The 72,089-nt window shown below is 46.9% G+C and overlaps 2 protein-coding genes across 2 annotated transcripts in view; one reads left to right on the forward strand and one right to left on the reverse strand.

Moving 5' to 3' along the window:
• Nucleotides 1–318: 318 nt before the first annotated feature.
• On the reverse strand, nt 319–31,030 carry MCM4 (minichromosome maintenance complex component 4). The gene is made up of 17 exons (XM_088469546.1): nt 30,913–31,030; nt 27,447–27,520; nt 26,971–27,135; nt 25,799–25,962; nt 25,611–25,712; nt 23,753–23,848; nt 22,493–22,588; nt 22,213–22,351; nt 21,664–21,884; nt 19,682–19,802; nt 19,110–19,369; nt 12,065–12,430; nt 9,343–9,470; nt 9,035–9,242; nt 1,386–1,614; nt 1,019–1,152; nt 319–711 (listed from the first exon to the last, which is right to left on the reverse strand). Exons 2-17 carry the CDS (start codon nt 27,514–27,516, stop codon nt 619–621), a joined length of 2,592 nt encoding a protein of 863 aa, XP_088325672.1. The 5' UTR covers nt 27,517–27,520; nt 30,913–31,030; the 3' UTR covers nt 319–618.
• Nucleotides 31,031–53,604: 22,574 nt separating this feature from the next.
• Nucleotides 53,605–72,089, forward strand: part of PRKDC (protein kinase, DNA-activated, catalytic subunit) — a 418,309-nt gene continuing 399,824 nt past the window's right edge. The window contains exons 1-3 of the mRNA XM_088469547.1: nt 53,605–53,821; nt 54,903–54,979; nt 58,498–58,590. Of these exons, the coding sequence (XP_088325673.1) occupies nt 53,605–53,821; nt 54,903–54,979; nt 58,498–58,590 (387 nt within the window). The remainder of the gene's footprint in view (nt 53,822–54,902; nt 54,980–58,497; nt 58,591–72,089) is intronic.

A 72,089-nucleotide genomic window follows, 5' to 3' on the forward strand; every position in this document is an offset into this window, starting at 1 on the left:
CAGGGTGCTGCGCCCTGATAAAACCGCCTAGCGGGAACACTAGTGTATATACAGGCATAATGGATACCTTTATCAATAAACAGCATCCAAATGATCACCTAGTAGAGGAATGCCTGTGGCAGCAAGGGGGGAAAAGACCAGTAATCTCTACATTTAATATTTTAAGCACCGGGTCCCATTTACAGAAGTACCACATACAGAAAATCTTTCGCTAGGTAGCAGTGTACCCATAACCACCGCCCTCCCTCATAGTGGGCTGACAGCATCCGAATACCCTATTGCCCACTCCTAGACACAATTGCTTACAACTAAATTAAACATGTTGCAAAATATGTTTATTGTATGTAACAAATAGACATTTGTCAATTGTGTGGCATTTGTCAAAATTACATTTATTCCAGAATTATACATGTCAGGGCTTTGTTTAGTAGCCTAAAACAGTTACTTATAAAGAACTATGGCAAAGCACTTAAAAGGACTATTTACTTTATGAAATAAATTCAGAAGACACATAAAAGGAATCTGAGCCTATTTACACATTAACTCCTTGGAGCTTCCACCATGTATGGACTCTTCTGCGTGGTAAGGCGGTAGCAGCAAACACTGTTACTGAAGGTCTTACAGTAACCGAACAGTCTTCCCAGTCACCGTTAAGTAGTCTTCATCTGCCAGAGCATGCAAGGCTTCATCAAACATGTCTTTTGTAATTGCCTTAAAAAAATAAACAAACATGATTACTGATCCAAGTTCACATCAAGGAAATTTTTCTTTTTTGGTAAAAAAAATAAATGCATATTTAGAGAGAGTGACAACTAAAGACTGACCTGAAAAAAAAATGGTTGATTTTAAGTACAGTAAGGGACTTGTGAAATTACATGTTGGAAGTTATTTTAAGTATGCAAACGTATTTTTACATAACATTGAGAACTATGCCATACTGATATGAATTTCATTCTGATGCTCAATGCTAGATATTTACATAAAGAATAGAAATATTTCAGCTGAATCTGCAACTTACTGCATCAGACTGTCCACGGAGATCCTCAAACAGCTGCTGGTATTTCAATGCCGGTGTTTTACCCTTCAACTGGATAAGTTTCTTCAAAGCTTGAGCCAATTCCTCCTTGCGTTTACGAGCTGTGGCACTCATTCCTTTAAAACGAAATAGAAACAGTTTTAATAGCACCATTTTTAAATTCTGTAACTTAAACACACACACACACATATACATATATATATATATATATATATATATATATATATACATACACACACTTTAACATGTAGTCATGCATAGTCAGACAATTCTTTTGTCCAAAACAGAAATTAATATCCTAGGCGCAGGCAATGACACATCAGTGGATTTCCATCTGGACTTGCTTTACCTGTTGTCAGAATAGAGATATCTACAATTCCAGTCCTGGGATCTGTGGCAGATTGTTTCAATGCCTCTCGGTGAAGACGTTTGGCTTCTTCAACGTCAATGTTTTCAACTTTATTAGAGAAACGCACTTTGGCATAAGCTTCAGACAGCCGAATCAGAGATTCCAATTGCCTTGGGTAGGCGGACACCATCCCACGACCACTGCCAATTTTCCTCATGTCAACATAAGCCTATGGATGTAAAAACAGAAATGGAACTAAATTTGTTAGGTAATGTATTAAAGAAAAAAAAATACTGTCAAACTAGAGGGACAATTTTCTATAGTGACATACTAAACATAACCAACAGGCATCCTTTTATTGTTCACTGACTGCATATAACATGTTTACATTTTTTTTTCCTTTGCTGAAATAGAAATAGTCTGAACAGCTCCTCGTTTAGTCTCTTTCTTTAGGCTGCTTTCAGTTATTAAATAATTGTGCTGCAAATTGATTTCTCCTTTTAGGGAGCACCAATTTCATCAGGGGTTCAGCCCATTGTAGAGGAAGGGGAATGGGTAATTGTTAAACCATTGTTTTTTTATTTTGGAAATGTAGAACTCAGTTTTACAGTACACAACTGCTCATCTACATCATCTAAAGAAGCCATTATCCTGATATATGATATAGTGGTGTCAGCATTTAAACTGGCTTCTGCTTTTGAACGTGCCGGAGGCCAAATAAAATGGCAATAGTTTGCAAATACATAGGATCAATATCTATGGTATCGAGACTTCCTCAGGGCAGCAATGTCAGAAAAAGTTAAATCCAATGCAGCTATCGCCATAGTGACCGGCATGAATAGATCACACCACAGGTCCTCTTATAATCCTCCCATAACTATGTATCCATTTCTCTATTGCAAGATTGTTCTCACTAGTTGCACACGAACGCAAACGTGTGTACGCAATACCAAACCTAGGAAAAGGGCAGTACCGCCCATTACCGGCGCTATCACCGCACGAAGATTGTGCAGACAGCTATAACAATGACTTTTATGGAAAAAAAAAAACAAGAGATATGGTAAGAACTTACCTTTGTTATCTCTGTTTCTACGAAGTCCATAGGGTCCACAGGGTTGACCTTGGGGTATAGCTGGATCTGGATCCATGGGCACCACGCAGTTAAAGCTTTGCTGCTCCCAGGATGCACTTGGGTCCGTCCTCCTCTATACCCCGCCCCGGCCACAGGCACCTCAGTTGGTAAGCAGCTAAGGCCGGAGGAGGAGACTAAACAGAGAGAAGGAAGACTGGAACACACAAGAAACCATACTCACAGAAATGGGAGACGGAAAACCGGTGACCAGCCACACAGCCCATTTGAAGCCAGGTGCGTCAGGGCGGGCGCCCTGTGGACCCTATGGACTTCGTAGAAACAGAGATAACAAAGGTAAGTTCTTACCAAATCTCTTGTTTTCTACTTCAGGGTCCATAGGGGGTCCACAGGGTTGACCTTGGGGATGTCCCAAAGCAGTTCAACTAAGGGCGGGGACGCTCCTGTGCTGAAAGGAGTACCCGGCGCCCGAAGGATGCATCCTGAGAGGCGAAGGTGTCAAACGCATAGAACCTCAAAAACGTTTGAATTGAAGACCAAGTGGCCGCCTTACACAGCTGAACAGCGGAGGCACCACGTCTAGCAGCCCAAGAGGGACCCACAGAACGAGTGGAATGAGCTTTAACAGAGGCTGGCACAGGTAAACCCTCCTGTGCATAAGCCTCACAAATAACGGAACAAAGCCAACGGGCTAACGTTTGCTTGTTGGCAGGCCAACCCCTCTTGTGAAAACCGAAGAGGACAAACAAAGAATCCGACTTCCTAACCGAAGCAGTCCGATCCACATAGATTCTAAGTGCCCGGACTACATCTAAGGAAGCCTCACCAGCTGAAAGATCAGGCGACTGAAAAGCTGGCACAACAAGTTCCTGATTAATGTGGAACTTCGAGACCACTTTGGGCAAAAACTCAGGACGAGTGCGGAGCACCGCTCTGTCCTGATGAAAAATCAGAAAAGGAGGGCGACAGGAAAGCGCCCCCAATTCTGACAACCTCCTGGCAGAAGCAATTGCTAGGAGAAAAACGGTCTTGAACGTCAGCCACTTGAGGTCCACCGCCTCAAGAGGCTCAAAAAGATGACCCTGCAAGACCCGTAGCACCACCGCCAAGTCCCAAGGAGCCACAGGAGGCACGAAGGGAGGCTGTATCCTGAGAACACCCTGGAAAAAGGTGTGAACATCCGGTAGTGTAGCAATCCGTCGCTGAAACCACACGGACAATGCAGACACATGAACCTTCAGAGAGGCCAGGCGTAAGCCGAGGTCCAAACCTGATTGAAGGAACTCCAAGATTCTGGAAACCCGGAACACCTGAGGATCATAGTTTCTGGATTCACACCACTGAAAGTAAGTGCGCCACACCCTGTGGTAAATCCGTGCGGAGGCAGGCTTGCGTGCCCTAAGCATGGTACCAATGACTGAACTGGAGAAACCCCTAGACCTCAAGACGGCTGTCTCAAGAGCCACGCCGTCAAAGACAGCCGACCCAGATCCGGGTAAAGGCAGGGCCCTTGAGACAACAGGTCCCGATGCTGAGGAAGAAGGTACGGAGCGTCGATGGAGAGACACCTCAGATCGGAGTACCAAGGACGTCTGGACCACGCCGGAGCAACCAACACGAGCGTGCCGCCGTCCTGCTTGAATTTCCGCAGAACCCGAGGAAGTAAGGATATCGGAGGAAACAGATACGCCAGGTGAAACGTCCATTTCACCGACAGCGCGTCTACCAGACTGGCGCCTGCGTCTCTAGTCCTTGACCCGTAAACGGGCAACTTGTGATTGTGACGGGAGGCCATCAAGTCCAGCTCCGGCAGCCCCCACCTGTCCACGAGTAGCTGAAACACCTCTTGGTGAAGCGACCATTCCCCGGGATGCACGTCGTGACGGCTGAGGAAGTCCGCCTCCCAATTGAGGACTCCGGGAATGAAGACTGCCGAGATCGCTGGAATGTGACACTCCGCCCAAGCAAGGATGCGAGACACCTCCGACATTGCTGCCCGACTTCGAGTTCCTCCTTGGTGGTTGATATACGCCACCGTGGTGGCGTTGTCGGACTGCACCTGAACCGGCCGTCCGTAAAGAGCGGGACCGGACGACTGCAGGGCCCGATAAACCGCCCGCAGTTCCAGAATGTTGATGGGAAGAAGAGCTTCTTCCGCAGACCAACGACCCTGAAGTGACAACGAGCCGGTCACTGCCCCCCAACCCCGAAGACTGGCATCCGTCGTGAGCAGGACCCAGTCCGGGATCCAAAAGGGACGCCCCTCGATCAGATGAGTTGTCTGAAGCCACCAAGCCAAAGACTGCCGAACCTGCGGGGACAACACCAGCAACAGAGCGGATCCGGTGAGGTAACCCGTTCCATTCCGATAGAATCAGCCCCTGCAGAGGCCGGGAATGGAACTGGGCAAATTCCACCATGTCGAATGTTGACACCATGGAGCCCAAAACCCTCATAGCCGAATGGACCGACAGGCGGCAACTGCTCAGGCAACTGTGTATCCTCAGCTGCAGGGAGGAGACCTTCTCCGGGGTCAGGAAGATCCTTTGCTGCCGAGAATCCAGCAGGGCTCCCAAATGAACCATCCGCTGAGATGGAATCAGGGAGGACTTTTTCCAATTTATCAGCCACCCGTGCGCTTGCAGGCAAGCGACCGTCAAGTGGAGATGATGAAGCAGTACCTCCGGGGAACTCGCCAGCAACAGGAGGTCGTCCAGATACGGTAGTAGCCGTACATTCTGGTTCCGAAGATGTGCGGCCATGACCGCCATAATCTTCGTGAACACCCTCGGTACCGTGGAGAGACCAAAGGGTAGCGCCCGGAACTGGTAATGGTGTTGAAGGATAGCGAACCTCAGATACCGCTGGTGCGAAGGTGCTATCGGAACATGGAGGTAGGCGTCCTGGATATCCAGGGACACCATGTAATCCCCCGGTTCCATCGCCAGAATGATGGAACGTAACGTTTCCATCCTGAACTTGGGAACTCTGAGGAATTTGTTCAGAGACTTCAAGTTGAGGATAGGGCGATGAGAACCATTGGGTTTCCGCACCAGAAACAGAGAAGAATAGAACCCCGTCCCTCGTTGTAATTGAGGAACGGGAACAATGACCCCTGCTGTCAGCAAGGACTCTATAGCTTCCTGAATCTGTAAAGACTTCGTCGTATCCTGAGAAGGACTCGTGCAGAAAAACTGGTGGGGCGGTCTGTGCCGAAAACACAGGGCGTACCCCTGGGAGACCACTTCTCGAACCCAGGCATCCGTGGTGGTATTGTGCCAGCACTGGGCAAATAGAAGAAGTCAGCCTCCCACTCTGGGGTCCCCCAGAGGGAGGCCCGTCCCATCAGGCAGAAGGTTTATCTTCCTGCTTGGAAGAAGGGCGCCTGGCACTCCAGGGCTGCTTCTTGGGCTTAGAAGCGGCCTTGGTCGTCGACTGTCTCGGGAAGAACTGACCTTTTGCCTTGCCCTGAACCCGAAAGGACCGAAAAGCAGAGCTCCGTACCTTGGTAGGAGCAGAAGCCGAAGGGAGGAAGGCTGATTTAGACTTAGCCAGAGTGTCCACAATTTTGTCCAAGTCTGGACCAAAAAGCAACTCCCCATTAAAAGGCAAGGCCTCCAGTCCCTTTTTGGAGTCAGCGTCAGCTCTCCAAGACCTCAGCCACAAAGACCGACGCGCCGACACAGCTGCAGCCGACACCCGAGAGGTTAGCAGGCTTGCGTCTAACGATGCCTCCCCAATGTAGGAAGCCGCATCCCTCATTTGACCTATCAACGCTCTCTGGATCTCCGGAGCATCTTCCGGAAAGGTATCCTCCAAAGCATTGGCCCAGCTCTCGATGGCCTTAGCCACCCAAGAGATGGCCATGGACGGACGGGCCACCGCCCCCGAGAGAGAGTAAATAGACTTCAAACAAGTCTCCACCTTCCTGTCCGTGGGATCCTTCAGGGAGGAGATCGACGGCAAAGGCAGCGTAGCGCTTTTAATTAAGCGGGTAACGTGGGAATCCACCGCTGGAGGAGTTTCCCACTTCCTGCAATGAGCCTCCGGAAACGGATAGTTCGAAGCCAAACGCTTCTGCGGTTGGAACCTCTTGCTGGGCAACTGCCAGGCCCCTGCCATATGATCCGTCAATTGATCGGACAGGGGAAAAACCGTCGAAGCTACCTTGGCCTTTTTAAAATTAGGGTATTTTGACCTGGGGGCGGGCACATCCTCCTCAATGTGAAGGATGGCCCGCACCGCCCTAACCAATGCCGGCACATTAATGGAAGATTTAGCCTCCATCTCCTGGGCCCCGGCATCCGAGTCAGAGTCTTCATGGATCTCCCAGTCATCCGAAGACACGTCCGTGTCCGTGAACTGAGCCGCCGGTGAAGCCGGAACGGAACGCTTGGACGCCCGTGGGGGCAAATCACTGTGCAACATATGCTGAAAAGCCGAGGACGAAGCCGCCAGACTCTGAACAGAGCTGGAGAGGACGTCCACCCAAGGCGGGGGTACTGCCTGAGGATACCCCTGAAAAGGTACCATCGACTGCTGCGGCACGGTGGGGGTTTGCACGTATACCGGCAAACCCGCATAAGGACCCACAGTCTGAGACCCGGGAGGAGACTGCACCAGACGAGTCACACCCGGGGAACGGGGCAAGGTAGGCTGGGGCAACGCCCTAGAAGGGGCCGCAGTCGGGACCGCAAGTCGGTCCGCGATTGACGCCAGCACTTGCGTAAACATTGCCCACGGAGGATCCTGCGCCACCGGGGGTTTAGAGGGTCCAGGTACCAACTGGCACCGCCCGCACAGACCGTCCTCAGACAATTCTGCCCCGTCAACCCCTGCCGAACAGCGTCGGCAGGAAAACAACACAGGAGCCTCGGAGCGCTCATTCCCCTCATCAGACATGACACAAACTTTTTTGCAAAAAAAGTGTCTCACCGAAACGAGGAAAGGCGTATAACACCCACGCACTCCCAAGTATGCAACCCAAACAGCCCACAAACTGGTACTGAGGAGCACACCGCAGTATGTGACGGACCTCACAAATACGTAGATTTATATAAGGGAGGTACACAGAAAGAACACCCCTCCCCCACGCACCTGCGGGCCGTAAGAGAAGGAAAGGTATAGGTAAAAAGCTGACAGTAAGTAGAAAATAAGCACAGACAGCAGCACTAGCAAAAGTCACATACCATGCAGAGAAGTTATACTCACTGCACCTTCCGCTACAATCAACCTCCCAGATTCAGTGTCTGGGAGGGCTATAGCGCTGCGAACACTGTCCTCTGCAGGGGGAGAGGTACGCAGGGGGACTGGTCCACTGGAAGCATGCCTGGGAGCTCTGCGATGCTGCCTGAGGAAGATGGCCGCCGGAGAGCTCTGAGGAGGAGTGGCCAGGAGATTACAGCCCAGCGATGCCAGCACACATGAGAGAAGGCGCGCTGGGCTGAGGGGAGGAGCGCTGAAGCAGGGAAGGCTGCCTCCCCTGCTAGTACTAAACCCCCGGGGAAGCCGGTTCCCCGCCGGTACTTACACCCCGGGGGCCAGCGGACACGCGGGGTATGCCTGAAGAGGGGGAGCCCGCCGCCGCTACTAGCACCTCCGGTCTGTCCCCAGAGACCGGCGGCATGAAGACTGCATTATCCCCGCGTGCAGCGCTGACAGCGCTGCACGCGGCTTACCTGGCCCCTTCAGTCCGGCAGCAGTCCTTGGGTGGTCCCGGAGCCACGCTAGCACTGACTCCGGGGTCACGCTGCGATCCCCGGATCAGTACCGGCGTCGCAGCGCCAGCGGGGCTGTTGGAGCGGCAGCATAGACGTCCAGATGGACAGTCTGATGCCGCCGCTCTGAAGACAGTAAAAATAAAATAAAATCTTTTTTTTTTTTTTTTTTTTTTTAAATAAAGAACAAAGCTTAGGGGCTGCTTATGCAGCCCCACTGCGCAGGGTGACCCGACTCCGGCCGGGCACCAACTAAAACTGAGGTGCCTGTGGCCGGGGCGGGGTATAGAGGAGGACGGACCCAAGTGCATCCTGGGAGCAGCAAAGCTTTAACTGCGTGGTGCCCATGGATCCAGATCCAGCTATACCCCAAGGTCAACCCTGTGGACCCCCTATGGACCCTGAAGTAGAAAGTGATCATTTCCGGACCCTAAACTGCAGATATTTTACTGAAAACACATTTTGTATCCCTGTAAACCAGCTAGCTGTCCCGAATGTGCGTTTAGGTATTTTTCTGAGCTTGAACCATTTACATACTAGTTTTGGCAATTATATAATTATAGTCTGACCATTGTTCCTCATTTAAAGCCCAATCATTTGTATTCCAAGATGCTACCAAAAGAAAACATTACCAGTCCAAATCACAAAAAAACAAACCTAAGTTTTCATCTAGAAAAAAAAACAAAACTTGATTGTTTTTTCTCAAACTGATGTGTCAGAAAAGGATAAAAGTGTCTCATTTCATAAAGGGTCAAGAACCCTCTTTATTAAGTAGCTAATGGAAATACACCCACAGAGGACTTCAGTGCTGTATGCACTATGCCAAAGTGCCAGCTACGTACCTCAATGAGAGCTTGGCTGGCTTCCTCACTAAGCCGTGGATGGACATAGGTCCGAGCATAGGCAATGTAATCTTTTAATACTGCCATGTCCAGCTGCTCTTCATTCATCTGCTCCTCGCTCTGATAGTACAAGGCCACAAGATGGTGAGCCAGACGCCTGTCGTAGGTCTCATCTTGAGGATCCAACATCAAGAATATCAGGTCAAATCTTTAAAGAAATAAAAATTAAAATGAACCTCAACTTTTATGTCAGCAATGCCCTTTTAGGATAATCTCAAAGCATAGACAATAATGCAAAAGCAATATACCTTGACAAAAGTGTGTGCGGAAGTTGGATGTTCTCAATAGTCGTTTTCTTAGGATTCCACTGAGACTCCACAGGGTTTGCAGCAGCCAAGACAGATGTGCGAGCATTAAGCTGACAGATAATTCCAGCCTGCACAAGAAACGGAATGGGTTCAAATAACAAAAAGGCATAAAAAATAAATAGAGTAAGAAGCAGATGGCAAGCGGCCGAAGAAAGGGAAAGGTACAGGGAGGTCCTCCAGTAACAAATCAAGTTTCATACCAACCAGTGATGAATGTGAATGTTTAAATCTGTTGTATAAAGATCTGTGGCTTCATATAGGGCTGCCCTCATTGTACAGTTCGGTCCATATATATCTGGACACTGACAATGTTTGCTATTTAAGCCGTTTAGCAAAACATTCAAAATACAGTTCTATAATGAATACGGTTTTAAAGTGCAGACTGAGCTTTAATATCAGGATTGGAGGAAGGGTTTAAAAATTACAGATGTTTAATATGTAGCCTCCTTTTTCAAAGGGACCAAGGGGGGGTATTCATGAAAGTTTGGAGAGATAAAATTGTGAAAGAAAAAGTACCAAACCAGTCTGCACAGTGATAGGTTGGTACTTTACATCTCAATTTTATTTTGCTCCAAGCTTTTGTGAATACACCTCAACAGTGATTGGATAATTTACTTAAATGCTGTTCCATGGACAGGTGTTGGCAATTCCTTCAATATTTATCAATTAAGCAGGCAAAGGGTCTAGAGTTGATTCCAAGAGTAGTATTTGCATTTAGAAGTGGTTGCTGTGAACCCACAACATGCAGCCAAAGGAACTATCAATGTAAGTGACACAGGCCATCATTTGGCTGCAAAAGCAAATAAAATCCACCAGAGCGATATTGGGAACCATAGGAGTGGCTAAATCAAGTTTGGTAAATTCTGAGGGGAAAAAAAAAAAACAAACAAAAAACCAAAAAAAAACCAACACACAAAAAACCCTGGTGTGCTCGGCAACACACGTCCACGGAAGACAACAGTGGTGGACGATCGCAGGATCCTTCCCATGGTAAAAGAAAAACCCTTCACAACAACCAGCCAAGTGAAGAACACTCATCCAGGAGGTAGGCATATTATAAATGTCTACCATAAAGTGAAGACTTCACAAGAGTAAATTACAGGGGGTTCACACCTCAAGGTGCAAACCATTAATAAGCCTCAAGAATATAAAAGGCCAGATTAGAACTTGCAACAAAAATAAAAATCTAAAAATAATGGTAAGAAAAATAAAATAAGGACGTAGAAGCCTTGCAACAGCTCCTGATATGAAGCTTTTCACATCTCTAAAACACAGTGGAGGCAGTGTGTTGGCATAGGCATGCATGGCTTCCAATGGCACTGGGTTACTAGTGTTTACTGACGTGACCAAAGCAGACGGATGAATTGTGAAATACAATATAGGGATATACTGTCTTTTCAAATTCAGTAAAAATTGACTAGACGGCACTTCCTAGTATGAATAGGCAATGACCCGAAACATACCATGAAAGAAACAGTAGTATTTAAGGCAAAGAAGTTTAGTCAGTCACCTGATCTCAAGCATGCATTTCACTTGCTTAAGACAAATCTAAAGGCAGAGAGACCCAGAAACAAACAACTGAAGACGGCTGCAGTAAAGGCCTGGCACAGCATAACAAAGGAGGAAACCCAGCATTTGGTGACGTCCATGGGTTCCAGCAAAGCATATCGACAAAGTATTACAAATATTGTATGAAATCTATTAGGATTGCAGCCATTTTAAACCGGTCCCCTAATTTTAGGGGCTGAAATGTAATTGTACGAATTAACATAATAAAATGTTCATTTTTCTCCAGCCCCTTGAAGTAAAGCTGACAGTCTGCGCTACAAAATCACATCTTCACTGTTTCATTTCAAATCTATTGTGGTGCTGTACAGAGCCAAAACGATGACAATTGTGTCAGTGTCCAAATATATATGGACATAACTATATATACTGTATGCTATATATCAAACTCAATCTATAAGAACTGTTACACTACTGATTTATTTTAGTTGTGGTTGTCTGTCCTGGTTTAAATGTTCAAAAATAAAAACATCCACTCAGAAAAAAAAAAAAAAAAAGTTCTGTAAAGCGCTGCATAATATGTGGCGCTACATAGAAAAGACTTATGATGGTGAATTGGAGAACATTTTGGCAGACATACTCTATATCGGTTAAGTGGTATGACTGATCACAAAATGTATAGTAATACAGCACTATTAAGCATCTCAAGTTAACACTTTTTTTTTTAATTTGTATTACCAATTTGATCAAATAAAAAATATATGCCACAGCCGAGCTTAGTCTGTATAGATACGAGATAAGTATGTATGCATTGCAGCATAGTGAGGAGACTACTGTATAATAGGACTATACACATTTGTGTGTGGGTCCCTGGGCTAGCATAATAGACAGATGTTTTTGTTAGTCTAAACCAGTGGTTCTCAAACTCGGTACTCAGGACCCCACAGAGGTCACATTTTCCAGGTCACCCAGCAGGTGCATAGGTGTATTCATTACTCACTGACACATTTTACAAGATCCACAGGTGGAGCCAATTATTTAACTTGTGATTCTGTGCAGTGATTTGGAAAACATGCAGCGTTGAGTACAGAGTTTGAGAACCTGTGGTCTAAACATTGACCAAAACAGATGCTGGGATTCAACTTTCCACACGTACCTTGGCAATCGAGAGGGTCTGCTGTTCCATGACTTCATGTAGGACAGACCTTGTGCTCTCGTTCATTTTGTCAAATTCATCTATGCAGCAAATGCCATTGTCACTTAGCACCAGGGCACCTGTCTGCAGTACAAGCTGTCTGGTTTCTGGGTCCTTCATCACATAGGCTGTTAAACCTACAGCACTGGATCCCTTCCCAGAAGTGTACTGCCCTCTGGGTACCAGGTTGTACACATACTGTAAAAGCTGAGATTTACTTGTGCCAGGGTCACCACACAGAAGGATATTTACTTCAGCACGGAAATTGCCTCTTCCAGTATGACTGAAATCCTTGCGTGTGCCACCAAACAACTGCAGAAGGATACCCTATAAAAGAATAATATGAGATATGGTAAGAACTTACCCTTGTTATCTCTATTTCTACGAAGTCCATAGGGTTCCACAGGATACCTTGGGGTATAGGTGTGACGTCAGTCGCAGGGCACCAAAGAGTTAAGCTTTCAGCCTCCCAGGATGCACTAGGTCCCCCTCCTATACCCCGCCCCCGGGCCAAGGCACCTCAGTTAGTTACCAAGCCATAGGCCGGAGGAGGAGAAGGAAGAGAGAGAACAAAGATCTGGACACATACAAGAATCACATTCTCACCAGAGGGAGACGGAAAACCGGTGACCAGAGCAAAGCCCATCTGCAGCACAGGTGCGACAGGGCGGGAGTCCTGTGGAACCCTATGGACTTCGTAGAAATAGAGATAACAAGGGTAAGTTCTTACCATATCTCATATTTTCTACTTCAGGGTCCATAGGGTATCCACAGGATACCTTGGGGATGTCCCAAAGCAGTATCCTTTAAGGGTGGGGACGCTCCTGTGCAGAAAGGAGAATCCGCTGCCCGAAGGAAGCATCCTGAGAGGCGAAGGTGTCAAACCTGTAATACCTCACGAAGGTATGGACAGAAGACCACGTAGCAGCCTTGCAGATCTGAACTGCCGAGGCACCACGTCGAGCTGCCCACGAAGGACCCACAGACCTAGTGGAATGAGCCTTCAGAGAAGGAGGGACCGGTAGGCCTTCATGAAGATAAGCTTCAGAAATAGCCATACGGATCCAGGCTGCCAAAGTTTGCTTTGAAGCAGGCCAACCCTTTTTACGGAAGCCATAGAGGACAAACAAAGCGTCCGACTTCCTAAACGAAGAAGTGCGGTCAACATAAGTCCTTAAGGCCCGCACAACATCCAAAGAGGCCTCACCCACGGAAAGACCCGGTGAGTTAAAGGCCGGAACAACTATTTCCTCGTTAACATGAAACTGGGAAACAACTTTGGGAAGAAACTCGGGCCGAGTGCGGAGCACTGCCCTGTTCCCATGAAAAACCAAGAAAGGGGGTCTACAAGAAAGAGCCCCTAACTCAGAAACACGTCTGGCCGAAGCAACGGCCAGAAGGAAAACAGTCTTAGCTGTTAGCCATTTAATATCCACTGAGCCCAGTGGTTCAAACGGCGGTCCTTGGAGAGCCCTCAGGACCACAGCCAAATCCCAAGGCGCCATAGGTGGAACAAAGGGCGGCTGAATACGGAGAACACCTTGCATAAAGGTGCGCACATCCGGGATTGTAGCAATCCTACGGTGAAACCAGACAGATAGGGCCGAAACCTGTACCTTCAAAGAAGCAAGGCGAAGCCCATGATCTAGTCCCGCTTGCAGGAAGGCGAGAATCCGAGACAGACGAAACTCCCGCGGTGCATAACCTATCGGTCGACACCACTGGAAGAACGTATGCCACACGCGATGGTATATCCTCGCGGAAGACGGTTTCCGAGCTCGTAACATGGTACGCACCACAGAGCTGGAAAACCCCCGGGACCTCAGCATGGCCGTCTCAACAGCCACGCCGCCAAAGACAGCCGAGTCAGGTCCGGGTGAAGACAAGGACCCTGAGACAGAATGTCCGGTCGTAGCGGCAACCGCAGAGGACTGTCCACGGACAGACCCTGAAGGTCTGAGAACCAGTGCCGTCTGGGCCACGCGGGAGCTATCAACAGGAGCGTCCCTCCTTCCTGTTTGAATTTCCGGATTACCCGTGGAAGAAGGGAGACCGGAGGGAACAGGTATGCGAACCTGAACGTCCACCGGACGGACAGAGCATCCACCAGAGACGCCCCTTCGTCTCTTGTGCGAGACCCGTACACCGGCAACTTGTTGTTGTGCCGGTACGCCATGAGGTCGATTTCTGGAAGACCCCACCTGTCCACCAGTAGTTGAAAAACGTCCGGGTGCAGGGACCATTCCCCTGGATGAACGTCCTGGCGACTTAGAAAGTCCGCCTGCCAATTTAGCACTCCCGGGATGAAGACCGCTGATATGGCCGGAAGATTGCGCTCCGCCCAAACCAGGATCCGAGAGACCTCTACGAGAGCCGCCCGACTGCGAGTTCCTCCTTGCCTGTTTATGTAGGCCACGGTGGTAGCATTGTCCGACTGGACCTGCACCGGGTGACCCTGGAGAAACCGCTGTGCCTGCAGGAGAGCATTGAAGACCGCACGGAGTTCCAAGATATTTATTGGAAGCTCCGCTTCTGTCGGCGTCCACCTGCCCTGGAACAAGTGTGGACCCGAAACTGCTCCCCAGCCCCGAAGACTGGCGTCCGTTGTCAACAGGACCCAATTTGGAACCCAGAACGGACGTCCCTTGTTGAGGTGGGTCGTCTTTAACCACCACGCAAGGGACAGGTGAACCTCCGGGGTGAGCACAATCGTCTGGAACTTCAGAGACTGAGGCAGCCCGTTCCACTTGGACAGGATCAGGTGCTGCAGAGGTCTGGAGTGAAACAGGGCGTATTCCACCATGTCGAACACCGACACCATGGAGCCCAGTAACCTCATCGCCGAGTGTAAGGACACCCGGCGGCTGTGCAGACAACTGCGCACCCTTGACTGTAAAGCAGAGATCTTGTCCTCCGTCACGAAGATCCTTTGCTGTCCCGAGTCCAATAAGGCTCCAAGATGCAGAATCCTCCGAGACGGGATTAGAGTGGACTTCTGCCAGTTGATTAGCCAGCCGTGCCGTTGCAGCAGTGCAATGGTCAGGTCCAAGTGGTGTAACAGGAGCTCTGGAGATCCTGTCACCAATAACAGGTCGTCCAAGTACGGCAACATGCGGACTCCTTGCAGCCGCAGAGAAGCCGCCATGACCGTCATCACCTTGGTGAAAACACGTGGTGCTGTCGCCAGGCCAAAAGGTAACGCCCGAAACTGGAAATGGTCGCTGCGGATTGCAAACCGAAGGAACTCTTGATGGCGCAAAAGAATAGGGACATGCAGGTAAGCATCCTGTATGTCCAATGACACCATGTAGTCCCCAGGTTCCAGCGCCAGAATGATGGACCGTAGGGTCTCCATCCGAAACTTCGGGACCCGCAAAGACTTGTTGAGTGCTTTGAGGTTGAGAATCGGACGATATGACCCATTGGGTTTCTGTACCAAAAAAAAAAAATTTGAATAGAAACCCTGGCCCTTCTGGGAGAATGGAACAGGCACTATAACTCCAGCCTGGAGCATAGTGTGCAATACCTTCCGCAGCTCCGTAGCCTTGTTCCGGTCTGATGGTAGACCCGTGGTGAAGAATCGAGCCGGGGGTCTGTGCCGGAAGGAGAGGGCGTACCCGTGGGAGACCACCTCCAGAACCCAAGTGTCTGTCTTAGTGAACGACCAACACCGGGAGAACTGCAGCAGGCGGCCTCCCACCCTGGGATCCCCCAAGGGGAGACCCGGACCGTCAGGCCGCAGGCTTGTCATCTGGCTTGGGGGCCGGACGTCTGGTACTCCATGCCTGTTTCCGGGGCTTGACCGATTTCTTAGGGCCAGCCTGTCGAGGAAACGACTGTGGTTTGGGCCTGCCCTGGGCCCTAGATGACCGAAAGGACGATGGTCCAGAACCAGAAGGAGCAGCGGCCGACGGGAGACAAGCAGATTTGGCTGCCGCCAGCGTGGCCACAATCTTATCCAGATCCGGACCGAAGAGAACTTCTCCGGTAAACGGCAACGCTTCCAGACCTTTCTTGGAATCTGCGTCCGCCTTCCAGGATCGCAGCCACAAGGTGCGACGAGCAGCTACCGCTGCTGAAGAAATTCTAGACACCAGAGTACTAATGTCTAGAGCCGCCTCGTTGATGTAGGTGGCCGAATCACGGAGATTGCCAATCAACTCCGCCTGTTCGGCCGGACAGTCGGATTCAAAAGAAGCCTCTAATGAATCCGCCCAGCGCTCCATCGCTCTGGCAACCCAGCAAATGGCCATAGCCGGCCGTGCTGCCCCCCCTGCAAGGGAATAAGCGGACTTCAGGCAGATTTCTACCTTGCGGTCCGTAGCATCCTTAAGGGAGGACATGGATGGCATCGGCAATGTGGCACTACGGACAAGACGGGTCACGTGAGAATCCACCTGTGGAGGGGATTCCCACTTAGCAAAATAATTATCCGCGAACGGATAAGCCACCGCCAGGCGTCTCTGCGGCTGGTATCTTTTGCCAGGTTGTTTCCACGCCTCCTCTAAATGGTCCACCAACTGACCCGAAAGAGGAAAGACTGTGGCATCGCCCTTCACATCTTTGAAAAAGGCATACTTAGATTTAGCCGCTGGGGGAACTTCGTCCTCAATCACCAAGGCTGTGCGGACCGCCCGAATAAGTCCAGGAATATATACTCTGGACTTAGCATCAGCGTCCTTAGTATGGAGAGGTTCCTGATCGTAAGGATCCAGAATCTCCCCATCATCAGACGTCCCTTCGTCATCCTCATAAGGAGCGGACAGAGACGCCACCGGCCTTTTATGAGGCCGCATCACAGACTCCCCTTGCAACACATCCGACAAGTGCTGTACAGAACTCGTCAGGGAGTTAACCCACGCTGGCTCCTGAGAACCCGGGAGCGGGGAAATAGGGAGACTGTGGGGTACCACCAATTGTCGTGGGAACCCCTGCATGGGTGACGACACCACAGACTGCTGGGACAAACCCATCGGAGTAAACGCGGGCTGCGGAGCTAACTGGCCCATTAAAGCTGTTAACGCCTGAGCGAAACAAGCCCAGGGCAGCTCCTGTACCGGTGCTGTAACCGTAATAGGCCGCGCCATGGACAAACACTGCCGGCAAAGGCCCTCCGCGCTACCCTCCCCCTCCGCTAACGGTACTTTGCACGTGGTACACTGTAGCCGGAGGGGAAAATCACTTTCAGACATGATGGCACCACGTATGTGACCTCTCTCACCAATTAAGTATTAAATAGGTGAGAGACCACCCTGCAGCACCGCACCGCAAGGGCTTTAGCAGAAAGAACAGGGACAGTAATAAAGCTGACAGTTTAGAGAAGAAAAGTTACAGGCAGCGCTAGCACAGTCACATACAATGCAGAGAAATAACAATTCCTGCACTAACAGCGCTGATCACTCAACTACACAGACACAGGGCCTGGTAGGACACAGCGCAGCATACACAGACCTGAGCCACAGCGGAGGAGAGGTATGCGGGGGAACCCAGACCACGATGCTTCCTTCCAGACTTCCAGCAGCGTTCACCATGCGTTGCAGAGAAGATGGCCGCCGAGGAGCAGAGAGAAGCTGGCCTGGGGGAGGAGCGCTGCCACAGGACCAGTCGGCAGCATGCAGAGAGGGCTGTGTGCAGCGGGGGAGGCGCCGGCTGCGAGACAGGGAAGGCGCGCTCCCCTGGCATGCATTTAACCCCTGGGACGCCGCAGCGCTACCGCTCTGCCGCGGTCCGCTGTCCCAGGGGGTAGTGGAAGCGCAGGTTGGTCGCCTGGCTCCACGCTGCAGCCAGTCCCCAGGGAGCCCCCTGTCTGTGGACTTAGGACCATGTGATCAGCGGGGACCCACCGCGGGACCCCGCTGCTTACCTCTGTCCCCCTTGAATCCGGCCATGGTCCGGAGCATCTGGGGTCACCGCTAGCTGTGACCCCAGATGCCCACCAGCATCCCCGGATCAGTACCGGCGTTCTGGTACCGGCGGGGTGTAGGGAAGACAGCATGGACGTCAGGACTGACTGTCCATGCTGTTCATCCAGATGTGCAGCCACAGCTGCATGAAGAAAAAGCTTCAGGGGCTCTTCTAGCCCTCACTCCAACAGGTGCACCCGACTCCGGCCGGGCACCAAACTAAACTGAGGTGCCTTGGCCCGGGGGCGGGGTATAGGAGGGGGACCTAGTGCATCCTGGGAGGCTGAAAGCTTAACTCTTTGGTGCCCTGCGACTGACGTCACACCTATACCCCAAGGTATCCTGTGGATACCCTATGGACCCTGAAGTAGAAAAAGGGTTTATGAAGCATGAATGTTCATGAAAAGTGAATTGACCACTTTAAATAAAACCCAAATCAACCACAGAATCTAAATGTGCAACTTTGTCAATGGAATTCATTCACAAGATGCAGCATACAAGAATCACTGTAAGCCAACAACTCCTGGAAACTTCCCCAAACTGCTAAGGCTCGGAGTTCAGTCATGTGAGTCACTGCACGGACTTTACACTGTTATGATAAATATGGAATACATACCTCGCAAACAGTAACTTTAAAAGACACTGTTTCACAAACAGATTTCATCTTTATGCCTAGATTAATAATGAACTCGTTAATGTATTTTACTAGGAAGAAAACCACCACCTGATTTCATTCCTCATATCATCGTGGTCGCAATGTCAGCATGCAGACACTGATGAACTGTCAACATGATTAGAATGTCGACAAAATGTCCATGGTGGACTAGCGGTCACTTACCTGGGCCGGCAGCTCTAGCAGTGTCTGGCGGAAATATTCTGATTACTTCTGGCGGAAGTATGACTAACCCTAACCCTCCGCCCTAGTGCCTAAAGCCTAGCCACCCGTAGCCTAACCATCCACAGTCGGTCAGTCCAAAATGTTGGCATTTCACATGACGACATTCTGCAGAGGCCAACAAGTTCAACGTCAACATACCCTTTCAAGTTTGTCTGGGATACACCAAAATATGTATAATATAGCATAAGAAATATAGAACACCTACCTTTTTAATGTCTTCATGTTCATATATACTAGGTGCTAGGGCAGCAGCAAGCCTCTCGTAGATGTCCGGCTTGGCGGCCAGCTCCTTTAACATTTGTACTCGTTCCTCAGTGAACATCTTCTGCTCACCATCCTCATCAATACCATGTAGGCGCTTGGCATCTGTCTTCCGATAGTGGATAACATCAATGTGAGTCTTGTAAACAGACTTAACATTTCTTACTCTGGGGTTCACACGAATCGGGACAGCTCTGTAGATTCCTAAGATTAGAGAATAAAATGAGAGGCTTGAGATACACCAAAAGCTTAAAGTGTACCTAGCTTAGCTTGTTCATGATTTACCAGTTTGTCACTATTGTGAATTTGAGTTTCATGTACAGGTTGCTGTACCCAATATCATTGGATGGGCCCAAGATGCAGACACTGCTGTCAAGAATGTTCAAGCATGAGCCAGCTGTTAGATTGCAAGGAGGAACTCCCAAGATAATCAATGGGATGGGGCTGTCATAGCTAAATACTGAAAAAAGCGCCTTCAAACAAATTTGTCCAGTTTAAGCAAGCCGACCTATGTACCTGTCACATTCACCCTGTCTCCAGGTTGCACCTTGTCCACCAAGTCATTGTGAGCATATAAAATAATTGTATGAGGCGTCTGACCAGCTGGCATATCTTCAGGAGACTCTTGCAGTTTGATCTATTATAAAAATAGAAATAAAAATTCTGAATTAGGTTGTATAACATTGTATACAAAAAAACAAAGTCAAAAAATGGTAAAAAAAAAAAAATAAAAATATCATCAATAACAAGGTGTTACCTTAAAAATCTGCACAGTTAAAACAGAGCATGTTAGTGTTTTATGATCAACTATGAAAATCTGATCAACTTACACAAAAGATTCTTCTTATGTGACATTTACCTGACACCACATTCAAACTTTACGCATTAGTTTTGGTAAGATTAACTAAAAATGTACATACATGTACAATAAATGTTAGAGGAAATTTGGAATTTTTTATATTCCCATGCAGCAGGAGAATCTGTCCACAAGATGGCACCACTTGCTTAGTAGAATGCTAAACCAAGAAAATTCACAAAGGGTTATCTACAAGTGTCCCCTATACGTCTAGCCCCTTTGCACGTTAAACTGCCCTTCTAGTCGTGCCATGCCGTGGAGTAACTCGGTAGCGCCGAGCGTCTTTTCACCTTCAAATGCGTATTATTCGTACATCGATGCACAAGCAGCTTCTGCATGCCTATATTCTGTGTGCGATTGAATGTGCATGCGAAACGCTACATTAGTGTTACAGCCACTGACACCAATGTAACATTTCGCGTGCATATACACCCACAGTCACACACAGAATATAGGCATGCCGCATTTCAGTTTATTCAGCAGATGCTGTTTGTGCGTCCATTATGCATCGCTGTGGGAAGACGCATTTGAACGTAAAAAATTGCCCGAAAAGACGCTCAACGCTAGAGTCACACAGAGCTCCTGTTATGTGTAGCGCGACTTGTAGCGTACAGAGGATAGATGTATGTGAGCACATCTGTACCAAAGGTGCATATACCGTAGCAACTAGGCGTTTGAGTTTTCTGTCTAGTGAAAATTTTTAAATGAAAACCAAAGTCTACATTCTAATTGTCCACACCCTAGACATAAAAAGGACAGAGCAGACATAGAACCAGAAAAGTCTCACTCGTGACCTGGGAGCTGTAGTTATCCTCCTTGATGGCATTTTCTGCCTGTAACCTGCTTTTTGGCCTTAAGGAGCAATACTTCTGCCAGATTAATAGTCCTGAACGCCTAGTGATCCCACCAAGCTGTTTTAACAGGGTGGTGCACCGTGTCAGATTTTAAAGTGGCAGAATGCACCCTGCCCTTACAGCAGCGCCACGCTAAAACAGCCTGCCCTCCCGCGGGTGTGAAACGTTGCGGTTACCAAATGCCGCCAGGTGAATAGATGCCGTGCACAGTGAGGGGAGAGCTTTGGGGAAGCTCAGCACCTCCGTAAGTGCTAGGCAGGCACCCAAGTGTGACACAAGGCCATGCGTCTCCCCGGTTGGCCACGCGTTCTACAAGTACAGTGCCTCCCTGCCCACACCTCAGCTCCCTGCTCGCGATCTAGCGGGAACACTAAACGCCCAGACATGAAGGCCCTCCCTACAAAGGGAAACAAAAGTGGCCTTGTGATAAAGCATATACTGCCCAGAATGGGATGCCCAAATCCCAGCTAGTGAGTCCAGGTGGGCTACATGAATATCACAAATCCCTGTGCCTACCCACTAATCAGTACTGTGAAATAAAAGAAATGGTGTTCGAGTATAGACAAGTAGTTCGTTTTTTTTCCACCCACCCTAGGCACCTGAAGATGAGGCATAATCAGCCACATGTGATGGAAAAAAAAAAAAAAAAAAAAATGAAGTGCTGATCAGTAAGAATGGTTAGTGTACATTTACAACTTTATCTAATGTTTGTGGACAAACATCACTGTTTAATTATCACAACAGGCATATATGTAAATATATGAAACTATGTAAACAAGATAACTTACCATTTGTTTATCTGAAAACATTGAGCGGTTGTGTATCAGAGCCATGCTGTGTGTGGTGTTACAATGTTTGCAGACGGATGGCTCTGCAATACGGCCACGGTCAATCTCTACCCGCGTGGTAAAGGCACACACTTGACATTTAAAGAAAGCTTCTTGCATCTCAGGTATAATCTGGGATGTTCTGATAACCATCCCTCCGATTGTGATCAACTGATCAATATCTGTGGAACAATGTAAAATATATTTGCTTAAAATATACAATTCTGCAGATTGTTGATCAATGATTTAACATTCTCAGGGGTCGATTCAATTAGGAGCGGGGTAAATTACCGATGTAATAGCATATAAAACGCCAGCAATGGCACCTCAGCTCACCCCTACATTACACCAGGCAAACGGTTTTCAGTACTGAGCAGTGTGATTCGGAGCTACTCTACGGTACAGAGATCATGGCTTATTGAAGTGACCCCTTAGGTGAATTTCAAGCAAATATACTATGACAAGCTGGAGAGTTTTGTATTTCTTTAAATTTTGTAAAATTAATTTTACCTTCAGGATTTAAACTCCTCATATTCCTGGTCTTTAAAGCATTATAAGGTCTGACTTGGATCTGATGCTCCAAGATAGAATCAGGATAACGATCAAAGAAAAGCTGATTGACAGCCATATCAAAAGTTGGAATAACTTCCTAAAACATGGAAAGAGACATTTGTATTTACCTCTCAGTTACATCCACAACAGATAGCTTGCGTCATATTGCCACATCTTAGCACTTACAGATATTAAAGGATTCATATGACAACAATTCAGAATTAGCATGCATGGGTACCTGTGGATAGCAGACCAGCTGTCTGTACAGATCTTGGTCAAATGTCCTCAGATGATCACAGTCAATATTCAAGAACGGCTCCCCAACCATATTGATCTATAAACAATAATAAATAACATGTGAAAATATCATTTTTGCACATGGTCTTAAAACACACACACACACACACAGTCTTTTAGCAGGGCAGAAAAGATATTCAGAGCCTGGAGGAAGCCAGCACAACATATAACATATTGAATAAATGTATAGAGGGCATATTAAGTTAATCTGTGCTCAAAAACATCTCTAAAAAAGGAGAAGCTTTATCAGGGCGAGGCTATTAGCATATTATATGCGCCATCTATATTTTTGCACCGAATTGAGCCTAATCTCAATTTTATAGTTTTCCAGTTAACAAAAAAGTAATGGAAGTAAAGCAATCCTGCTAACATCTCCAAAGTCCTCTAGTAGATGGCACTTGTTTATAACGCAATGACCTCAAGCACCTGACAAGTAGCGTTCCCGCTAGGCTGTTTCAGCGGGGCGCCATGCCCCACCCTATTTCTGAAAGGCAGAAAGCACCCTGCACTCCAGCACGGCGCCCCGCTGAAACAGCCTGCGGGTTTTGTCCACCACCAGCGGGCCGTAGTGTCCCGCGGGTGGGGAAAACTGCAGAGCAGCTGTCACTGCCGGTGAATGGACGCCGGGTGCATCCATTCAGTGACCACGGTGCTTGGGGGCTGCCCGGCATGTCCGTAAGTGCCGGGCACGCCCCCAAAAGTGGCAAATGGGGGATGCGTCATAAAGACACGCCCTCTTTTCATTGGTCACGTCCCCCTTTTCGGGTGCATGCAGTTGTGCCCCAGCTCTAGCTCCGGCGACCTGCCTGCCGCCGGACCTAGAGTGAACACTAGACAAGTAACAATTTACTATGCCAGTGTCCCTGTGTTAACTTCTCACCAATAGGCATTTGGAGAAAGGGACTGATGAGCATCAAGGGGCTTGTTGTACATAAACGTAAAATGGGAAAGGTTAAATTACAATATAATAATTTAAACATATTGAATTACGGTAAAAGTAGGTTTCAGCTTTAACGAAACTTCCAAGTTATGCCCTTCAAAATTAAAATGTGCTATCCTCAGCGATCAGCACTCTCTAGATAAATCCATATATTGCGAATACTACTTCTAGCTAAAGTGATGTCTGTGCAGCACAAGAAATAATAACTTATTTCTTTACGAACACATTTCAATACATATATTACAGAATTTGTAAGTGTACCTCTTCAAGTCGTTGCATGTAAATCGGCTCATTTAGATCCAAACCAACATTATCTGCCTCTTTGGCTAATGGATCAATGAAGCGCTGGATAAAACGCTAAATACAAATGATAAAACAAAGATATTATTGAAATAAATAGTTTGTAAGAGCAAAAAAAAAAAAAAAAACATATTTACAATGAAATGACATTACCAATATTTCTATCAGTGAGTGAAAAAAGGAGATTTGCTGAAAAGAGTTTGAGGCAATCTCTAGAGCTCAGCAAGACATTTCCTTATGAAAACCAAATAAGAGGCTTTTATTAACTACATGGGTCATATCAAATGAAGTGTAATTAAAATACACTATCCAAATTTGCCAGATCTAAAAGGTGGTGTACTACAGAGGTCGCTGCTGCAGAAGTTATGGTCCTGGGTTGTTGGTAAATTATACTTTACCTAGACCCCAGAACCATAAACCTTTGTGTTCACAACTATAATTATTGTTGGTAACAATTATATATCTTCTTATGCAGTAAGAGCTTGTCTCATTTAGTCTTTGCATTGTTTTCAGTAGAAGAGCTGACATATGTAGGCTATAGCACACAAACATATACAATACACTGTGCTCTGAAACACAGAAGTACAGGATTAATTGAAACGTTGCCCAATGTTGCTTCTGGAAATTATTTAATACAGACCTCACACCAGATCAAAATACAATAAAGGCAGTAACCAGGGATCATTACAGGTGTTACACACCTCCATTTATTCCATCAAGTGTGTAGCTCAGGAACAGTATCAGTAACCTTGTATTTATTTGCAACACTGATTAAAATCTACTAAAAGTGCTGGACTAGTTGGGGCATCTCAAAGTTGTAACATGTGGACAATAAAAAAAAAAAAAAAAAAAAAATGTTGCAAAGCTTTATTTTGTACTATTTCAAGTGTGGATTGCAACAAAATGTAAAGTATCCAATAAATCCTATGCTGAAACTAAAGATGTTACAGTAGTTTTCTTTTTGGTAACAGAAAGTGCTTTACCCACCAAGCCCACATCATATCTAGATTTTCAATTAAACTTGGTCATAGAAGATTTAGATGTCAGTTTAAACAATTCTTTCCCCCATTGTAATCTGTGCACACTTTTTTTTGTATAGTCCCCTGAGTAAATACTTTTGTTATGTTTCTCCCAACAAAAAATTTGTCTACCCCAAATGTATAACTCCCCTACCCTCAACTTCCATGAGGCTTTTGAGTAGGGGAGTTATACATATGGAGGGGAATTACCTAACTTTGGGGCCTATGTATATCGGAGCACTACCATGATTATTAACAATCTGTATCGCAGTGGTGCATTTTCAATTTAAAAGACAATATCCCCGCTATGTACTAAACCCACAGGACAGTGGCAACGATAACCACGGTCCCTGCAAGATACTTTCCCTGCATATTGGAGGAATCTTTAACATTTCTGAAAGATTCTTCTGTAAGAATGTGAAACTGCACATAACTGGTCGTAGGCGGAAAGGAGATTGGAAGATCTCTCTCCTGCGAGTAAAGCCTCCACAGGCTTAACAGTGTTTACAACATCTGTACATGGTGCAAACTAACTGGACCATACACCAAAATGCTTGGTTAGGCCATAGTCCACATTGATAACTGGGACTGCGTTCTACAGTGCTAATTAGCAGTCTTCATTTCTGTGAAATCTCCTGCATTAGGCTATTAGTACATAGCAACAATTCATACAATGATGCAGAAACAACTCGATAAATAGGCCCCTTAATGAGGCTCTCATCACTTGGATTTTTACCCTGTGCAAAGCCTTGCAAAGCCTTTAATTTATCCCTTGTTTCAGATCACTAAGAATTACTCACCTGGAATTTCTCTCTGCAAGTTATAACATTGACATCAGTCCCCCAAATGACCAACTTTTGTTCCAAAGACTGTTCATTTGTAACCAGTTCCTCAGCAGCAGGCTGAAAAGATCAGAAATATTTTAAACATTGTCTACAGGTCACTGCTTCTGCTAAGTGGTCAAAACGATTATTGTAAAAATACCTACCTGGTCTGACTGCAAGTCCACCTGCTTGAGTTTGCGAGCAGACCCCAGATCAGGCCTCTGCCGGGCAGGAGTACCTCGGATGCCACTCCTAGGTGTGCCCTCCACTCTAGAGCTTGGGGTTCCATATGTCAGGGGAGAGCTCAGGTCAAGCTCACTCTGAACAGCTGCAGAAAATGTTTTTGCAAATATTGCAAGTTAACTATGTGGTGTTCTTTTAAAAATAAATGCACAATAAAAGCCAATTATTCTGGTAATGCACCACAGTACTGCTAACTGCAACTGTGGTATTTGTGTTGCAGTTTAACACTGCTCCTCTATTAAAACATTTTCCAACATACTTATGTTATATACCTAAAATACAACTTAGGAACGGTTTAAATTAGCCGCGGTAATTAACAGCAGGCTAATTAGTTGGCCGGAGCTAGGCAATTGCAGCCTGCGGCAGCCCGTTCTCATTGTGGGTTTCTGTTCGAGCCTGATGAAGGCTTGAACTGAAAGCATGTGCCCTCATCACAGGTGCTGCGAACGCGTTAACCCATAGCTCCAGGTACTTATCAAGGGAACCAATGGGTTAATGTGCTTTTGCCACAATTTTACCGCATAAGGAAAAAGGGCTGTAAATTGTATAGTCTTAGGCTGCTACCACCCTTTCCCTCAAGATGTAAATTATCGCTGTTAATTGAATTTGGCCCTTTAAATCAAATTGTATTGTAACTACTGGTTGAGTCTCCCATATCCAAAATGCTTGGGACCAGGGGTATTTTGGATATCGGAATATTCCGTATTTTGGAATATTTGTATACCATATTGAAATGTTTTAGGAATAGGGCCCAAATCTAAACACAGAAAGCCTTTATGATTCATATACACCTCATACACAGCCTGAAAATAATTTTATACAATATTTTCAATAATTTTGTGGTTCAAACAAAGTTCGTGTACATACATGAAATTAATTTATGTTTCATGTACACATTATACACAAAGCCTATAGGTCATTTTATACTTTGTTTAATGCACAAAATTATTAAAATAAAGTTGTGTACATTGAACCATTAAAAAGCAAAGGTTTCACGATCTCAGTCCTGCTGAAAATATTCCGTATTTCGGAATATTTGGATATGGGAGACTCAACCTGTATATGAAAAAAAAAATTAAAAAAAATTCCATACCAGAATGCCGCGAAGGTGCTGGGCTAGAAAACAGTAGCTCTTGTCCACTGGGACTCTGGAGATCACCGGATGGCGAAGTAGGCATAGGCAGCAGCTCACCAATGGATGTGGAGTCTTCTGTCCGACGTCTTTGTGATGGTGGAGAGTGAACTTCCTCACTGCGGGCTTCAATAGAAAATTTACTTTAGGCCCCTGAATCTGCACTAGACTAGATGTATACTGTATGACAGTTCCTTTCAAGTCTTTTCTGTTGCTTCTCAATGTATAACACCAACATTTTGCCTTTAAAAATAAAGATCACTAAAAAAAGGACTATACTGAAGGACTGCTGCCAGTTAACATGCAGTCAACTTATTAAAAGGGTTTGTACCAAGTTTGGCAGTCCCTATAAGGCCAGCTAAATAAATAACTACTACCAATATTTAGGTTTTCGTGCACAGCAGAAATGTAATTAGAATACCAGGGCGTTTACTTACGAGTCGCAGGATTGCTGCTTCGCCCACGTTTGCTTCTCCTTCGGCTTGGTGTGGATGCTGGAGAAGACATGATGCTGTAAAGATATGGAGACATTAGAGGATAGTAGAGGCGAGTCTAGTAACTACACAGCTGCCAAAGAAGCTTTTGTTAAACTAGTGTTACCAGCATCTAATAAAAGCATGTCATCACATATTCTAATAACTGTAAGCAAAGGTATAGTCAAGAAACATTTCTAAGACTTGCCTAGTACATTGTGACTTATTTATTAATTCAGAATTGCCACTGGTTTTATATGGATATAGGAAACCAAAGCAGAACCTAAGGGAACAGATTCAATTACCCTTGTTACCTTACTGTGCGAGGAAAGGGTTGTAGCCTCGAACTTTCACACCCGGAGCTATTGAATTACAAGCCCTTTTCCTAGCGTTGCTAACAAGCCTTAACCCATAGATTTCAGGATGATATCCCGGAGCCACAGTATGGGTTAACACGTTTGCGGCAGCTGCTGTAAGAGCAGAAAGCCCTACTTAACACCGATTTCTGTTTGTGCCTCAGGAGAGGGCGAACAGAAATCTGCATTAAGTTCAGCCTGCTGCAATTGAATAGCCCCAGGCACTGCTACAAGCCCGTGATAATTAGCGCAGCTAATTGAATCTTGCCCTAAAGGTGCCCACACACATACCGATATACTTACGAACCGACGATGTGTCCGAATTCCCTTAAATTTCTCCCCGGCAGCTCAGCACAGCACACGATCGGCACACGATCTCCTGCAGCCAGACTTTTTGATAGTGCATTGTGTCCTAGATTGTCAGATCTGCCGCACTGCACGGCAGATCTGAAGATGCGATTTGCGACCTGCGGGGGCGCGCATCGCAATCGTGAGTGGGGACTCACGATTTGGGCATTTTACCCGATCTGTCGTTCCAATGTGTTGGAATCGGCCAGATCGGGGGAAAAAAAAAAATCGCTATGTGTGTGGGCACCTTAAGAGGAGTGGGACATGTATATGCTTGCGGATAACTAGAACTTACACTCAGAACTGTTTTATCAGAAATTCTGTAAAGGTAATTGAGGGAGCAGAATGGGGATTGGAGAGAAGATGTATCAGACAGTACAGTCTATAAAATGACAGAGTCTGATTGGTTGCTATGGGAAACCTCCACTTTCTCTCCAAGGTTTGATATATCTCCCTCTGTGGCCCATTTATCATTAAATATTTGTGGCTTATTTCCTCAAAATATCCCCATGAATGAATGGTGGGCCTGCAGCAGATATCTCCAATACCTGCTGTGAACCCTCCATTCCCACAGGAAGCCACATCCCCCATAGTTTTCTATGGAGGATGCAATGCTGCCAGATTTACCCATGCATCCCGGTTATTGGCCCCTGCAGCAAATCTGAAGAAGGTGTTAGTCCATTGTAGCCAGTTACTGCATGGTCCGGAAGATACATTCCAGCGCTATGGTCGCATCTTGCAATGCGTTCATGGGCAGTAATACCATGCCCAGATCACATTTTAAATTAGGATATGGGAGAATGTGCCCTCTACTGAAATAGTTGCCATAGGATAGCCACAGACTATGGCATTAGTTCTCATTTGGGCATAACCCTCCTAAGCTGGGTACACATTATACGATGTGTGACCCAGCTGACTATGCAATGCAATGTAACAATACATTGCGCGCACCGGTGTACAACAGTATGATGTTATATGCAGCATGTAACAGCTCAGTGTCATTCATTGCACTGTTCCATCTGCTGTGCAATACAGCAGATGGGATGATGCAATGAACTACCGTCATGCATACGCAATCAGAATAATCTGTACAATATATTGTGTAGTGCTGGGGTTCCCAACACGGTCCTCGAGGCTCCCCAATAATCCAGGCTTTAGAGATATCCATGCTGACCACAGGTGACTTAAATAGTACCTCAGTCAACTTGATTTAAACACCTGTGCTCAACAATGGATATCTCCAAAACCTGAACTGGTTGGGTGCCTTGGAGGACTATGTTTGGGAACCTCTGGTATAGAGGAGACTAAACTTTGACTGACAAACCTAAATATGGTAACAGTGTGCTGGTCTTTTCAAATGCCGATTGTGTACTCCTATATCTCCTTACACAAGTGCCTTAATGTAGACCAGAATTCCCAAACACTGTTCTGATGCAGTAATAAGGCCTCTCTTTGGCCCCCCAATTACAAATGGCCGCTATTGCAATGCAATCGGGGCATGACATTACTGTCCATGATCGCATTGCAATATGCAAACAACACCCAGATGTATCATCCGGCACATATAGGGACATCGGTGGCTTCTAAAGGAGCCCGTCCCTGCGATGTGCTCGGAAAAGCTGCCAGGGCCTCTGCGCGTGCTTAGTCACGCTTGACTGCACATGTAAGGCTGCCATTATGTGCGGTGTAGTCCATAGGCTACAGCGTTTAACACCATCTTCCGATGTGGTTAGCTGCGGGGCCAATATTCAGAAGGCATCACATTACAGATGATGGTTAATTTGGCAGCAACACATCCCCCATAGAAACCTAAGGGGGATGCGGCTGCCTGCGGGAATGGAGAGATCACAGTAGGTATCAGAAATACCTGCTGTGGTCCCTCCTTCATACAATCAGGGGAAGCTTAATGTTTGAGGTTAACTCCCCAAAATGGGTATTTTCAGGGATTATACCTCAGATATACTGTATGCTAAAAATTCCCTAAGGCTAAATTTGGGTAGCGATGAAGGGGCACATTTATTATTGTATACAATAATAAATGGGCCCCTTCATCGCTACCCAAATTTAGGCTTAGGGACTGAAGCAGCAGAAAACTGCAGGTACAGGAGGAAGTGAATTTGGAAAACATGCGGTGATGGGGTTATAGCTCAAAGTGTCACCATGGGCTACTGTACTGTCCCTTCATAACTGCTTGACAAACAGGAGTGCAGCTCTTTTGTTATCTGAGTGGTTTGGACAGGTCAGAGCAACCGATTAATTGCTATTGTAACGATTAATTTAACATGTCAAACACATAACACTAGCAAAATGATTGACCACATGCCAATATCAATGCAAGAATACTTTATTCCGTGTATACATTGGAGAGCATGGAGGAACCTCCTGTCCTGTGGCCACACAGCAGCGCCATTATAATGTATAACACATGACTGACGCCTAGAAGCAGCTTCATGTATAGGATACAGCAATGAAAGTAACACCTATATTAGCTGCTCTCACATGCCTGTGGCAGAAAAACCATGCTGAGACGTGTAGCTCCAACTGGGCCCCCACAATAGGAGCTGCGTGTACCAGGAGGAGTATAAAGTATCGGATAACGGTCCGCTCGCCAGTGTCTCCGGAATGAGTACAATACATAGTGACACCGTAGCATGTATAACCCCCTATACAGAATAAGCCTACTACTACACATACATGATCCCCCCGCAACAACAGCGAGCACTAACCTGCTAGGACTCGGACCTCTGGCTGGTGATGTAACTGCTGTTCCGGCTGCTGCAGGGAGCTCCCGATCCCGCCAGAACAATTCGCGCCAACAGGAGTATCACGTGGTCTGTTTCGCGGGGTTTTTTTCCACTCTGGGTGGAGGAATTGTTAAACATAGATTTATTTTTTTCTGTAATCAAAAAAGAACAGGTACGCACAGTACATGCAGTTATTATTGTATTAAAGCCACGGTTATTAATTACAGCTTCTTTGTGACTTTTATTTTAACACTTATTAAATCGTATATCCCCCCCCTCGTAAGGTGAGACGTGGTACAGTCCTCAGAGTACCCACACTGATCATAGCGCAATAGTTACACAGTTAAAGTTAGTGCTTCTATTGTACGGCACTGTCACTGTGACCTTATCGAGCCCGCCAGTAGAAGGCAGCGGCAGCCCGTGTACCACATACAGGGGTGGACAATGGGGAGCTCCGAGGCTTGGTCTAGCTGAGAATCCGAGCGAGCAGCCTGTGGGATGTACAGTAGCTGCACACGCCGCCCTCCCAATACATACTGTGAACATTATCCTATCCTATTTATGAAAATAGTACTGAATAGCCTCTTACAGTGGCTTGATGCTGGTATTAAAGACTCTAATCCCCAGTGTGTAGAGCATACAGTTTTAATGCTCATTATATTAATCAACATCAAGTAAACATTTTTTGTTAAAGTATGGCTCTCATGACAGATAAGGGGTTTATTTACTAAATAGAAGCTTTCAAAGCTGTCGATTGCATTTTTTTTGCCAGATTTAAAATTGAACATATAGGGCGGAATTCAATTATTTTCGCGGCCCGCATCTCCCGTCTAAAGTGACAGGAGATCGCGGGCCGCTATGCAATTGTTCCAGATTTTCCTGCTGATCGCGCCCAAAGTGGTCGGGTTTAGCCACGTAAAGCAGCTAAACCCGACGAAAGTGCTGGGCGCGATCGCGAAAAGTGATGTTTGGGTGCCCAAACATGTCACTTTTCGCACATTTCAGCTCTCATCCCCCAGGGGCTGCGAGCTGAAATGTAGCGCTGGCAGCTGATCGTGCCCGACAGGAGCAAGAATTGAATAGCTCCGTAGGGCGCGATGGGGGCAGGAATCAATTGAATTCCGCCCATAATCAGCAACTTTAAAAAGCCACCATTTAGTAAATAAACACCTAAGTAGTATGGTAAATAATATACAAAAAAATGTATACTTCCTGTACTTACACTTCCTGTGGTTTAAAATTGAATGCATGCATGTAAACTATGGTTTCCCAGTTACAGATGGGAAATCAAAATGCTATCAGATTTTACCATCAATGTTGGCATGGACACATGGCCATTGATGGTGGGAAACCATTGACCTCTCACCATCAACGACAAAACCATCATGCATCGACCTTGGAATTTTGATGTCTTTGGCTGCTGATGACGAAAACATTGTTCACCATCCTCGATCATTTGTACCTGTCTATCATCTAAAATAGATTAGCAGTCTGCGCTCCTGTAGAAGGGTTCCTGTTATACCACTAGCTGCTACCCTAAAGGGTTGTCCTTACTTCCTGAACTTAGAGCCATAAATATGTGAGGGAGGGAAGCGCTCTGTGGTGAAAAGAGAAAATAAATGCTATAGAAAAACTTCAGTATACTGGCAAGTTGTGTAGTGTACTGGTGAGGTCAGTATAATGATAGAGTCAGTCTACAATATTACAAGGGTGTCAGGTAGGCAATAACTTGAGGCTGGAACTTGTTGGTATTGTCAATATAAGTCTTAAGGGAAAAAGTCTATATCCAAAACTCCTAGGCAGTAACTGTAGGCAGGGAATTCAGTGTAAAAATGCCCTTGAAATAGTCCCTTTATGGGAAGAAACGTGTTGGGAAGAATCTACAGACCCATTTCCTTGCTTTTTTACATGAAGCTGTGATTGCTGTATTTTCAATACTGTAGTACAAGGCTTTTTTACTGTGACCAAAAAAATAGTCATTTATATTGGAGCCTCACCATTATTTAACTCACACTCTCAGATCTCAGATCCCCCTCCCACTCACTTGCACGCATCCATCAGAGAACTCGCAGACAAGTGTTGGACCAGCAGCAACAGATTTGGTAAGTAAACCCTTCTTACCTACTATCATACTGCAACATAGTGTCATGTCACTCTGATACTGCGTTCCTGTTCTCTGAGGTAATGTGAGCGGGGAGGAGAAGGAAATTGTGAGGAGCAACACGATCGTGAGGAAGAATCACATACTTAAACAGAACACCCAGCCGAAAGTTTTCGCCTATCGATGCACATAATCTGTGGATTTAAACATTGACATCCCCAATCCATCATTATCCTGTTATTACACTGAATTCCCTGCCTACAGTTACTGCCTAGGAGTTATGGATATAGACTTTTTCCCTTAAGACTTATATTGACAATACCAACAAGTTCCAGCCTCAAGTTACTGCCTACCTGCAGTGGTGTAACTAGGGTATTTGGAGCCCAGGGCAAATTTGAAAAGGGAGCCCCCCCCTCAACATCCAGATATGTGCACGCGCGAGAAAAAAAATGGGCGTGGTCACTTAAAAATGGGGCGTCAACATAACACCCCTTTATTTTCACGCTGAACATTCCTATCCATATGCACCTTAACCCAAGTAGTACCCCTTATACAGTACCCCCAGTATGCAGTTGTGGTCCCTCTTATGCAGGCCCATAGTAGTGCCCCTTATACAGTATCCCCAGTAGTGGTCCCCCTTATACAGCCCCCAATTAGTTCCCCTTACTCAGTGTCTCCAGTAGTGGTCCCCCCAAATGCAGTGCCCTATGTAGTGTTCCCCCTTATGCAGTGCCCCCAGTAGCAGTCCCCACAATGCAGTGCACCCAGTAGTGATATCCCCTTATGCAGTGCCTTTTATATAGTGCCCCCAGTAGTAGTCCCCCCCATGCAGTGCCCTTTATATAGTGCCCCAAGCAGTAGTCCCCCCCCATGCAGTTTTCCCAGTAGTGATCCCCCCCTATCTAGTGCCCCCTGTAGTGGTCCCCGCAGTGCCCCTAGCAGTAAGCCCCTTATATAGTGCCCCCAGCAGTAGTCCCCCCCATCCCATGCAGTGCACCCAGTAGTGGTCCCCCTGATGCAGGCCCCCAGTAGTGACCCCCCTATCCAGTGGTCCCTGTAGTGGTCCTTCCTGTTATTGCCCCCAGTTGTGGTCCCCCCAGTGCAGTGCCCCCAGTAGAAGTTCCCCCCCAAGTAGTGGTCCCCAGTTGAGGTTCCCCCTCCCGATTAAGTGCCCTGTAATAGCCCCCCCCAGTTGAGGTCCTCCCAATAATGGTGCCCCCAGTAATAGCCCCCCCAGTAGAGGTCCTCCCAATAATGGTGCCCTCAGTAGTAGCCACCCCCCCGTTGTCCCCCACCCCAGTAGAGGTCCCCCCAGTGGTAGCCACCCCCCTCCCCCCCTTGTGCCCCCACTAAAGTGCTGACAGTTTGTTTTTTTAAAAAATATAAAAACATACTTACCTGAATCCACGCTGCTGCTCCGGACCGCGACACCTCTCCCGCCGCCGCCGGCCGCCAGTCCTCCCGGGCTGGCGTGCTCAGCATAATGGGAGAGACGTCATGATGTCATGACGTCTGTCCCGTTACCCACTGCAGGAGCCGGACGGAAGTCCGGCTCTTGCAGTGGGTGCTGCAGCAGTCAATGAGGGTCTATCTGACTCTCATTGGCTGCTGTTTAACACACGCATCGCTGCCAGCGATGCGTGTGTTATGCACAGCCTGAGCCCGCCTCCTGGCGCTATTGGGCAAGAGCTCAGGGGGAGGGAACGGGCTCAGGTGTGCAGCACAGGACCGGCGCTGGAAGCCTAGCGCCGGTCCTGTGTAAATGTGTAGCGCTGACCGCACTCACTGCGGTCGGCGCTACACTGGTGGCTAACTAGGGCGGGCCGGACCGTGGCCGGTGGCGCCCCCCCGCGCCATCGGTCCCACGTCGCCCAGGGCACGCACCCTGCTCGCCCTGCCTTAGTTACGCCACTGCCTACCTGACACCCTTATAATATTGTATACTGACTCTATCTAACTGTGCAATTATACTGAGCTCACCAGTACACTACACAACTTGCCAGTATACTGAGGTTTTTCCATAGTATTTATTTTCTCTTTTCACCACAGAGCGCTTCCCTCCCTCACATATTTACGGCTCTGTTTATCATCTGTTGTCGATCTATCGAATGTCTATCTTCTATAACAGTGGTTCTCAAACTCGCCCCTCAGGACCACACACACTTCACGTTTTGTAGATCACCCAGCAGGAGCACAGGTGTAGTAATTACTCATTGACATTTTTAAAAATCCAAAGGTGGAGATATGTCACGACTTGGCCCTTGAGGTTTCCAGTCAGAGGACTGGGAGTCGGGGTGACTAGTTGGGGAGGCAGTAGTAAATGAGGAGGAAGCAGATACGACTTCCTCATCGGCTAATTCCAGGTGCTAACGAGACCTGACCAGAGGTGCAGAGCCTAACTCATTGGTGGTTTTCACCAGTGACCCCTCCAATTGGGATATGGGTTTAGCTGCGCTCAATGAGCAGGTTGCGGCCCCCTGATCAAGGACCCAGGAATTAGCAACTGACAGAGAGATGAGAACTCAGTGGCTGGAGATTATCAATGGTGAATATCGGTAATCACTGATGTAGTAATATAGAAGTATATTGGCAGAGACCATTGTAGAACATCACTGGAGACTATCGGTAGTGACCAATGTTGAATATCACTGGTAGTGACTGATGTTGAATTTCACTGAAGTGACTGATGTTGAGTATCACTGAAGAATATTGATAGTGACCGATGTTGAAGAATATTGGTGTTGACCGATGCTGAATGTCACTGGTAGTGACTGATGTTGAATATCACTGAAGAATATTGGTAGTGACCGATGTTTAATATCACTGGTAGTGATTGATGTTGAATATCACTGGTAGTGACTGATGTTGAATATTACTGAAGAATATTGGCAATGACCGATGTTTAATATCACTGGTAGTGATTGATGTTGAATATCACTGGTAGTGACTGATGTTGAATATTACTGAAGAATATTGGTAGTGACCGATGTTTAATATCACTGGTAGTGATTGATGTTGAATATCACTGGTAGTGACTGATGTTGAATATTACTGAAGAATATTGGTAGTGACCGATGTTTAATATCACTGGTAGTGATTGATGTTAAATATCATTGAAGTGCCTGATGTTGACTATTACTGAAGAATATCGGTAGTGACCGATGCTGAATATCACTTGAAAATAACAGTAGTGACTGAAGTATATATCACAGAGACTGGTGAAGCGTACTGGGGATACAACAGCATGGAGCCTGGAACAGAGGGCCTGATTCAGAGCTGCTCGTAAGCGGCCGCTCGTTCGCTCCGAGCGATGTTCGCACAACTGCGCATGCGTATGGGTCATAATGCGCATGCGCCAACCAGTCATTGCGGTCAGAAATCGAGCGCTCGCAAAATAGCGAGTGCCTGCTAATTTGAGTGACAGGATGAGGCGTTTGTGGGTGGTAACAGGGGAAGGTGCTTGAAAACGGGGAGTGGAGATCCGAACGCAGGCGTGCCAAACGGTCAAAACGGGCGTTTTAAGGGTGTGCATAATTAACAAAGCAGTGTCATCGACCATGTCACTTGGTTGTTTCTTTCCCTGAACTGTTCGCATGATTGCGGTAGGAAAATCCAACCACAAGCACTGCGAGCAGTTCAGATGCCTTTCGATGTACTCGATTAATCTAATAAATAGCGGAGATGACATAGGATGCGAGCGGCCAGGGGGCGTTTTTACAAAATAGCGAGCGCATGTTTCGTTCGCTCGCTCAGACATAGAGGCGTCAACAGACCGCAAAGAGCGAGTGCTCAATTTAAATAGCCGGCCCCTTTTTCTGAACGAGCGAGCGCAAATAGCGTCCGGCTCTGAATCAGGCCCAGAGATCTGAAGCTAGCAGCTACTTTAGAAGAGACGTTGTTCAGGCGACTTCCTGTTTCCTGGAGTCCTGCTTTATACCTTTAGCTAGCCATCCATTGGAGGAGAGAATCAGCTGAGAAATGACCAGGCTACCATTGGTGGAGGGTCCAGTCAGGTGAGACAGACAACATGACTGCGCCCATGACCGCTGCCACGAGAACTCCGATATGGAGGATTGCATGGAAGGCAACAGGACCCAGGGATAATACTCAGCTTGTCACCCGTCTCCGCACCTGGCGTCTGACCGCGCAGCTAGTCAGGGGAAGCCGGCGCCGCGGTGAGTAATGCCGATCCCAGGCTGATTCCTGACAAGATAATTATTTCACTTGTGATTCTGTGAGGAGACCTGGAAAACATGCACTGTTTGGGGTCCTGAGGACCGAGTTTGAGAACCTGTGTTCTATACCACCCTGCTACCATTGGGTTAGGCTAGCAATCCTAGGAATAGGCATCAACCATTGATGTTTGACAAACATCGATGGTCAGAGGTTGATGTTTCCTGCCATCGTTGTCTACTGATGCCAATGGTTTTTTTTTTTATTTTTATGATTTTCATTTTTAATACTCGTTTACTGAATTTTCTAATAATGTAATACTATACTTATTTTTATGTAGTACACATTTTAGCAGCCCGATAGATAGTGTTCGAAAATGATGTTGCACTGTCCCTGCTCTCCTAGTTGTATTGCTGAGAACAGGAACTAGCAGCAAATGCAACTTTTCTTTTGTTTTTTTGTAAACTGTTCATATCAACTACCATTGTTGTACTGTATGTCTATTAGAAATAATATGTAGATAAGGATGTGCTACTTAATAAAGAAAAATATGTTAAATAACACTTTTAAAACTTAAGGACAAATATTAATTTATTAAACTGTAGCATATAAAAGCTTAAGTAGAAAAAAGGCTAATATTACCATGTATGAGAAGTACTTCTCAGAATGCCGGCACTAGAATCCTGACAGAATCCTGGCGCCATCATCTCAAGCACCGGCATTCTTACGGTAAGTAGTGAGGTTAGGGGGTTAGGCACTAGGGGGAGGGTTAGGTTTAGGGGGGGTAACGTTTAGGCAGCTGGGGTAGGGTTAGGATACTTACTGACAGGTGTCAGTATCCTAACCCTGTCAGGATTCTGACTGCCGGGATCTGTGTTTTTGAACGCGGTTACATGGGCATGCATGATTAAGCCCCTGCGATTGCATACGCTGGCAGAGATCTAGATGGCGACAGGAAGTTTAGCAGTTTCTGAGGCAGGGTCAGGTCATCCACAACTGTGTGAATGGTTCCAATGTTACTTGATGTTACCGAATTTTCTGTGACTCATGGGAAGTGGGCGGCTTTATACAGTGATGGGCGTCTTGCTATAGTGCTGCAGTTGCTGTGCGATTGCATTTATTAGCATATTTTTACGGCTAGAGGGTGCGTGTAATCCAAGCTAAATAAGGTCCTGAGTTCACAGATAATGATCGATGAAAATTTGGATCAAGAGTGAGAGCATTTGCAGTATAGCCGTGCTCAGGTATAGCCATATATTACCTTGACGCGTTTCAAAAAAGACTTGTATTTTCCTTGTGATGTGGTGAAATCCAAAGGGGCATATTCAATTGGGGACGAGAATACCAAAAATCCCTCACCTGCGAGGTTTTTCATGAAGGTGCGGGATTTTTGCTATTCAATTAGGTGCGCATTTTTTCATATTTTGAGCGCCGGAAGGTTTTTTTTTGTGCACCTCCAGAGCACGACCAATTTTTCCTAAAATCCACAATTTTAGGAAAAAAGGTTGGGAAATGCTCTGGGACCCCGGCAGCACCCCTCCTAATGACTCATTAAGCAATTGGAAGATTCCAAATTAGCTTAATTAGTCAGTAATACTCACCTTCCGAAGCGCTGTCTTCTGCATCCAGCATCGGGACCTGTTCTCCTGCAGCAGCGGTGAGTATGTCAGTGTGTATGAGTGAGTGTGTGTGTGCATGAGTGTGTGTGTGACCCCCGGTGTGAGTATGCCCCCCCGTAATGGGCGCTGGGAGAACTACATCTCCCAGCAGCCCTTGTGTCTCTCTGGAGCCTCCCTGTGGCCCCCGGGATTCCCAGCAGCTCCCTCCCCAGTAAGAAGATGGAGGGGAGGCCACCAGGAGCCACAGAGACCACTGAAGACCCCCGGACAGGTAAGTGTATTTTATTCTTTTTTTTTACGCAGCGCTGGGTTGTTAGCTCTGAAAACTCTGCAACCACTTTTTTTAAATTGGATACCGCGGGTATCGGGAGCGCAAGGTTTTTTTCTCGCTAAACCCTGCGCCCAGTTGAATATGCCCCAAAGTGTCCAGATTTATAAAACCCAGGGCTGCCATCAGAAATTTTGGGGCCCGGGACTGACAGAATAGACAGGGCCCCATTTCTGTGTCTCCCCTGTCTCCCCCCCTCCTCTCAGCATAGCGGTGCGGCGTGAAGTCATACATGCCAGGCTGAGTCTCAGAGGTGGATTAAGACCCAGTGGAGACCTAGATAAAGTACTGGCATGGGCTCCCCTCCTCTGTGTGTGTATATGTATATATAAGCTATGTGTGTGTGGGCCTATACTACAACCACAACTTTCAAAACACTGATCTCCACTTTTTCTGGACAACTACTTAATTCCACCCCCGATACATTGCTATACCCCACCCAACCCACCTCACTCCCCAGGATAGTAATGCTTACACTTCTCTTAATACATTACATCCCTCCCACCACCCATTAATGCAAGTATACACCCCCACCTCCCCCACATAGCATGAATAAGTATGGTGCTCCATAATTATGGGGTCACCTTTCTCTTGGTTATGGGCACCCCCTTTGCCTAGTGGCTTAGTCCTGTCCCCAGGAATATTGTCAATTATATGCTGCACTTGTATAAATATAGGAGGCGCCCCACAGTATTCTAGGTGTCCCCTTGATCCCCTAATTCTCACCACTGTTTTTTTATCAGTAAGGATACTGTGGGCCTCATTCAGAGCCGTACGCTCTGAGTAGAGCGCACGCTCTGAATGAGGGCCGCCCTCCATAATTATGGAGCGTCCTCCTGGACGCTCGTATAGCTGTGGGTCACCACCCACAGCCTATACGAGCGTGCAGTTTGATGGCCACGATGGTCTTGACCATCGCGACCATTGCCAATGCGAGCCGGAGCCTGCGGTTGAGTTTTTCAACCGCAAGGCCTGGAGTGATTTTGGCTCTATCAGAGCCAAAATCACTCCCACTGACATCACTAGTGATGTCAGTGGGCCGGCTTCTGACGGTAGGCGTTCCCTTGGGAACGCCCCCGTCAGGGAGGCACGCCCCCGGCACGCCCACCAAAGGGGGCGTGCTGTCAATCAACATCGACAGCACGCCCACTTTGATCAGACACAACGAGCGAAGGAAAGTCCTTCGCTCGTCGCGTCTGGCGCATGCGCACGACGGAGCTCCCTCCGTCGTGCGCATGCTCAGTGCAGACCATCGACCCACTTACGAGCGGACAGCCGCTCGCGAGTGGGTCTGAATCAGGCCCTGTATTTCAACCTCTATACGCACCTACCTATACCTTCTAAACCCTGCCTATAAACCTCTAAAATTGACGCTATTTGCATACGCAGTCATACAGTACAAAAAAGACTTTAGACCTTGAACATGTGTTCCAAAGCATAAAGTATTATTCAAGTAAAGTACAGTCAGTTACACGCTGTGTTCTAAGTACAATTTAGCGCAAAGAATTATACAGACCAAAGATACAGTCATACATACGCAAGCGCTCTGGGACCAGATTCCGGCATCAGCAAGAGACCTCCGTCAATCAGCAATCAGCAGAATAGACTAGAAACACAGGGTCAGAGCACACATATTTATACCCCCCCAGGAATAAGCTGAACAAAAGAGAGGTCTTGTTGCGATTCCATTGGCTCTCCTTCACGGTGCGTTTGTTACAAGGCACTTAACAGGTTGATTCAAATGGCCACAGTACAGCCTCCAACAGCTGGTTGCCTTCGTTTTCCCACCTCATGCAAATCTAGACTGTTGGTTTCACAAAATACATTTTGGTGCTTTATATCTCTACGGTCCATAAGTTGAGAATGCATGTTGCGATCTTCACACCGATGATACCGGGAAGCTGTTGAGAAAGTGCGGATCAGTATAATATCAAACACGGCTTACTTATCACGTATTAAACCTTAGATACCAAAATAGTCTTTATTTCACAGCATTTGTAGTAAATGAATAAAACTTTAATCTTTTACTTTATAGCTATGGAACCTTTTGTGTAAGTTTGCATTATGTAAGTATTAGGGATATGGGAAAATATGCTAGTTAGGTTTATCTGATTTGGGGCAGATGTGCATGCATGCAGCTAATAAACAGCGTTCGCATGCAGGATATTGTGCATTCGCTACTATGCGTCATGTTAGCAGCACAACTGTACGTAATGTGCGGTGTGTCACTCCTGAGACTGGGGTAGGAGACGTAGAAGGCCTAAGTTGTGGGAGGAAGCGGAGACGAGGGGCTTGGATATAAGTTCTCCTCATCCACAGGTCTTGAGTGTTGGCGAGACCTGGGCAAAGGTGCGGAATCTAACCCACAGGATGGTGTTCGCCAGTGACCCCCCCAATTGGGATTTGGGCTTAGCTGCACCCCGTGAGCAGGTCGCTGTCCTTAGACCAGGTACCCAAGCCCTGCAGGAATAGAGACACAAATACCCGTGGCCCTGAGAGGTAATGCCTAATTTAGGCACTGACAATACCCTATATGTATAATAAGTATATCTTGACACGTAGATCAAATAACAATAAGAGGTACAGATGGAGACTCATGGTTACTTGAGAAATCACCAGAGAAATAAAGCACACAGGTAGAGATGGTATACACTGCTGCAAGTATATTCACCAGAGACGGGAGGCACACAGGTAGAGATGGTATACACTGCTGCACGGATATTCACCAGAGACGGGAGGCACACAGGTAGAGATGGTATACACTGCTGCACGGATATTCACCAGAGACGGGAGGCACACAGGTAGAGATGGTATACTCTGCTGCACGGATATTCACCAGAGACGGGAGTCACACAGGTAGAGATGATAACACTGCTGCTACAAGGAAGGTTAGGAACCTGGACCGGGAACTCACTATAGCACACTAGGAGACAACCGTTGTTCAGGCAATTTCCTGGAACCTGTGGAACAGTTTTATACCCAGGGGAACCCTTAGACAGGTGCACAGCATCAGCTGATCACGGACCTATCAGGGAGAAGGATACAGTCACATGGGCCGACTGTCATAGCAGCGCCCATGTCCGGACTTGCGATGCCGGACACCAGCCCACCAGGAAACCACTGTATGTGGGGAGAATACTCAGCTTCTCCCCCGCCGTCGTGCAAGCTGCCCGACCACCCAGGATGACAGGGGAAGCCGGTGGCGCGGTAAGCGGGAGCCGATCCCCGGCTGAGCCCTGACAAGGTGTTTATGCATGAGATTCTATTTATGACGGATTTAACACATATTATATATAGAGAGAGAGAGAGAGAGAGAGAGAGATCTCATTCCTTACTAACAGTTTCAAACTGCAATGCAAATGTGTTATGGGCAGTGAGCTTCACTTCTCGAAACAAGGTGGAGACCCCCAGCTGTGTTGGTGCCAGCCTGTCTGAAAAAGAGCAGATTTCTTACCATTGTTCATTCAGTAAAATTCAAGTGTCTGGGCCATATTACAATTGCTACAGCTACACCCGTCCACATGTGAGGTCACTCCCTTTACATGCAAAAACATTCACAGTTCCTGGTGTATTGTCTATTCTATTTACTTTTCTCAGGAGGCTGCTTTTCTAGTTGTTTTGGTATTTCTCTATGCAAGGTTGTCCCCAGAATGGGCCTGTCATGGCTTCTAAAAAGATTATCAAAAACATTGCCATCTGTACTTAGCTCGTGAGTTGTAACTTAAAATGGCGCTGGTCGCAAAATGGCATCTTGCAGATTCTTATTTTTAAGATGGAGTCTGGTTGCCATTCGCAAGATGGCGTCGCTCCAAGCTAATTTTACACTGATTCTGTCTCAGCCACTAAACCAGCTTCGACATCAGGGAGCTAACATATAGGAGTGCCCTATGGATATGTAAAAGCCCCTGTATTTTTGTAATGTGGTGCCCAACAGTTATGGGGTCATCCCTTTGTTAAGGACAATTCCTTTGAGTAATGGCTCAGCCCTGTTCCCAGGGATATTGTAAACTATATGCTGACCTTGTATAAGTACAAGGGGACACCTGGAAAAATGTATGCTTATACAAGGGCAGCACATATTTTACAATATCCCCGGGGGCAGGGCTGAGCCACTAGGGAAAGGTGGTTTCCCTAACTAACAGAGGTTAGTCAGGGACACCATAACTATGGGGCACCATATAAGTAGAGAGCTCCCCTTAGGTACTTACCTCTGATAGCATAGCAACATTGCAGGAGGCACTGTGTGCCGCACATAACGGATGCAGACACATGCAGGCCGGGAAGAGCATGAGGGGGCGGGGACAGGGAGAGGGTGGGGACTCTGGAAAGAGGCAGGGAGGGACCTCACACTCCATCTGAAGGGGAGAAGGACAGGTAATACAGAGCAGAGGAGAAAGAGGGGCTGGGACTTGGGTAGGGGGCAGGGAAAGTGGGCTTTACACATCCGTCGGCATGGGGGATTAATCCCGGATTTAGGCCCTCATTCAGAGCCGTTCGCTATTTGCGGTCGTTCGTTTAAAAACAAGGGGTGGCTATTCAAATGATCCGTACGCACATTGCAGTCTGTTCACACCTCTAAGTCTGAACGAGCGAGCAAAACATACGCTCGTTTATTTGTTAAAAACGCCCCCTGGCCGCTCACACCATACGTCATGTCCGCTATTTATTTGATTAATCGAGTACATCGACCAGCGTATGAACTGCTCGCTATTCTTGTGGTTGGTGTTTGCTACCACAAATTTGCGAGCAGTTCTGGCTATAAAATAACCCAGTGACGTGGACAATGACGCTGCTGTTTTAAATATACACACCCATAAAACGCCCGTTTTGACCTTTAAGCACGCCTGCGTTCGGATCTCCACTCCCCATTTTCAAGCACCTTCCCCTGTTACCACCCACATACGCCTCATTCTGTCACTCAAAATAGCAGGCACTCGCTATATAGCGTACAAACGATTTTCGGCCGCACTGACTGGTTCGCGCATGCGTACTAAAAACCGTACGCATGCGCAGATGTGCAAACATCGCTCGGAACGAGCGTACTGCCGCTAACGAGCGGCTCTGAATGAGGGCCTTAGTCGGGCTGAGCAGAGGGAGAGACACTGATAAGCAGTGCTAAAGGCAAAGCCTCTGTTCTGCCCTCCTATGAGAAGGGGCCTTGCAGCTGCTGCCTGCTGGTAGTCACGTAGTGACTGACACTGACAGGGGCTCCCGCAGAGCACCGATCCTGCAGCAAACTGCTTTGTACTCACAGGCAGTCATCTGCACTCTGCGGGACCCCTCTGAGCCCGGGCGTGGTACAATAGTACAGGCTGTACCCCTCTGATGGCGGCCCTGACAAAACCACTCGCTCCTTCAAAGGTGTCATTCATTAAATGAGTTGCATACAGTAGTTGGGTCGAGGTTCTGCTTGCTTTATTAAGACAATTCACTATATAACGAGTAAACTAAAGGGAAGATTGTTAAACGAGAATAATTTGTATAGCTGAAAGCAATCTAGCTAATTGATCTGGAATGCTTTCGTTGAAATTATAGTTGTTATACAACAGTGCAAACGTTAGAATAAATACATAGAATAAACTATTATCCAATGTGTTACCCAACAATGGGCCTGATTCAGAGCTGAACGCTATTCCCATGTTTACGCAGTTGAGCGATTGTCATCAGTCTGCGTATACGTCCCAGCTGCAAGGCGCACGCGCTGTGAATGAATTTCGATCGCGCATGCTGTGAGGATTCACTAGCATTTGATTGACAGGAAGAGACCGTTATGTGGGTGGTTATGAGGAGTTCAGGCCAAAATGCAGGCATGTCAGGGCCATTTTCTGGGCGTGTGCTAGCCAGTATCTACATGCGTGCACATACAGAACGAACCTCCAGCGTCTCATTTACCACAGCTATTCTGAGTGACCTTAGACTTACTCGAGCTGTCGATGTTTTGAGGATCTGCGTACAATGCTGCGTTTGTGTACGCAGTTGCGGGCAACGAGGGCTCTGGTGGGTGTCTCAATACAAAATCTGACGGCCGTTGCATTAGTATATTTTAGCTACTGTGATACATGAGAGTATACAATTGCGTATGCATTACCGCCCACTTGTCGCATTGATAAAGCAGACAAAGGAAATTCATTTCCACAGACCACCATTGATACAAAGTATGAAATGTATGTTTATAATAACAATGAAGATTTGCTGGTACATTTTTGAGAACTATATATAATTTAGAAACACCTACATATGTTTAAATATATTTGGATATTTGATAATAGAAAATACTAAAGTGATTGAAAAAGCAATATAGGGTATCAAATATGAGGATTTAAATGTAAAATGAGGACAAATAAATGGATTAGATAACCCTAAATAGACCCTAATTCATCTCTGATGTTTGTACATCTGTGCAGGAGCTGGTGTTTGAGGACGGCGAGGGAAAGCGTTACAGAAAATGGGGGCATGCTGAAATCGTCCTTGTAATTTTGCTGGACAACCTGAGTAACTTGAGGGTTACTGAGATGTCTGATGGTCACGCAGTTGATCCGATGCTGCGTCTTTGGATGCAGCAGAGGATCAGAGAAGTTGGCAGTGGGAGTCTTTTTACTTAAGATGCCTCCTACAGCTTTTGCATATTTTAGCACAGCCGCTGCGTACAAAGACACAGCGGATGTGCTATAGCGAACATCTCTGAATCAGTCCCATAATCTTCATCATAGAAATTTTTATTATATATCATATACCATCAAGACAAAAACAGAAACAATATAAAATTGATACAATATTAAAAAATATATATTTAAATAACAGCTTCACATATTAATATTATAAATTGATTTCTGTTATGTATTACTCTTACACTAGCTAATCAGGGATAACAATCAACAATTATACAGTAAAAGTTGGAACCCTTTATTATCATTAGGCCGTTAGTTGTCAGTTCACAATAGTGAGTGGTCATATAGTAGTTGAGGTGACACTTGTGAGAAGACATCTGGTGAGCAGTATATGTGCATAATGTATCTGGTGCTTTAGTTTTGTGTTTAATAGATAGTTTTGTGCTAATTGTACTGTACTTTAAATAAAATCCTGCCAAAAATTTCTGGAAACATTTCGATAAAAACAGGCACTTGCAGATACTGTGGTAAGTGCCATCTTGAAAGCAAACATCCTCATGTTACTATTATTATCATTTATTTATATAGCGCCACAAGTGTCCTGCAGCTCCTTACAAAGTAGATAAACAAATAGGTGACCAGTGACTTACAGTACAATACAATAGAATGCAGGACAAGGACATGGGGCCTGATTCAGAGCCGCTCGTAAGCGGCCGCTCGTTCGCTCCGAGCGATGTTTGCCCAACTGCGCATGCGTATGGATCGTTATACGCATGCGCGAACCAGTCAGTGCTGTCGAAATTCATGTGCTCGCAAAATAGCGAATGCCTGATAATTTGAGTGACAGAAAGAGGCGTATGTGGGTGGTAACAGGGGAAGGTGCTTGAAAACGGGGAGTGGAGTTCCGAACGCAGGCGTGCTTAAAGGTCAAAACGGGCGTTTTATGGGTGTGCATAATTAAAACAGCAGCGTCATTGACCATGTCACTGGGTTATTTTATAGCCAGAACTGCTCGCAAGATTGTGGTAGTAAAAACCAACCACAAGAATAGCGAGCAGTTCATACCCTGGTCGATGTACTTGATTAATCTAATAAATAGCGGACATGATGTAGGATGCGAGCGGCCAGGGGGCGTATTTATCAAAAAAATGACCGCAAGTTTTGTTCGCTCGTTCAGACCTAGAGGCGTGAACAGACCGCAAAGAGCGAACGGTTCATTTGAATAGCCACCCCTATTTTCTGGACGAGCGAGCGCTAATTGCATCCGGCTCTGAATCAGGCCCATGGATAATATACATTGCTACATTAGTGACCATAACACCCATATACAGTAAGCAGCAGAGTATAAGCAACCAAGTGTTAGGTGCCCTAGTGGGGAGTAAGAAGTAGATGAAAGTGAAGTAGGGAGAAATACAAGAGTGTAGAGGGCCCTGCTCGTAAGAGCTTACATTCTAAAAGGGGAGGGGCAGACAAACAGATGTGACACAGATGGGGTAAATGGGGAGGAAGGAACATGTAGCAGCAAGTTAGGATGAGAGCTAGAAGGCTTTAATGAAGTAGTGGGTCTTGAGAGCCCGTTTGAATGATTGCAGTGAGGTGCAGAGTCTGATGGGGAGAGGGAGAGAGTTCCAAAGGTGGGGAGCAGCACGGGCAAAATCTTGGAGGTGGGAATGGGAAGAGCTCTGGCTGCCATGGAAGAGGCCAGAAGAAGCTGGGCTCAAAACAGAAGAGCTCCGGCGGCGGTGCTGCTGGCCAGGACGGACCAGCAGCAGAAGAATGCAGCAGAGGACCGGGCAGGTAGGCAACCACCCTTCCTAGACTACCAGGTTGTCGGGCACTAGGCCAGTGGGGTAATCAGGCCTGTGGCACTGATAGGAGGGGGCACAGCATTTATTCCCTTGCCCTGGATGCCATACCCCCTAGTCATGCCCCTGGTGCCCAGCAAGGAAAGGAGGTGCTAAGAGAGCCAAGGAGGGGGGGTGGTGCTAAGCGTGCCCAGTAAGTGAGGGAAGGGGTGGTAAGTGTGCCCAATAAGGGAGGGTGCAAAGGGGGCAGTGAGTGTGTGTGTGTGAGACTTTGGGGACAACATGTGTGTGAGACTTTGGGACAGAGGAGCTTATATAGACCCGGTCGTTAGCTCTACGAGCTCGCAACTGGGTCGATGTTGCTCCAGTGCGCATGCGCGAGACCCGGCTAACGACGGATGATCCGTCGTTTGGGGTCTCGTAGCAGACGGGGCGAGCTGTCAATGTTGAGTGACAGCTCGCTCCGTTTGCTGGGCAGGCCGGGGGCGTGCCCGGCCAAACGGAGGCGTTCCTGTCGAAACGCTTGCCGTTTGGGGGTGGCCCCACTGACATCATCAGTGATGTCAGTGGGGAGCTTCCTGCTCAAACAGTGCAGGAAGCTCCCTGGGGCTTAAGGTTGACAAGACCCTACCTTAGGGTCTCGTTGTAAGCCCCGATGGTCGCGATGGTCTTCACCATCGTGACCATCACCCTTAGCGGTCGTTAGAGCTGTGGGTGTTAACCCACAGCCTAGCGACCGACATGGAGGCGGCCGTTCAGGATGCAAGCGGCCGCCCTGTTTCAGAACGACCGCTTGCATCCTACGACCGCCTCTGAATGAGGCCCAGTGTGTGTGAGAGACTTTAGGGACAGAGGGCTTTATTCAGAGGCGGCCGTACGGTCTACGACCGCACGGCCGCCTCGATGTTTGTCTACTGTGCATGCGCACGAGGGAGCCGGCTCCTTCGTGCGCATGCGTGAAACCCGCTACGACCGACAGAGCCGGTCGTAGCGGGTCTCTTTCCAAAGGGGGCGAGCTGTCGATGTTGATTGACAGCTCGCCCCGTTTGGAAGGCGGGCCGGGGGGGTGGCAGCCCAAACAGAGGCGTTCCCATGGGAACGCCTGCCGTTTGGGGGAGGCCCCACTGACATCACTAGTGATGTCAGTGGAGAGCTTCCGGCTCTGACAGAGCCAGAAGCTCTCCGGGGCTTACGACAAGTGAGACCCTACCCTAGGGTCTCGTCGTAAGCCCCGATGGTCGCGATGGTCAATGACCATCGCGACCATCACCCTAGCGGTCGTTAGAGCTGTGGGTGTTAATCCACAGCCTAACGACCGAAACAGAGCCGGCCGGTCAGGATGCAAGCGGCCGCCCAGTTTCTGAGCGACCGCTTGCATCCTCCGACCGCCTCTGAATGAGGGCCAGTGTGGGTGTGTGAGACTTTAGGGACAGCGTGTGTGTGTGTGAGACTTTGGGGACAGTATGTGTGTGTGAGGCTGTAGGGCAGCATGTGTGAGGCTATGGAGGCAGGATGCATGTGCAAGCTACGGGACGGCTTTGGCAAACTGGGAAATGGCAGCTCAGGTGTATGGGACCCTTTGATTTTACACAACATGGATAGCCAGAGGCACCTTGAGATACATGTGGCTCTGTATATTACCCAAATTGCATCGTTTTACTGAATGCAATTAATGACTATGTCATGGCGGGAAGTTCTGTACTGGGGGGTATTAAGAAGCAGATGCCAAATGTCATCCTCTTCTCCTTATTATGTTTCCCTTACGGTCTTCGGGGCTAATTCAGCATTTCATGCACGTACAATGCTGAACACAGATCCCCGAATATCGGGAGTCTGCGTGTGCGCAGGACCCATTCTGCGAATGTGCAGAATGGGTCTTGCATGATCGCGCGCAGCTCCTTCTATGCCTCTGCCTGATTGACAGGCAAAGGCATTTAAGGGGCGATGTGGGGTAGGGTCGGCTGGCGTATCCCAGAAATGGGGGTGTGTCCGCCCCATTTTCAGGAGTGGCAAGGCCAGGGGCTGCATCAGGCCGGCCAGCCTGAGTAAGCTGACACATATTATTTTGCTCCACTGCAACCCTCTCTGAATAATGTACAGTAGTAGAGTTCTGGAACAGCTGAAGAAGGGGACAGCTTTACCCTATGGGATTGTTTCCAGACAATGTGCCTAATTCAGAGATGTACGCTAACCCGATGGTTAGCGCACATCTCTGATGGTGGGAGGACTGCGCATGTGCAGGAGGTGTACTGTGCAGGTGCAGCCCTCCTTCTGCGAGTTCGGCTGCGGCATTTATGAGGCCGAGCGGAGGCGTTTTCCGGGAGGGACGTGGCCAGGGTCTGTGTGGGTGGACTTCCTGGCCTAGCTAGCTCACAGGACCCGGTCAGACTGTGGTAAGCTTCAGCTACCGATTGTTCCGATGGTGATCCTAGGCTGCGACCTCGGTCACAGCATTGCGATCACGCAGATGCAGCAAGGAGGTGTCTGACACCTCCTGAATTTGCATTTTAAATGGATGGAATTGCACAGCTGCTTGTGTGTGGCTGTGCAATACCGTCATCTCTGAATCAGGCCCAAAGTTCAAAAGTGAAACCCTATACAGACAGGAGAAAAGGGACAGAGGTACTGTAGTGCTATATTAAACACTGGTCTACTGAAAATGTGATTTCATAGTCCACTTAAGTGTTGTTTGTTTTTAATAACACAGACACAGGGGAAAATCTAGACTTTTTATTTAGGGTAGTGGGTGAGGGACTCACGATTTTTCATGTAGTCCCCCGGAAGAGTGGTTGAATCTACAGCATCCTGCACACCTACTAGTGAAGTGGGCAGGGCCGTATTAACATGTGCCCTGTCCCCTAGGCTTTCAGGTATTTTGTGCCCCTTCCAGTACTTCAATCTTTCAACCCCCTACAGCCGACATCCTGACCCTGGTACATGCTTGCTATCATTCTGGCTGGGGGCAACCATGTTGGCATAGCGGGGGGGCTGTGGAACGTCATAGGGGGTGTGGCGCCTGGCATTGGAGGTGGAGCGGGGGGGTGACCACGTGATCGCATCATCGTGGCACTGCCCCCACTACAAAATGCTGAGATTAATGTCAATGAGAAATGGGGCGGGGCCATGATAAAACGATTCAGCATAAAACACATCGCACCCGCTGCTGCAGTGGCATGTGGGTGTGTAGGGGGGGGGGGGTGCAGGGGGAAGCCGACTTGCCTGCTTTTCTGGGCGTCCGGAAGCGCCAAGATTTTCGGGAGCCTCCCGGCCATTCCGAGGGGGTAGGCTAGTATGCCTTGGTACAGTAGGTGCTAGACTGCAGTACATAGCCCAATATAAATTTTTAGGGATCCTAAAGAATTCTGGGTCTGATTCATTACAGAACACTATTGCGATCGCAGCTGCTATAACGCACGCAGTCTCACTGCGAAAAATATGCTAATGACTGCATTTGCAATACCAACGCAGCCTAACATAAGGACACCCACTTTACCTTATACACATCCGTTATAATTTGCGAAACCATCAATAACATGGAGTACCATCGCAGCCTCACGCACACTTGCACAAGGTCAGAACTTACTCAGAAATTGCTAACCTCATTGCACACAGTGAAAGCTCAAGCTGCTTATGGCATCGCAGTGGCTAATTTATGCACGCACCTGTAATGGCGTTCAAATGCACTGATACGCCTGTGTTTTGCCGACAACCCCGTCACCACACCTAATTGCTACTTCCTGTCAATCACTCTGCAATGGGTCTGTGTAGCCGATGCATACACAGCCGATGCATACACAGCCATGCGCAAAATGCAACAATCGGCTGCTTGCGTGCGTAATCGCAGTTGCGATCAGTAATTATTAAGGCCCACTATTCACAATTTTTTGTATATTTTTATTGCGCGAGTAGAACTTTTCAGGAAAGCACATTTTTGGGGTTATAATCGTTCAATACTGTAATATTTTTAATTGAATAACATTTTTATAATTTATTAAAAAATATATAATTTATGCATAATTATTTTAATATAAGAGACAATTTGTTTCACTGCAATAAGGAATCAGTTAATTATCTTATTAATAAAGGCTATATAAGAGAATTATTTGTCATTTATGTGGGGTATTAATATGAAAAAAAAAGAAAAATGACCCTTGTTGGGGTGGGCCTCGTCTTCCTCACCCTGAAGGTGGTTGTCAGGGTTTTGGATGTCCTTATGTGTGTCGTGGCAGCAGGGCCATAACTAGGGTAGTGCGACCAGTGCCATCGCACAGAGCACCGCAAGCCAGGAGGTGCTGTTCGGGCCTGCCAATTTTCCTGTTTATTATTATTCTCACTTGTAGCTTCCTCTTCTTTTATCCCCAGCATCTCCTGGCTGCCCCAGGAATACCCCTATCTCTTCACTGGCCCCTCCCCATGAAGCCATGGCCCTTTTTCAGGTGCACTTATGTCCCTATTTAAAAAATGCTCTCTCTGGCACAGGGCACCAAAAAGTTTAGTTACAGCTCTGCGTGGCAGTGTCTTGCACTATGCACTTACCAGTAGGCTGCAGCGTCCATCCTGGTGTGTGCACTCCATATCTTCAATCCAGTTGTCTCCACCCTTATGCTGAGTGCTCTGCACTTGGTGGTGGTTCTCTAGTGGGCGGCCCGGAATCTCCACAAGTCCTGCGGAATCACCTGTCCCTGTGTGTGCTGAGGTCTGGAGGAGAGATAACTTCCTTTAGGTAGCAGTGGTGGTAGTATCTGTGATGGCGATGGTCACGTGTCCTCTAATGGAGGTGCAACAACCCTGGCATTAGTGCGCTAATATTCTCTCCCTAACGTAGTCAGCCTTATGATAATAATACGACCCTGGGAGTGGGCAAGATGGAGAGATAATACTCTGCATCACTGGTCCCTAGGTAGGAGGTGGGTCTAAAGTAACACAAATGGCATCATTTTAGCTCTGCCCCCTTCCCACAGACCTGCGTGAGAGTGAAAGTCCAGTCCCGCCCCTAAAGTGGTATGTGCATCTCCTCTACATGCTTCTCCTGGAGAGGAGACTTTAAAAGTATGGGTAGGGGTGGCTTCTGGTGCCAATTTATCAAGCTTTTTGACCCATAAATCATGTAGAAACAGCAATTTACACATTTGCCTTCTGCTAAGTAATGCAGGATACCGCAGTCCACTTTTTTTTCAATGGGATCTGCAGTCCGGGGATCTGGGGCGCCCACACCGCACAACCGGCACCCGTATGTTTGAATTACTCACCCTTCCGAAGTCCAGCGCTGGGCTGTCTTGCCGGAGAAAACACCTGAAAAATGGCCGCAGAGGCCATTTTTTCTGTGTTCTGCGCATGCGCACTAGGGAAATAACCTAGTGCAACCTGCGCATGCGCTGTAGACTCCGGGCACACTCTAGTGCCCAGAGTTTACAAGTGCTGCGGCACTGAGCGTGTCCGCCGCCGCAGAGAGAGGAGGGGGCCCGGACAGAGAGTGCACACGGGCCCCTTCCTCTGTAGAAACGCCCCTGCCTGCCATACACTTTTTACTCCAGAGTTTTGACTATAAAATGATTAGAATAATACATAGAAAATATTTATATTATTTTCTTTAAATTTTACTTAGAATTTTTATAGTCAAATCTCTGGAGTATACCTACGTATGACAGGAAAGGCTCTGCCTCACCGCACGTCACTGGCATTAACGCATACTGCAATGCGACCATGAACGCAAATATCGCACCCAGATCGCATTGCAAATGCAATTATTGATACATCGGTCCCAAAACAACAATCCATAAAATGATGCATAAACCGCAGTTCCTACATACTTTTCTTAAAAATTGCTTGATAAACATGTCCCACAATGCTGTTAATCTCTCATTAGGGAACAACTAATTATACTTGAACTTAAACCTCACTCTCCCTTTAAAAGGCGTTCTCAGGGAGGGTAGCTCTTGCTCCCGCCAGTGTGATTGGTAGGCACAGAGCCGTTCCGGCAGTGTACAGTGCTGCTACTATCCTGCTTCCTCTCTCAGACCGGGTTGTTGTTGCTGCTGACATGATGCAGTCAGGTTCTGGCGGTTCTCAGTCTGAGGGAGGAGGAGACGACCCTGCGGCTCCGGCTGAGTCAGCCAGCGGTGTTCTGGGCAGCCTTCACCAGCTGCACCGCCTGCTTGGCTCCGGGGATCCCGGGCTGTCATGCGATGCGGCTTTCGGCCTCCTGCGCAGCCTGGGAGAGGAGTGTGTGGTGAGCTCGCAGGGGAGCAGTTTGCAAGGTGTGTGTGACCGGGGACGTAACACAGTACTATTATACTGCAGTAGCGATTTACTAATAAACCCAAGTGTTACTGATCAGTGTGATTAAGCAGGGAGCTAAACGCTTGTCTCATGTTTTTTTTTTTTCTTCTGTCCTCCTGTATAGAATAAGGGAAGTTTTACTCACGTAACAATTAAACAATGTGTATTTCTCCTTTGGACTCTGGTAATTCACACAGGTGGATTTATCTACAAAACAGGTGTCCGGCCATTCTGTATGAGGCATGTTCTGTATGAACCTGTGTCATTAACTCCTGCAGACTATTACCAACCGTGTGGTTCTTTTTTTATTTACCAATGAGATACAGACAATAGTGTATTACATGCTATAAATCGCAGGTTCTCAAACTCTGTCAGTGCATGTTTTCCAGGTCTCCTCACAGAATCACAAGTGAAATAATTAGCTCCACCAGTGGAACTTTTAAAATGTGTTGCTGAGTAATGACTACGCCTGTGCACCTGCTAGGTAACCTGGAAAATGTGAACTGTGTGGGGGGGGTCCTGAGGACCGAGTGAGAACCTCTGCTATAAATTAATATCACTTTTAAATTGTGATTGCAGTCCCCATTATTATCAATGGGGACTACGTTCTGACTCCTATGTAATAAAGTACAAAAAGCCAAGCTTAAGTTTACAAACTACTGTAAGCCTACGGAGGCTCCAGTGGCAGATCCAGGTGAGATACCTGCTTACCCCGGAGAAGTCTTTGACTTCTGGAAAGGCTTCTCCATAATGCCGGGGATTTAATTCGCAGGGACAGCTGTTACTGCAATCGCTGTTCTTGCGAGTTCCCTGTTGTACATAGTGGGGATATTTTCATTAAAAATGAAAATATCCTTAGGCGAAATGAATAGATTATAATAGAGGCTGGTCCGTGGTTATATATACATAGACCCCTTAATCTTGATATTGAAAAATCACAATATTTACCCAAAGTATTTATTTTGTTACAATGCCTTGTTGCTAATAATATTATAATGTTCTTTATGCACTGTCATTAAAATCTTGGTGTAAAAAATACATATCCTATTTTTCATTCAGACCTGAATACATCCTTGGTCTTCTCTAAAGAGTTTGGGTTGCTTGTGTTCATCCGCAATTCCCTCAACAGTGAAGAAGTAAGTCACTTTAACATCATCCACCTCGATTTGTTACTAATACCTCTTTTCCACCAAAAACCCGGGTCCGACCAAGGTTTTCAGACATTGTTCCAACCCAGGTCAGACACCGTTTACACAGCACTATCGATCTGCGTTATTCTCAGGTCAACCCCATTCACATTGAACCTGGGTCTGCCCTGCTAAACTTGTGAGGTCATAAAAAGTGGGAGGTGACTGCTCCACAACCACCAATCCGCTCATTTTAGGCATGACCCAGGTTGGATGATCCAAGTTGCGCAGTTTACACTGCACCGTTACCCAGGTCCATCCTGGGTCCGACCCTGGTAGCTACCGGGGTTGGATTGCTGGGTCACTTGACCCGGGTTATTTTTAAGGGACCCTTTTACACTGAGCTGCGACCTGGGTAGACCCAGCAGAAACCCAGGTTTTTGCTCTGGTGTAAAAGGGGTATAAAGTACATCATCTGCGTCACAGGGCGGATCTATAATGTTCTCACCAGATGCTTTTATCACATTTCCTCCAACATGACCCCTTCCACTAGGTACAAATGCTCTGCTCCAGGACTTTTCACTTAACTTAAGATTGCCATCACCTTTGTTTAAATACAGTTCTCATCAATTATCTAGAGCAACATAGGTGACAGCAATCATAAATTAAGTGGGAAGTTCCAGAACAGTGCATGTTGTTCCTGCTGGTAGGGGTTATGATGGAGGGTCTGCTCTCATAGGCCCCCATTTATTGATGATCGCAATTGCAATGCGATCTGGGCATGACATTACCGCCCATGATGGCATTGCAATATGTGATCATAGCGCTTGGATGTATCATCCAGCACATGCAGGGACATGGGCTCTGAAAGGAGGCCGGAGAGCTGCCGTGGCTGCTGTGCCTGCGCAGTCACGAAAACTGCACATGCACGGCCGCCATTGCCTGGGAGGGTTCCGCAGAAACCTTTCACCGGTTTATAATGTGCGGTGTAGCCCATAGCTACAGTGCCTAGCACCACCGTCATATGGCGTTAGCTGCAGGGGCCAATATCCGGAATGCATCGTATCCCCCATAGAAAACTATGGGGGATGCTGCTGCCAGTGGATAACGGAGATGCCTGCTGCGGTGCCTTTTTCATACATCCGGGGGAAACTTAATATTTGTGGTTAACCGGTTAAACCTCAAATATACAATGATAAATGGGCATCTATTACCCATCTTAAAGAGTTCTGTGGGGCAGCATGGACTAATGTGGCTATAGTAATTGGGTGTTTTTAACCAGATGAGCACCAAGACCATTAGCTTCACGTTGCTTGACAACTGGTACGGAAATGCCAACACTACCTGTAATTCCTGTAGGACTCTCTATGCTCAAATAATTTCTGAATCGTGTAATTCATACCTAACTGGTTTTACCCACCCGCACCCTTGTCCAAGCAGGCTGGCACTGTTTCTGGACATTAATGCTTATGCAGCCTTTATTACTTTACTGTTACTAAACTACAAGTGGTAGCATGTACTATTGTAAACAGAGACTTGTAGAACATCAGGAAGACCACATATTCTCCACCTTTATGGTAAATATTATTCCTGAATAACAACCTTGTGTGCAGCCATCAACACCATCTCTGCCTTGCGACTGGAGGCATTTAATTATGTTTTGGCGGCCACTTTGCATTGCTTGTATTTCTAGGAAGCCCCATGTGTGATTGTTTATGCTAAAGGAATCCCGAGTGGCAGGTATTATCGGAATCTCCTCCTGGTCAGCGAGTACACATGGGACTTCTGGTACAGAAATGGTACACCATAAAACAAATGTAGACCGTGCTATAGCTGACAATTTACCAGTAAATTACTCTTGAATAATCACAAGCAGGCTTCTCTGTATCATGTAACAATTTATTATACAGAAATTCTAAAAAATGTAAACATGTAGATAAAATGTATCAAATATTGTTAATCCCAATAAAATATATTGTAACTATTTTTGAATATGGATATTAGCAACATATAATCACAGTGCTTCCTATCCAATTAACCCTTCTCATCAGCAGATTCAAACTTTTAAATCACCACACTGCTATTAACTTGTCCAGACTGATTATCCCCCCCAAAAATGTTTTCTCCTTAATTGTAGATATATATACTGCAGATTAGATTTGTTTGGAATTCCTCAGTTACTCCATTGGATATCTTTCCAGTAAATGTCCAGTTTGTTAATACAGGCTGGGGCTTGTAGTGCGCCAGTTCAGCAACACTCCACAGAGTTTAATTAGCTGTGTATTATGTTCATATGTATAAATATCAAGAGTCTATTGTCAATTATGGTATTTATAAATGACCAATATGATAATATATCTTTCCCAGTTGGGTCGTGGATTTAATTTATAGATGCCCGTTGTGCACCGGGCCCCCGCAGCAAATAGAATGGTTAGCTCACCTTCCTTGTGAGATTACAGCTGTGGGTCCCAGTGTGCTGCGTTCCGGCTCTGTGTCTCAGCTGGTAACGCTGTACAAGGATTGCGGACAGCCGCCCAGCGTGTGTAAAATTCTGGGTGAATAACTTAATGGTTACTGCTTCCGCCTTCTGGAGTCACTGGTACACAGCCTATTGATGTTAGAGGGCTACCACTGGGTGATGCAAATGAATCGCTGATTGTAATAGAGGGATAGGTTATTTTCAAGGTAGTTAGGTGAATAAGGGTATCACAATCAATTGGGATACCCTTACTCGCCTATCGACAGGTATACTCTTGTTCACCTAACTACCTTGGAAATAACCTATCCCTCTATTACAAGGACGTGGTGAGCGATGCCTTACATTGTGGTGCCGAAGTGGAGAACAGTGTGCATTTTAGCTGGGTGAGAATATCCGTAGCCCTGATTATGTGAAAACTGTTTATATATGGACTGGACACGGTGATTCCTAGCTGTACATGTTCCCTACGGCAGTTGGGTCTAGAACATCGATCTGCAGCATTCCCATGCTACATGCTATACACCTGCATTTACTACACGTTTCCTCCTATTAAACGAGCAGTGTGAAGATATATATACGTGATCATAAATACTGGGACATACTCTATCTATTTTTATTGCAAAGTGTCTCTGATACATTGGAACAAGGAACAAATACAATTAGATTACATGTGCACAGAAAAGACACATTCTGTGAGAGTGTTACTTTGTATTAAGTTTTGATTATAGCTACTATATTTGTGCAATATTGTTGTGATGTTGCTTATGTTTTTATTGAAATGAGGGATTAATTGTCCCCTTTTGTTATTGCAGATTTAATAAATAATTATTAAACGGAGAGTTGCATTTTGTATGTAGTCTTTATTGGAGTTTAGGCCCACTACTACATTTGTTATAATTATTTGGCACATCTTCACCATTAGGAGGGACGGCAGACAGAATTTTGTCCGCAATTGAATTAGAATTTATGGGGGTACTTATAGCCCCCTTTTGCATCTACCCATGCTGTGTCATGGTTTTTTTCTAATGTGCCTTAATTCTAATTTTAGTTTCGAGATTGTCGAGAAGAAGTATTCAAATTCCTGTGTGCTTTTCTTGAGAAAATAGACAGAAAAGTCCAACCTTATGCTTTAGATATCAAGGTAAGATTTATCCATTTTCAAACACTGCAAAACAAACTTTGTAGGGCCGTGCCCTATCTCCTTCATGGGCGCTGAAGTCAGTTAGCTTTCTCCTGCTGTGCCTTCATTTTATTTGTTTATTCCAAACAACACTTGGTTATCTAGAATCACATGATTGGTTCACCATTCTACAATTTAGAATAATGTATATCTTGCCCGTCTATCATCTTGCTGTCCCTCATGCACTGCTGCACTCAGCTACTTGAACTGTGCAGTGACAGTATTGCTTAGGGTCTATGACAAAAGTGTCAGTGGGAGGGGGCAGTGGTTAACTCCGCTTACTTGCAGATTAGAGCAGAAGATAGGATAGGTATAGCAATTGGTCAGTTGGCACTTGCAGCAAGGCATCAGGACATTAAGGGGCTGACATTCCAGCAAGCACTTGGTGGTGAGCCTGACCCTTGGCTGCTACAGAGTTCTGTTTGAGAGGAAGACGCTAGGGGGATTGTGAAGTGCACTTCTTGTGCTCTTGACAATGCCATGGGTAAGTAGAAATTGTTTTAATTTGCACAAATTACATTGTATATTGCTGTCCAGTAGTGTCTTTGGCTGTGTCTCCCCCACACTTGGAGAGACCTGCTTTTGGAGGGTATTAAATATATATAAATAGGTTCACCTGTATGAATGCAAAGGGTTAACTAGGTAAGGTCCATAACTGTAATATTTGCTTTAATGAATTGTATATGAAATAAGCTCCTGAATGGATGGAGAAAATATATTAGAATTATAAAAGTGCCCAGGTATTAAATAGGGATGAAGGGGTTTATTAAATCAGTACAAATATTTGATTATCAATTCATTTCTTTAGAAGAGTGGACGTTTAGATTGGTAACCGGATGGAAGATCTACAGTGTCTAGTCATTTTCAAAAATTTTCAACTCACGGCACACCGAACACAATTTTAAAATTTGCAAAGGCACACCATCAGTCCACCCACTGGAAAAAATAAGTTATGTTATAACATACCTTCGTTAACTCTTTTTCTTCGACGTCCATATGTTGGGGTATGTGGTTGGAGTGATCCAGGCACCAAATGGTTAAAACAAGCTCTCAGCTCCCAGGATACACTGGGTCTTCCCCACATATACCCCGGCTACAGGCAGTCATACAAAGCCCAAGCAGGAGAAGGCAAAAGATAGGAAGGAAGAACCTTTGTTCTCTAGACCATTCTCTAACAGAAGAGGCAAATCAGAGATACAAAAGATTACCCAATAACACCAGGTGTGTTAGGGTGGGTGTCCTATAGACCTCAAAGAAAAAGAGTTAACGAAGGTATGTTATACCATAACTCTTATTTTCTTCTTTGGGGTCCATGGGGTCCACAGCAAATACGTTGGGGATGTCCCAAAGCAGTTCCCCTAAGGGCGGGGACGCTCCCGTTTCTTAGTAGAAAGGAGAATCCTACGCCCGAAGGAAGCATCCTGAAAGGCAAAGTGTCAAATGCATAGAACTTGACAAAGGTGTAGACGGAAGACCATATGGCTGCCTTGCATAATTGTTCCGCAGAGGCACCCCAGCGAGCCACCCACGAAGGTCCCACTGACCGTGTAGAATGTGCAGTTACCGAGTCTGGCACCACCAGATCGGCCTGAGTGTATGCCTGAGAAATTGCCAAACGAAGCCATCTTGCCAGAGTCTGCTTATTGGCTGGCCAGCCACGCTTATGACAGCCATACAGCACAAAAAGAGAATCGGACTTCCTCAAGCTGTTGGTGCGATCCACATACATACGTAGCGCACTGGCAATATCCAGAGAAGCCTCACCTACCGAAAGGCCTGAAGTCTGAAAAGCTTGGACCACAATTTCTTAATTTATATGAAAACGCGATACCACTCTAGGAAGGTATCCCGTTTTAGTACGCAGTACCGCTCTATCCTGACGGAATATCAAAAACGGAGAGCGGACAGAAAGAGCTGCCAAGTCAGATACCCTATGGGCAGAGGTGATAGCAAGAAGAAAAACTGTCTTTGCTGCCAACCACTTGAGGTCTACTGATTTCAGGGGTTGAAATGGGGGAGCCTGTAAAGCCCTGAGAACTAATGTCAAATCCCACGGGGCTACCGGGGGAACAAAGGGAGGCTGAACCCTTAGAACACCCTGAAAAAATGTCCTTACATCAGGCAGCGGGGCGATCTTCCGCTGAAACCAAACCGAAAGCTGAACTCTCAGGGACGCCAGACGGAGACCCCGCTCTAAACCAGTCTGTAGAAAAAGCACTCGAGAGACCCTAAACACTTTAGGGTCATATCTTCTCAGTTCACACCACTGAAAAAATGAGTGCCAAATTCTATAATAAATGCGGGCAGAGGAAGGTTTTCATGTACTCAGCATTGTCTGTATTACAGAATCAGAAAAAACCCTTGTCTTTAAGACTGAGGCCTCAAGAGCCATGCCGTCAAAGACAGACGAGGGAGATCCGAATACAAGCAAGGACCCTGTATTAACAGGTCCGGCCTTAGCGGGAAAGGCCACGGAGTGTCTATACAGAGACTCTGTAGATCAGTGAACCAATGGCGTCTGGGCCACGCAGGAGCTATCAGTATTAACGTACCGCTTTCCTGCTTGACCGTCCTGATGATCCTGGGAAGGCGGAAACAGATACGCTAGTCTGAAATTCCACCTCACTGCCAGAGCGTCTACAAATTCGGCCATCGGATCCCTGGTCCTGGACCTGTACCTGGGCACCCTGTGGTTGTGCCTTGAGGCTATTAGGTCTATTTATGGAAGACCCCATCTGTCCACCAGGCTCTGAAATACCTCTGGATGAAGAGTCCACTCTCCGGCGTTTATATCCTGCCGACTCGGGAAGTCCACTTCCCCTTTTAGGACCCATGGTATGAACACTGCTGATATTGCCGCAAGGTGACATTCTGCCCAGACGAGAATTTTTGATACTTCTGCCATGGCCCCCCGACTCCATGTGCCTCCCTGATGATTGAGGTAGGCTATTGTGTTGACATTGTCGGATTGTACCTGTACAGGCCTGCCCTTCAGTATTCCCCGAGCCTGCACTAACGCTCTGAATACTGCCCTCAGTTCTAGGACATTTATGGACAGAAGACTCTCTGCCTTCGTTCATCTTCCTTGAAAAGTGTGCTGACCTGTCACCGGCCAAAGCCGTGAAGACTGGCATCAGTCATGAGGTATGTCCAATCTGGAATCCAAAATGGGCGACCCTGGTTGAGATGGCACGCCCGCAACCACCACGACAGGGACAACCGAACCTCTGGTGAGAGACTGATCATCTGAGATTTTATTGAACGGTACTCCCCGAGCAAGAGGATCAAATGCTGCAATGGTCTGGAGTGAAATTGGGCATATTCCACCATGCTGAAGGTGGACACCATTGATCCCAGCACCCGCATTGCTGACTGCCCAGACACCAGCCTGTTGTGAAGCAGTCTGCGTATCCGCAACTGAAGGGCCGCAATTTTGTCCTCAGGCAGATATATTCTCTGCGCCAAGGAGTACAGGCATGCCCCCAAACGTACCATCTGCTGCACTGGCAGAAGTGATGACTTCTTCCAATTTATAATCCAGCCGTGACTGTAGACAGGAAAACTGTCAGTCCGAGATGATGCTGCGACTCCTGTGGAGACTGCCCAAGTAACAGGAGATCGTCCAGGTATGGCAGAATTCTGATGCCCTGGCGCCTGAAACATGCCATCATTACTGCCATAACCTTGGTAAATACCCAAGGGGCTGTTGATAAACTAAAGTGTCTTTGCCCCACAGCAAACCGCAGAAACTGTTGGTGGGATGGTGTAATTGGTATATGCAGATAAGCATCCTGGATATCCAAGAATCCCATGAAATCCCCGGCTCCATTGCCAACACAATCGACTGCAGCATTTCCATACGAAACCTGGGCACCTGAAAAATTGTTGAGCCCCCTTAGATTCAAAATAGGCCGGTAGGACCCATTTGGTATCTGAATCAAGAATAGGTTGGAATAATAACCTTTCCGTAATTGATTCCCTGAAACCGGGATAATCACGCCTGACATTAGCAGGGATTGTATAGCCTGTTGGAGGGCCAAGGCTTTTGCAGAACCTACTGCCTGAGTTATGCAAAAGCACCTCTGAGGAGGACTTCTCCAGAATGTCAGGGCATATCCCTGGGAGACTGCTTCCCGAACCCAGGCGTCTGTCGTGAGATGCCAGGTGTCTGAAAACTGAAGAAGTCCTCCTCCTACCCTGGGATCCCACATGGGGAAGCCCGCCCCATCAGGCCGCAGGCTTATCCTGGGACCTTGAAGCCGGACGTTTGTTTGGCCAGGGTTTCTTAGATAATGTTTTTTTGCTAGAAGTGGTTCTAGATGAGGACTGACCTCTAACCTTGCTCTGTGGCCGAAACTTCCGAAAGGATGACCCTTTAGGTCTGGCAACCGATGCTGAGGGTAGACCAGCTGTTTTAGACGCTGCCACAATAGCCACAATCTTGTCCAGTTCCGTGCCAAACAGAATACCTCCCGTAAACGGAAGGGATTCTAAGGCCTTCTTGGACCCTGCATCTGCCTTCCAAACCCTTAACCACAGGGCTCTGCGCGCCACAATCGAGACAGCCGATGCTTTAGAGGATAAATATACTGGCATCCAATGCTGCCTCTTCCAAATAGGAAGCAACCTCCTTTTTTTTAATTTCAATAAATTTTTATTTATTTTTATAAACCATACAAACAAAAAATTAAACTGACATTGCTGAATTGTTGTAAATACAATATATTGTATTAAATTGACAGTTGTCAATTCAGAATAAAGTTATATATTCTTTTTCAAAGATTACATGGACGTGGCCTCTTACTTTGTTATATTTAAACATCAACATAAAATATATAGAAAGAGGGAAAAAGGAGGACCAATCCTGACCAATTGCAGTTATCTCGATCTAGCAAACCTCAAATACTTGTTTTTTTTTTTAATTTTTTGAATCACAGTAAAACATTAGACATAGAAAAAATGTATTATATCAGATATATAACAATTATCAGCAAGCCTCATTAAACAGTTACTAGTCACCGACAGACTATTAATTGGTATGACGGGCATGTGTCGATTCAAGCCACCTAGACCATATTTTAAGGGATTTATTTTCTGACTTTCTGGCTATAAATACATATTTTTCGTGTGAAACTACCTTGTTTACTAGTGATAGCCATGTGTTAATATTCGGGCCACTAGGTGCCATACATTCCCTCGCTATGCACACTTTAGCAAGCATGCACATGTTGTTTACAAATATTTTAGGGTATTTACCAATAGAATCATCCTCAGTGTTAGCCAGAACGCATGATACCGGGGTGAGGACATCTTGTGGTATACCTGTATCTGATATAATGCGACATACTTTTTACCAAAAAGTGTTTATCTGTGGACATTGCCACATAAGGTGCCAGAAATTTCCCTCCATTGAGTTACATTTGGGGCAATGCGTGTTTGCCCTACCCCCAATTGCGTATAACCTGGCAGGTGTCATATACACTCTATGAAGTATAAATAACTGTATCTGTTGAAATCGAGCAGATACTGTGGCAGTGCGCGGACTGGCCAAGGCTATTTGCCACGCCTCGTCAGTAATTGCACCAACATCATTGACCCTGTTTTGTCTAATATGAGCTAGATCAAATGAGTGATGCCCATCCAATAGTTTATTATATAAAATAGAGATCAGGCGGCGAGAACCTGTAGACTTCATCAGTAATTTAAGCGGTGAGTCACGGAGAAGTTGAGGGGCCCCTCTGAATTGAGCATTAAGTGCGTGCCTAAATTGAAGGAATCTGTAAAAATACTCACCAGGGACTTTAAACTCATCTTGAATTTGCTGAAAAGATTTCAGATATCCCTCTCGATATAGCTGCCCAACAGATGTCACTCCCCATTTTCCCCACACTTCCCCAACTTGTAATTCAGAAAGCTCAGTAAATGTCCTTGAGTGAGCCAACGGAGTATCCGGATCTAATCCCTCCGCCTTTAAAATCCGCGAGGTCAATCTCCAAATCATGACAGCTTGTTTAAACGGGAATTTTGACAACTACCAAACTATCGCTAAGGAGTATTTGAACCGGAGACAAACCCGTGCCGCTCCCAGCCATAATGTAGTTTAGTATTGAATCTGCCTGTATTACTTGAAACCACTCCCATAAGTGTGCCAGTTGCGTGACATAGTAGTATAATTTAAATGAGGGCAATGCCAAACCACCTGATTCTCTTCGTCTAGTCAATGTGTCAGTTTTAATTCAAACTCTCCCACCAGACCACATTAAAGAGGAAAGCAGGCCATCAATCTGTTTAAATATTCGCTGTGGAATATATATTGGGGAATGGTGTAGAACATACAATAATTTGGGCTGTACGACCATTTTAACTATGTTTACCCGGCCTGTCACAGTGAGTGGTAATTTGCCCCAAGCAGAGACTCGAGTTTTAATAAACTCCAGCTGGGGATTAATATTAAGGGCCAGATAACGTGAAGGATCCTTTGCAATCCAGATTCCAAGGTATTTAAAAGAATTAACCCAATTTAGCGAGAAGCGTTGCAGTGGATCAGTTGGGCCAGGATCTACAAACGGGAGCACGAAGGATTTGTCCCAATTCACACATAGACCGGAGTATCTACCGAATGTATCAATAGTACTCAAAACATACGGTATGGAAACTGCATATTTCTAAATGAACAATAGAATATCGTCTGCGTATAGCGCAATCTTATCTACTTTAGTTCCCATGGTAAGTCCTAATATATGAGGGCAAGCTCTAATTTTTCACGCCAAGGGTTCAATGGCAAGGGCGAACAACATAGGAGACAGGACAGCCTTGCCTAGTACCACGAAACTGTGAGGAGACATATCCATTTACCGCAACTCTTGCCACTGGAGCCGAGTACAATAATTTAACCCATTTTATAAATCCCGGACCAATTCCAAATCCCTCTAGTGTCTCCAATAAGTATTCCCACTCCACTGAATCAAACGCCTTAGCGGCGTCAAGGGACATTATAACAGATTTTGAGTCATCACTTTGGGGCATTTGCAAATGGGTGAACAGGCGTCTGAGGTTAATGGCAGTTGATTTGCCAGACATGAAGCCCGTTTGATCCGGGTGAATTAATTGTAGTATAACTTTGTTAATTCTAGTAGCTAGAATTTTTGCTATTATCTTTACATCAGTAGGTAGTAATGATATGGGCCTGTACGAATCTGTACGTGAAGCATCTTTACCAGGCTTGGGTAAAACAATTATAAGAGCTTCTGACATTGAGCAAGGGAGTTTGTTATATTCAAATATTTGATTAAAAAGTTTAAGCAGGCAGGGCAGGTAAAAGGCTTTGTGTGTCACAGTTGGTGCTAGTGAGTTACCTGTATCAGGTGATGAGCTGGAATCACTGGAGGCCGACTGGACTGGAACCATGGGTAACATGAATAGCTCTTTTAATGTAAGGAGTGTGTAGCAGTGAGAACTGCCTTTGGTGGTGAGTGACTGGAACTGGAAACTTGAGACGTTGGAATGAGACCAGAAGGAACTTGGAGGGACCGGACTGGGACCGGCAGGTAGGCTGACTGAGCTGGTCAGGGTACCAGCAGATGAGCGTGCAGATGGATGGTAGCTCGGAAGCTACATGGTGCAGCTAATGAGCCGTGAGGTGAGTGGACTTGGAGGAACCGGACTGGGACAGGCAGGAAGGCTGACTGAGCTGGTCGGGTTACTAGTAGATGGGCTTGCAGACGGATGGTAGCGTGGAAGCTACTTGTTGTGGCTTGGGAAGCCGTGGGTAGCTGGGTGGCTACGTGGAGCGGCTGGATAGCCATGGGTAGACGCTGGTAGCTGGGTGGCTACTTGGAGCGGCTTGGGAGCTGTTGGTGAGAGATGGTAGCGTGGAAGCTACTTGGTGCAGCCTGGGAGTCGTGTGGAGAAACTGGTAGCGTGGAAGCTACGTGGAGCGGCCTGGGAGCCGTAGGTGAGAGATGGTAGCGTGGAAGCTACTTGGTGCGACCTGGGAGCCGTGGGTGAGAGATGGTAGCGTGGAAGCTACTTGGTGCGGCCTGGGAGCTGTGTGGAGAAACTGGTAGCGTGGAAGCTACGTGGAGCGGCCTGGGAGCCATAGGTGAGAGATGGTAGCGTGGAAGCTACTTGGTGTTGCCTCGGAGCCGTGGGTAAGAGATGGTAGCGTGGAAGCTACATGGAGCGGCCTGGGAGCCGTGTGGAGAAGCTGGTAGCGTGGATAGCTGAACGCAGCAGGCTTACGGATAGCACTTGTCTAGGAACCAGCAGGAGCCTGGGACATACTGGTACTCAGAGGTACAGCTATAGCACAAGTTGTACACCACGGGGCATAACGAGATGTTCAAGCGCTGAGTGCTATTAGAGGAGGATTTATATACCTAGAGTCTGGCAGCGATTGGTGGATACATACAGGTGGTCTGGCAGTGGCATTCAGAGTGGAGCAAGGCACAACATGCAGAGGGAGTAATCATCTCTGCAGCCCTTGAGAATCAGGACCACACCTGTGATTCCAATTAAGACTAGCAATGCTCACAGACAGGGCAGAGTCCAGGTGATTAATCAGTGTGGGGAGGAAAGCAGTCTGCACACACAGGGTTGTCACAGCCAGCATGATTCAGCCAGAGCAGATCTCCCAGGGGAACTACAAACACAGATCCATGGAGCAGCTGGCAGAGGTAAGTCTCAAAAGGTAAAAACTAGCCAGGATTGTGACAGTACCCCCCCTCTTCATGGGTGGACTCTGAACACCCAAACAAATACATAGGAGAACACGAAAAAATTAGACACCCCGGAAACTGAAGAACTTTCTTCCAAACATGACATTACAGGAGCTTCAAACATAGGGACACCATCTCTTTTGAAACATCTCTTTAGACGTCTTCTAAATTCGTACATTTATTGGGATACCAGGAGTGGAAATTCTTCAAAGGGGATGATTCAAGACCTTCGTCGATTCTTCTTTCTGGTGCGAGAACGTTTTGTGCCAGCCAACGAACATGGGACCTCTGGTAACTCCCGTGGAAATATATGACTGGAAAGGACCAGGGTCAAATGACAGATGGTTTTCAGGGAATGGAGAATTATCATATGCAGGATCGAGTTCAGACTCCGAGTCAGTATCTAAAGGTAAAATGGAAGGTTTAGTAGGACTTGACCAATGATAGGACTCCTGGGAGGAACTAAGCAAAATATAACCATTTTTGATGGTTTTCTGGGAGGTACCGCAGTATGAAGAGGACAAGGAGGTGGAGGCACATCTCATGTTGAGGGATGCCGATTCTATAGCACCACTCTCCTTGGATGCTTCGAATTCAGCACGTTGGCCCTTGAAAACTTGACCTAGTTTGGATTTCATGGAAGTGGAGGATTCAGCAGAGGATGATTCCTTAGTAGAACCAACAGACTGCTTAGACTGATTTTCAGAACTGAGAATTTCACTAGAATTTCGTTTGACAGGTTTAAGAGCAAACTCTTTAATAAGAGCTTCACTGAAAGTTTTTATACTTAGTAGCTCAGGATCTTTTGACTCGATGAAAGGGTTGGCCCAGTCCAATGCCTTACCTCTAAAGGAAGCGAAAAGGTATTTAGTAAAGTTGGTAGGAGTGATACCACAAGTTGGGTCTGCTTCCATGATTGCAGCATAATGCTTCAGTAATGCAAAGTATTGCGACAAGTCCCCATCGAAGTATATGCATCCTGGAGTATCCGATGAAGTTTGTGTGTTCGAGGATTGTGACGTTGATAGCTGTTCGGTACTTGGACTAACTACAGGAACTGGAAGGAGTCCTGAGGAGCCAGAGACAGCAGCTTCAACAATCGAGGCTGGAGAACAGACTACAGGAACTGTCATCCTCTGGAACGATATTTTCAGGAGATGCTGAACAGGAGCCATGATCAGGATTAGTAGTACATGACACTTCTCCCTGGGAACTGGAACCTGGAATCCACTCCTGGGGCATGAGACTTGAGACCACCTCCTGGGGTGCGATACTTGAGGCCCCTTGCTGGGGTGCGAGACTTGAGACCCCCTCCTGGGGTGCGAGACCTGAGACCCCCTCCTGGGGTGCGAGACCTGAGACCCCCTCCTGGGGTGCGAGACCTGAGACCCCCTCCTGGGGCGCGAGACCTGAGACCCCCTCCTGGGGCGCGAGACCTGAGACCCCCTCCTGGGGCGCGAGACCTGAGACCCCCTCCTGGGGCGCGAGACCTGAGACCCCCTCCTGGGGCGCGAGACCTGAGACCCCCTCCTGGGGCGCGAGACCTGAGACCCCCTCCTGGGGCGCGAGACCTGAGACCCCCTCCTGGGGCGCGAGACCGGAGGCCTCCTCCTGGGGCATAATTCTTGTAACCCTCTCCTGGGGTGAGAGATTTAAGGTCCCCTCCTGGAGTACAGAACTTGACACTCCGTGTTGGAGTATGGGACCCAAAATCCCCTTCTGGGGAAGCTGACTCGACTTTTCCTTTTGGGGTATGGAACATGAACCCCCCTTTTGGGATGCGAGGACAGAAACTTCCTCCTGGGGTGAGTGACTCAAAACCCCTTCTTGGGTTACGAGACTTGAGGACCCTCCTGGGGTTGAGACTCTGGAGACCCCTCCTGGGGTTACCAACTGGAGTCCCCTACCAGAGCAGGCAGAATCCGGGCTGGGACCGGAACAGGCAGAATCCGGGCTGGGACCGGAACAGGCAGAATCCGGGCTGGGATCGGAACAGGCAGAATCCGGGCTGGGATCGGAACAGGCAGAATCCGGGACGGGACCGGAACAGGCAGAATCCGGGACGGGACCGGAACAGGCATTGAGACGTTGACACATTGTTATACTGCTGGAATTGCAAAGGGGACAGCCTTTGATAAAGTGGTCAGAAGCTCCACAATAGCGACAGAGATGTAAATCTTTACGCCGCTGTTGTTCAGCCACATAGAGCTTGGAGCGCGGTAACTTCGATGTCTCACTTTACTTGGCATGGAAGAATCTTTGGTTCTTAGAGATTCCAAGACAGAGTTTTTAGTTGAGACAGAGGTAGCTCTAAGAAATTCAGGAATGTTCTGAAAGATTTTGTTGAGTTGAGCCTGTAGCTGTTCCAGGAGTTGATGGAAAGTAGTTAGGGGTTCAGGTAAGATTTGGGTATCATCTAGCCGGTTAGTCAGAATTTGCAGAAGCTGTAGTACTTGATGCTGTACCGTCTCCTGTGAATCCAAACGAGTGATTAGGTTACGGAAAGCACTTGATCCAGGATTAGGTGCTTGATCCGCCACCATCGTTAGGCTTGAACATACTGTCACAGTTGGTGCTAGTGAGTTACCTGTATCAGGTGATGAACTGGAATCACTGGAGGCCGGCTGGACTGGAACCATGGGTAACATGAATAGCTCTTTTAATGTAAGGAGTGGGTAGCAGTGAGAACTGCCTTTGGTGGTGAGTGACTGGAACTGGAAACTTGAGACGTTGGAAAGAGACCAGAAGGAACTTGGAGGGACCGGACTGGGACTGGCAGGTAGGCTGACTGAGCTGGTCAGGGTACCAGCAGATGAGCTTGCAGATGGATGGTAGCTCGGAAGCTACTTGGTGCAGCTAATGAGCCGTGAGGTGAGTGGACTTGGAGGAACTGGACTGGGACCGGCAGGAAGGCTGACTGAGCTGGTCGGGTTACTAGTAGATGGGCTTGCAGACGGATGGTAGCGTGGCAGCTACTTGTTGTGGCTTGGGAAGCCATGGGTAGACGTTGGTAGCTGGGTGGCTACGTGGAGCAGCTGGATAGCCGCGGGTAGACGCTGGTAGCTGGGTGGCTACGTGGAGCGGCTGGATAGCCTTGGGTAGACACTGGTAGCTGGGTAGCTACGTGGTGCAGCTGGATAGCCATGGCTAGACGCTGGTAGCTGGGTGGCTACTTGGTGCGGCCTGGGAGCCGTGGGTGAGAGATGGTAGTGTGGAAGCTACTTGGTGCGGCCTGGGAGCCGTGTGGAGAAACTGGTAGCGTGGAAGCTACGTGGAGCGGCCTGGGAGCCATAGGTGAGAGATGGTAGCGTGGAAGCTACTTGGTGCGGCCTGGGAGCCGTGGGTGAGAGATGGTAGCGTGGAAGCTACTTGGTGCGGCCTGGGAGCCGTGTGGAGAAACTGGTAGCGTGGAAGTTACGTGGAGCGGCCTGGGAGCCGTAGGTGAGAGATGGTAGCGTGGAAGCTACTTGGTGCGGTCTGGGAGCCGTGGGTGAGTGATGGTAGCGTGGAAGCTACGTGGAGTGGCCTGGGAGCCGTGTGGAGAAGCTGGCAGCGTGGATAGCTGAACGCAGCAGGCTTGCGGATAGCACTGGTCTAGGAACCAGCAGGAGCCTGGGACATACTGGTACTCAGAGGTACAGCTATAGCACATAAGTGGACGTAACGAGATGTTCAAGCACTGAGTGCTATTAGAGGAGGATCTATATACCTAGAGTCTGGCAGCGATTGGTGGATACAGACAGGTGGTCTGGCAGTGGCATTCAGAGTGGAGCAAGGCACAACATGCAGAGGGAGTAATCATCTCTGCAGCCCTTGAGAATCAGGACCACACCTGTGATTCCAATTAAGACTAGCAATGCTCACAGACAGGGCAGAGTCCAGGTGATTAATCAGTGTGGGGAGGAGAGCAGTCTGCACACACAGGGTTGTCACAGCCAGCATGATTCAGCCAGACCAGATCTCCCAGGGGAACTACAAACACAGATCCATGGAGCAGCTGGCAGAGGTAAGTCCCAAAAGGTAAAAACTAGCCAGGATTGTGACATTGTTTCTTTTTTTTTTTTTTTTTATAAACTCTTTGTATTGAGCAAATCACATAAGAACAGTACAGTCCAAAAAACAAAAATAAAATACAGCACATAACTTTTATAATAGGAACTGTACTATTTCAGAACAATAATATAATATAATAGCAGATTTTCTCAGTATAGTAAAAGAAAGAATATAGAAGCAAGAAAAGTATCTTGCTGCAACGGTGTGGCAATCCGTTTAAAAATAGACGAGAAACAAAAAAGAATAAAGAGATAAAAGGAAAAGAAAAAACTTTAAGAAAGACAAAGGAGAATAAGAGGAGAGAAGGATGGGTGGACTCTATATAGGATCACTCTCTTTTAATCTAGATATAGTAGAAAAAAAAAGAAAACCATAAATGGAAAATTTAATTGTTGAATGGAGAGGAAATATTTTGGTATGTCAGCCAAAGGGACCATGTTTTTTCAAAAGTTTTGGATGTATTATGTAATAAAGCGGTCATGTATTCCATCTTGTATATATACCAAATACGTGATAATATTGCCTGCATTGGAGAGGGATGAGGGTTTTTCCAGTCCGCTGCAATTTGGCAGGTCATAGCAGATACTATATGTCGGAATAGCTTATTCTGAAATCGGGATAGAGAGGGTAAATTTAAGGGAAGTAGAAAATGCTGAGGATCAGAGGGGATCGTGATCTCAAAGAGGCGCG

Source organism: Taudactylus pleione, unplaced genomic scaffold, assembly GCF_031769625.1.
Source record: "Taudactylus pleione unplaced genomic scaffold, aTauple2 ptg000093l, whole genome shotgun sequence".
Taxonomy (NCBI): Eukaryota; Metazoa; Chordata; class Amphibia; order Anura; family Myobatrachidae; genus Taudactylus; species Taudactylus pleione.

What these genes read in the sequence shown, in the direction of transcription:
- MCM4 (XM_088469546.1), bottom strand. Translation starts at nt 27,516, where the DNA reads ATGTCTTCTCCAGCATCCACACCAAGCCGAAGGAGAAGCAAACGTGGG. An exon ending in AGCACCTTCGCGGCATTCTG is followed by an intron (nt 25,963 to 26,970) that starts GTATGGAATTTT and finishes CATTTTCTGCAG; the next exon opens with CTGTTCAGAGTGAGCTTGAC. An exon ending in TGTTTTCAGATAAACAAATG is followed by an intron (nt 19,803 to 21,663) that starts GTAAGTTATCTT and finishes TTTTTATAATAG; the next exon opens with ATCAAACTGCAAGAGTCTCC.